The sequence below is a fragment of the Vicia villosa genome, unplaced genomic scaffold, assembly GCF_029867415.1.
Source record: "Vicia villosa cultivar HV-30 ecotype Madison, WI unplaced genomic scaffold, Vvil1.0 ctg.000301F_1_1_1, whole genome shotgun sequence".
In the NCBI taxonomy this organism is placed as follows: domain Eukaryota; kingdom Viridiplantae; phylum Streptophyta; class Magnoliopsida; order Fabales; family Fabaceae; genus Vicia; species Vicia villosa.
Genome location: NW_026705129.1, coordinates 1 through 59,049, shown reverse-complemented (window position 1 = coordinate 59,049; position 59,049 = coordinate 1). Strand labels below are relative to the sequence as shown.

Genomic DNA, 59,049 nt, shown 5'->3' with positions numbered 1-59,049 from the left:
TCAGATTTTTTTTAATACTTTTTTATTTTATTTTCATGCTAAAGAAAAAAAATTAACTTTGAACATATTTTCAGTTCACTTTGTCCTTATTAGAGTCTAGAGATGACAATCACACACTTATTTATTGGATCCTCCTAAAATAAATTCAAATGAGTACTCCTAACCTAGGCCAGTGGTTGGGTATTCGACATTGAATCGTCATTGGTAAAAGTTTTGGATTGTTTTAACTTTTAAGTTTTCAAAATTTATTATAAGAAAAATGAAAAAGCAAATTTGAATAAAAAATAAAAATTACAATTAAAAATGAAAAAAATAAAATAAAAATACACGTGGATTTGAAAAAAAAGGTCACGTAAACTGACACACTGACAGTTAGAGAGATTATTTACTGCAATGCGACAATTTAAGGTGTATTTGAGAGAATATGAAAAAGTTAAGGAGAGATCACAACAAAAGGGCCAATTAAAAATTCGCTACAATGGCAGGAAGTAACATATATTTAACTCTAAAAAATAAAATTCATGATACCCATCATAAAGGTGGCAAAACGGGCCGCGGCCCGCCAGGCTGGCCGCACACCCGTCAAAAAATGGCGGGTTGGGTTGGGATTTTAGGCCCGCCGCTCGCCAAAGTTCCACTCCTCCAAAACTCACTCTTTTTTTAGTTAATTCTAATAATTGCAATTCTTGATGTATACATTTATTTATAAATATATGTAATATTTTTTAAAGTAAATTTGTTAAAAAGTTGCTTTTATAAAAAATTGTTTTAAAAAATAAGTAAAAAGTTTAATTAAAAGGTAAAAAAAAACCTATTAATCTATTAAACAATATAAATAAAAATAGGCGGGTAAGTCCGCCGCCCGCCATCTTGGCGGGGCGGGCATAATTTTTATGCCCATTTTACTTGGCGGACATGCCCGCCCCGTTCGTTTTTTGGTGGACATAAGGCGGGCGGACGACGGACGACTCGTTTTGCCACCCCTAATCATAACCTTTTTATCAGGGGAATCTAATATGCTTGGAGAAATATATATATATATATATATATATATATATATATATATATATATATGAAACCTCAAACAAGACTTGCATATTCTTGTTTCATCAATTGGAATTGGCAAATTTCTCATGCACTATTATCAAGTAGAAGGAAGTTGCAATGACACACCAACGTATACTAACTTTGGCGATATTTTTCGCATCTCATTTGAGACATGGCAATGTGATTTCTCAGAATTCATACCCAAATCTTAAGGGAACCTCTATGTAGAACTCTGAGTCATTCACAAAGGCCTCTCACAAGGAAAATGTATGGACATTATTGATTCGACGTGTTACATATACTTATCCATCAGTATCAGCATCATTGAGACACCCTTAAAATAAGTATTATAAATATGTGATGTTAATCAAAAGTATTAAAATATCTCACTTTAAAATAAAATGTCTAGAATTATCTACACCTTTTGTGAAGACTGCTAATGTTGATCTTCTGATTCACATATCTCCTTCTCCAAGATTGAGTAACATTCTCGCATTGGATGTTGTCGAAACTTTATTTTTAAGAATTTAATTTTTTTCTCCCTTTCTTTTATTTTATCATTGAAAACAAAAAGAAAAGTATAAGAGAAGGTGGAAAATTATATGTTTTAGTAATTAAGAATTAACTTTTTAAATGACACATAAGGAAGTTATAAGTTGAGTCTTAGATAGTTGAGTTTTACAACTTGAAACTGAAATGAAATTGTGAGACCAATAGTGTCGTTGGAACATTGAAATGACGATGGGCCATGAAATGAACAAGGCTCCTTACTGGCGCTGCAAAGATTTTATTGGAATCTGACTGTTTCTGCATTGTCCCTTTTTTTTGAATGTTGCAAAAAAGATAAACATTAATATGTCTATGGTCTTTTTCTCAGCCGAAAAACTTCATGATTTAGGATTGTCTAAAGGTTAGTCTTCATGTCTGAAGAAAGCAATACAAACAATCAGTTTGACAAAAAAAGAAGAAGTTGATTTGTCTTTTGTTTTTGGTTTATGAAACAACAAGCATAAGTTAAGGAAAGACTATAATCTCATCGACAGCTCCAATATATCATAGGCTCTCTGCTAATTTAGTGTATTTTTTTTTGTTGATTTTTAGCTCTTTTTAATTAAAGTTAATCATTTTTTTCTTAAATCTATTATATAGACAGGGCTGGCCTGTGCAAGTGTAGGAAGTGCTACAACACAGTGCTTAAATTTTGGGAGCTCCCAAATTTTGAAAGGTTTAATTTTTTTTCCATAAATATTAATCAAAATAAATAAAATGTTAATAATAAAAACTCAATACATACAAAAATTGAGATAGATTAAAATTTCAAATAATTATAATTAAATATATTATTGACTAATACATGATTGTATTTTTTTATGTGTCTTTTTAAATTATTATAATTGCATTTATTTTTAAAATTTGGACCTATTTTTTAAATTAGAATGAGACCTCTGCATTGATTGGGTCGGCACTGCCTAGAGAGGAGGAGTAAGTGATTTAAAGTATATTATATGGATGAAATGAGTTAAGAAATATGGTTGAACCTAACTCAACCTATAAATCTGACTTGCATAGTGAGGATTGTCCTCCATTTATAAGTATATGTTCAAATTATGTGAGACTCTTAACACACTCCCTTTCACGACAACTAGAGCGTGAAAATAAATGGTAGATGATCCGATAGCAGAAACATGATAGTAGGTGATACACCAAATGTCAAACAAGGCTTTTGTTCAAGTTAATTTTAAAGAATTTTAAATTATATTTAAAATTAAAAAATTCATTAAAAAAAGAAATTATTCTATTTAATGTATATATCAAATTAGTTTATAGGAATATTTTAAAGTTTGTATTAATAACGGTCTAATAAGACCGGCCAAATCCTAAGGTCCATTCTAATTACAGACGCCCACTTAATTGGCGAACATGTGATCAACGACATCATGCGTCTTGCCTAGAATCCTAAAATACTGCATTCGAGCAACGACATCATGCGTCTTGCCTAGAATCCACGAATGTCAGCTTAACCGCCGCCCATGTAAAAGTGTGACTTTGCGTCACACCGAGATATCACTCATTCATACACTTCTCTATCACTTTGTTGACTTAAGCGTTGAAGTGCTAACTGAAAATACCTTCTCTCTAATCACCAGAGATATTTATCACTATGTTAGAAGCTTTTTCACAACGATAGCCATCAAAATACTACTCATTTTCTATTCAACTACAGAATAACAACACCATCTGTGAGAGTTGTCTTCTAATTCTCAGGAATTACCATTATATTCTTTTAATCACTTACGTTGCGCTGGTGCAATTTTTTATGTTAATCGTCCCAAGCATCATAGTTGTTTTTATTACCAAGTTTTGGTCATGTTGACCTCTTTGCACTGTTCCATATCATCATCTCCAATGACACAATCAAAGGTAAATCGATCTACCATTCACCATAAAGATTTTTTCGTGCCTAACGTTTGATCGATGATTCAAATGCTTCAAGAAATTTTTGTATTGGTTCTTACTCTTATGGCGAAAGAACCACACCTACCAAGATGCTTTAATCTTATTCACTTCACCAGTCATAAAACCACGTCAAATTCTAATTCGCCAAACGGTCAAAGAGTCATCTCTTTAATCTCTATCGTTCAGTAAAATTTTCCATTTCATCTCTCGCAACAAGCTTTTCTTCCACTGTCACTATAGTCTTTTAAACCAAATATGTCATGCAGTCTCCAACAACTCCAAACAAAAATGGGAATGCATTTTGCTAACAAATTCTTGAAAAGTATCTACAGCTTAGTGCTACAACAAATTGTGAACCTCCTTAGCAAAAGGCTCTTTCGTGTAGAGGAGAATCAACATAAGATTCCTTATCAAATTGAAACTCACCTAGAAGTGATGCAACACAACCACTCTGGATTTGTCCTGAAGACCCCTCTCATTGAAGTCACATCACAACCAAAGAGTGTCCTAGAGTTACCTGAGCTTGACTCTAAGTCACACTAATGTATTACTCATTCATAAATTTGTAAGTTTTATCTTTATATTTTGTTTAGTTGAGGATTAAAGTGTTAACTTTGCATATAACTCCCATATCTTATCACTAAGGATACTTACTACCATGTCAAAAGTCTTTCCATAATAGTTATCGTAACATAATCATCATTTTCTACTCTACTACAGAATAGTTTGCAAGTTGATTCCTATGGTTTTAAAACGTTTTAATTGAATCCTAATTTTTTTTTTATTAAAAATTGGCCCGTAAAATTTTAAAAAAATGGTAGATTCACTCTAATTTTCTTAAATTTGAAGGAATTTTTTTTAAAATTAATAGAAATACACCCAAAATTTTAATGATAAAATATTATACTACTCAATTTAAACAACAATTTTATAGATTGAGAAGAGATGATTAAAATATAACCAATAATTTTTTTAAATGAATTGTAACTCTTACATTCAACTCCTAGGTCAAAAAGACAAAAACCAAAGCAATCCATGAAGAATTTAACTTGTCACCCCCAAATTAACCATGGCACTCCCTAAAATATATGAAAAGACCAAAACGTTCATCCAAAATTATTGATCACATTTTTCAAAATCTGCGGAGAGTATCGGATTTTTTAAATTCTTGGGAGATACCGGAAATTTCGCGAATATAAGTAAATTTCCGGTATTTGTATGAAATTTCCGATACTTTTTATCGGAAATTTCACAATTTCTGGTATTTTCGTACCGACAATTTTAAAATTTACGGTATTTTGTATCGGAAATTTCAAAATTTCCTATATCTTTATAAATTTTTTAAAAATACCGTAAATTTTGAAATTTCTGGTATTTTGTCCAGTACAAGAAATTTTGAAATATTTGAGTACTAGAGGTATACCTGAAATTTCAATATTCTGGTATACCGGAAATTTCAAATAAACTAAATTTCCGGTATGTTATACCGGAAATTCAAAATTAAATGAATTTCCGGTATTTAGTACCAGAAACTTTGTGGTGCATACCGAAAATTTGGTTCGGAAATTCTTTGTTTTCCATATTTTTTTATCAGGGATAAAATTGGATTAAAAAAATTGGGGGGTGGCAAGTCTAAAAAAGGGGATGGCAAGTTAATTCCTCCAATCAATGGAATACGAGAATTTGTCTTGCCACCCCTCAAATTATACCCGCCACCCCCCTAATTTACAATATTCCCAAAATACCCCTGATACTATTAACTTAAAATTTATATAATTTTTAAAAAAAAAGTACTGTGGGAAAAAATCAGTCAAAAAATAAATTTCCGGTACCTTTTTTGTGCGATACCGGAAATTATTTGAAGTTCACAAATTTCCGGTATCTTTTTACCGAAAATTTCGAAATTTCCGGTTCGATTTATTGGATATTTTAAAATTTCGGTACTTTTGCAAACTCATTAACTCCTACCGGAAATTTCCTCTATTTCCGATATATAACACGTTACCGAAAATTTCCTAATTTTCCGGTATATAACACGTTACCGGAAATTTCAAATTTCCGGTATGTACCAGAAATTTTCCTAAACCTGATGTTCGAGGACAACTTCAGACTCAAATCCATCAACACGCAGATTTGTTTTCCAAGTTGTTCTAAGACTATGACACTGTCTCTGATGTTAGTAATTCATTACTCGTAAAACACATGAGTTTTCTGGGTAAGGAGAAATGGATGTCGATTCCCGATATGGGTTACCCTGTTGCTTCTAAATACAGTGTTGTATTTGTTTCTCTTTCCATGAGAATGAAAATAACATTTTTCCCGCTTCTCATAGCTCCACCCCCATACACGAGTCGACATACGATGATTGCTGTTGGTTTTGTCAACAACAATCATTGGGTTCAGATAAAGTTGAGACACGATTGTCCAATGCCGCCCGTCACTGATCGTTGGAGGAATAATTGTTCTAATAATGCAAAAGGATGGGAATTAGCATATGCGGGTCGGTTTAGACACTAGGAAGCACGGGCAGAAAACTCAGGCATTCGGAAGAATGTTTCGATGGATACAGAAACTGTTGATATATTGTAATGATAGATATGTATGATATTTATTCTATTTATGTATTAAGACAGTTTGATATTTATTCTAATTATGTTAAGCAAGTTAAAAAAAATAAATTTAACTCCCAGTACCGGAAATTTCTGGAAATTAGAAATTTCCGGTATTACCGAAAATTTTAAAATTTCTGGTAGTTGAAATCATATCAGAAATTTAAAATTTCCGATTTGAAAATTAACTAGTGTTTCATACCGATTTTAATGAGGTGATGTAATATTTTGAGAGAATTTAAAATAATTTTCATAAAATTTATTGTTTGAATACAAAAATGAAGAATTGTTAAAATGATGAAAATTTATAGAGTATTTTATCTAAGTTAAATTTAATCATTTTGAAATGACACCAAAAGTCAAAGAATTTGAAATTCCTCTCATACTCCAGAGAATGTATTTGTTTATATTATTTTTTCAAATTTTGTAAATTGGTCTTCATATTTTCCTAAATTACAAAATTGAATACAAAAATTTTTCAGAAAATTACAAATTAGTATTTAATATTTTTTAAAATTTACAATTTAATCCTTTAAATTTTTAAAAATTGCAAATTAGTCCCTACTTTTCAATTTTTTAATTTGATCCAAAAATTTAAATTTTATAAGAAAATGACCTCAAACATTTAACAACGAATTATCTTAATACTCCATCCAAACAAAATAATTTAAAAATGAATGAATTTCAATTAAATCATTTGAATTGTTTTAAATTTTATTAAAATTTTCAATTACTTCATTCAAACACACTCTTAAAATATTACTGAATTAATACTAAACATTTATTTCCAGAATATTGGATTATAAAAAGATTCCTTATTTCATTTCTTTCTAAAAGTATATGTGATAATGTGAGGTTTATACATTTAGATAGTATAGTCGAATGTGTTTCATACTTTCATACAATGAAAGTGATTTACAAGAATTCAGGTATAGTATTAAAATTATTCAATTTTAAAATTTTTAATCATTTATATAAATTTAAAAAGTTGTGTCAAATTTAAATTTTAAAAACATAGATCAGTTTGCAATTCAATTTTTAAAAACATAGCAATTTTTAAAAACTCAAAAGAATTAATTTCTTTTTGAGTGAAACAATAAGGGTGTTACGAACAATTCCGTCGAGAATTTTTCAGTCAAGCTCATATTTTTTTAATCATTAAGGAATGATCAAAATTCTATCACATTTGATTAAGAATGTTATCAAAATTGTACATAAATAGACAAAAGTGTTGGGTCATCACGGAGAGCATTCATACTGAATCAAGAGCAGCACACAAGTGTTGCTCTTAACCTCCACTATAACCTTCCGCTTGATAGGTGTATGGGTAAGTAGCGTCGCTACCTTATAATTTGCTCAAATTTTTAAAAATATTCAACCGGGAAGATCCTCCTAAAAGTAAAGTTTTGATATAAAATATACTATGAGAAGTAAATTTTCAATAAACTCTGCATTTTTAGACACAGTTGCTCAACTTGTTACAACAATTCCTATCTCTAATTCATATCAACAAAATGATCCAAAACAAATAAATTACACAATCAAAAGACTATAAAACAACAATATACATTCATTATTATTCATCAGAAAAATCAGGTTCTGTTGGTTTCTGCAAAGAGCTAACCACACCTTTCCTAGTACTCCTTGCCACCCTTGTTCCATAAACAACAAAACCTGTCCCAAATTTTGTTTCTCTTTCGGTCTCCGAAGTTGCCATAAGATTCTCCTTAGCCCTCAATTCAGCAGCTTCTTTCCTTTTCTTGTGCCTTCTCCATGCAGCTTGAACAAAACATGCAGCCCAAGTTCTCCATTGGTGTGAATAGAATCTGAATTTATGCCTTAGTTGCTTACTATGTAGTCTTCTAAATTGTGATGCAACAAACTTAAGATCTTCGGCTATGAGCGCGAACGCTTCTACTTCTGAGACAGCGTTAACTGTTCTTGTGGACGAAGGGAGTATCACACTTGGTCTTGGATCTAAGGCCCATGTTAATAGCTCTTCGCCGCAGAAATCACCTGGACCGATACGGCATGAGTTGAAGAACCCGTCTCGGCCTCCGTTTGTGGTGTAGGAATCAAGATGGCCTCGAATTATGAAGAGCATTTCGTTCACTGGATCGCCTTCGCGAACAAGGTATGTTCCTTGAGTGCATAATGCAGGCTTTAGTCTTTCGCATATTGCGTCTAGCATCCTCTCGTCCATTTGATCAAACAACGGAACCTGTTAATAATCAGTTAATTGATCATTTCAAATGTCATAAGCCAAAATCGAGACGTGGTCATATTCGCAACCAAAAACTATCATATTAACAGATAAAAACTCGGTGTTTCTTGACTTACTCCTCGAACTAGTTCAAGACAAAGATGGCGTTTGATGTCTCTCCTAAGATCGAGTGGAAGTCCTTTGAGAAGATCTTCTTCTTCTACTCCTCGCGTAGCCACCCATTTATATTGATTATATTTCCGAATAGACTCTCGTAGTTCTGAAGGTAGTTGCCTGTGATGCATCCATTGTTCTGTATCAGTTCTTTTCACCCTCCACTCTTCTAGGCGAACAGTTATCGATTGAAGGTATGTCTGCAAAATTCAAGTTCTATTAGAAGTAAAGACTAATGGAACCGACTTTTAAGGTGAGTGATGCATCCCATTGATAAACACATTTTCCATCGCATCTCATCCAACGATCAAAATCAAAACGATATCTATTGTACCAAGAGAAATAAATGAACCGCGCTTACCTGCATATTACCAATCAGCAACGCGAAAAGAACCAATCCAAGAGTTGCGACAACAATGGCAACCATGATTTCTCCAATAAAAGTGCTAGTAAGAAGGCCTTGTCCTAAAGAACTGCACCATCCAATCATAAATACATCATTATATTTTGCTCAACACGACCGCGCAAAACAACTAGAAAAACGGGCAACATTTCGAGGTTTCTAACAAAGTATAGAATACTAATTGACCATAATACTTGCCTGAGATTCCTTAAACCCCACCAGAGACAAAAGAAGTACTTATTGAAGAATGGAGAGGATGTAACTTGGGAAGTCATGGCATCAGCATATATACCAAACTGATAAAAGCCAGAACTCGGTGAACATAAATTTGTGACATTACTCGATACAAACCATTTGACCCTCGACGCATCTTTAACTCGATGGCAATCAAAGAATCCGTATTGACAATTCGGTTTCTCCATATTGCACACACTTCTCCAACACGCTTCTTGACGTTCAATCGATAGAAGGTACCAGCAAGCTCCTAAAATCTATTAAGAATGTAAAAGCATAAGTAAGTTTCGAAACGAAATTTCAAATTTTCTGTATTACATTTCTGTGATGACTTACATGGCTGGCCAACATGTAAAGCATGAGGTTGTAAGCAGCACCTGCCCATGCTGTTTCTGTCACAACTCCCGTAGCTTTCACAATTTGCGACGAAAGTGGAAAAATCAAATATAGCCTCGGAATATATTGGAAAATGATGAAAAAACGAAGGACGTTTTTCGTGTTCGCCATCGTCGAACCCCTAAGCGTTGGGATAATAATCCAAATCAACACCTGCAAGTGCAAGAATAACATATATATAGTCAGAGACGTAGACATACTTGGCCGAACTTCGTAACCAAAAATCGTAGTAACAGATTCATCTGTATTCTGTACCTACCTGAGGAAGAGGCAATGCAGCAATAAAGTCTAACCAAAAACCCTTACTGAAGTACCTAACAGCGATCTTCGAATACGTAAGAACAAGCTCTCCTCTACCAAAAACCTTGGAAGAAGGAGCAACATATGCGGTACGAAACTTCATGAAAATCTGAATCATGTAAAACAAATCCCCAACTGATCTAACAATTGTGAGGACAATCTCAAGATTTTTTCCAATATCAATACAAACTTCTTCTCTAACTACTGGCAAATAAAAGAAAAGAGGATCCACAAACAACGAAACCAAACATGCTACTAGAAATATCTTGTTCCAACGATGAATGATTTGTCCCCTAGGATCTAATACTAATACTCTCTTTTTTACTCTTTCGTAATCCTCCGAGAATACTCTCGATAATACTCTTGTTTTCAAAAACTTGTTCCTCGTAACCTTAGACTTTCTCGAACTTGGTTCTGGTATTTGTGTTCCATCAATGTGATATTTCACTTTAACTCCACTTGTTGTTGGAGTTTTTGATATATCAGGATCATCTTCAAACCTATGAAAATTTGAAGCAATTAGTACTATATAGCTTGAAAAATTGAAAGTTATTGGAAGGAATTTAAATTCAGGTAACTATTAACTAACCTCTCAGATCTTGGATTATCAAATCCCATACTGGTTTTCCAATTGAATCAGTTTCTCTTCAATTGAAACTATGAATCTAGATAACAAGGAAAATTGAGTTAAATCAAATCATGTTAATGCGATAATTAGAGAATGTTGAGACATATGAACAATGGAATAGAAGATACAAAACTTGGTATAAAAGTAAGTATATTGATCATCTGCCGCGTCTGGTCACAGTTGCACTGTGTAGCTGCGGCAGATGATTGAATTAAAAAAGAAGGTAAGAAGCAAAATTGGTTTCTTACGTAGATATTCCAACAAAAGTGAGAGAGATTCCAAAGCATTTCCCTATGCTGCAAGCAACTTATCTTTTGACAGTGAAGGAGTAATGAAGAGTGAGAAATGAATCATGAAGAGTATAGTTAGTATATTCATTCATTCATTTATTTTCTTATAATGTCACACTCTTCCCCTTGAAAATGGGAAATCGTGTGAACTAAGATTTGGAAGCTATAAAGAAAAGGAATGCGCGTTTATTTATTTATAACCATAAGGGGAAATATCGAAATAAATAATGAAAATTAAGGACATAACAGCTAGGCTATATGAAATATGAATACAGAAAAAGGAATAAAATTAAAAATAGAAAAAAGGATCCATTAAGTCAACTTATTAGTTATAACCGAAGAAATATCCGATGGCACATTTTAAGCCTTAATTTTGTTACGAGTTCTATTAATTATGGGTATCTTTGGTTTGATTTTTGGAAGATAGAAAATTACTTTTAGAAGTGTAAAATTTATTTTGAAATTATTTTGAGGTGTTCGATTTTTTTAAAATAGAATTGATCCTGTTTTTATAATTGATTCTACTTGAAGATAATTTATAATTTTTGTGTTCGGATCTTCGCCTCCTCCTACAAGGCTTAAATATGGTTGGCTTTTTTCTGGAGGACAATTGTCTCTTTCTGGAATTTAGAGCACTTATGTTCCATATGTTTGTATTTTCCTTTCCAGGCATCCTTCTCCTTGGAAGAGTTAGCTACAACTAAGACATCACTTTGGCTAGCAGCAGCTAAAGAGAACAAAGAAAATGTCCGGTAAATGTGATAGGTGACCTCAGAAAGAAGGTCCATTTTGTCCGCCTCGGGAAGGTTTTAAAGGAAGGACAAATCCTCCACTGAGGCAAGTAGGCAACAACACCAACTTGCTCGAGAGTGCGAGGAATCCAAATAGAAAGAATGGCAGGAAGTTTGAGAAAATGATTAGTCGACCCTAAAGTTGCACCCTTGGAAAGACACACATGTTTAGGGGAGTACTCCTCTAAAGGAGAATGTTTATCCTAATCACAGCACCTCTTCACCGAAGTGGGAGAAGGTTGTGGCTAATATTCCATAAAGAGAGTGGTAGTGGTGAGTTGATCCACACCGGTGGAGCTGCAATAGCCCCGACAACAGGTGGGGTGTAAGAGTTGTGGGGGGATATGTAATAACCCGGTCAGTAGGACAATGTTTGATGTCTTAAGAAGAGAGAAGAGAAAATAGCAACTGCAACTTGTCTATTTTATCTGCAGAGTACATGCACACATGTAAAAAAAACTCTAGGACTCCGCCTCAACAAAGATTTCTTTCCTCTTTACACGGTCGGCCGCACCCATAACAGTGCAAGTGTCAATTAGTTTTTTCCTCTGCAGAGAAGATGACACTTCACTAGGGCCAGTAATTCATAACCAAGTCCCTGATACACGGGTTCCAAATCCTCCTTCATCATAGTCTCTAGGGAGAATCCAACTTGATGCTTTAGGATTGAGCTATAAAGCATAAATGGGGTCAGAACTAGTACTTCATAAACCCGCACTTGTCAATTACAAGAGATTTTGGCCGGGAAAGATGAGACTCTGGAGTACAAATGGCTCACCAGCACAAAACACCTCAAAAAATTTCTCTAGTCGTCAATAGAGGGGCTAAACCAGAAAAGGTGTTGGCAAAACTCGATAATCCATTGATCATGGATATCATTTCGGGAGGTGTGCATAATGTAGAATAATTTGAAGAACAATCGTGGATATTGTTTCCAATACCTATGCGCATCCCAATATTGGAACACTTTCATGAAGACCTGGGAGCCCTATGAATCTAAGAGGGACAACCTTCAAGTACTTCAGTACGACCACCTCAAACTCAGACAAATACAACCTCTGACGTATCCTGGTAAACACACACTCATAAAATGGAATTGAACAACAATAAAAAGGGTTGAATATTCTTTTTTCTGCATCCACATGAAGGACCTAGTTTGAAGGGTAGCTGATCACAATGTTGGTCGCGTCTACATCTGCCTCATTACTTAAAACTGAGGGGTCCCTACTAATTTTGCAACCACCTATTTATACTTTATCGCGTAAGTCGGCTCCACTAATGTCATCCTTTTTTAGGGATAGCTTGCAAACTTTAAATGCTCGACAAGTTTAATCCAAGGAGCCACGTCTGATTAACCCTTGTACTTCATATGGGCCTTGATATCAACACCAATGGGATCTCGATTGTAGGTTTTTCTGATAAACTTGAATGAAATTTCTCGCGCATTTTCTCCTTATGAAATTTCGCATCAGGAGATACATCACTCTCAAAACGGCTAGTCAAATTGATAGGACTATCACTCGTTCTGATAAAAAAACTTGAAATGCTGGAGGTAAAAACTTGAGGTGATGACAGTACCTATTAAGGCGAAGCTGACGAAAGGCAAATGTAATAAGGAGAAATGGAAACTTGAGTAAGGAGTTGCAACTATTCTGGTAAATACCACCAGGAAAGAAAAGAGGAGAAATATCGCAAATGAAAACTGACTTTCAAGAATTACGAAAAGTTTATCAACTTTTAACAACCCATATATATAGGCAAAGGCAAGCAACAAGACAAATCAATAGAAGTAAGAAGTTACGAAATCAACAACTGGATTCTCCCTTGGAAACATAAACATACTGGAGTGCACTATAAGTAGTGTCATGCCTTAACTAGTCATCTCAAAACACATGTTAGAATGTAGCAGCAAAACACATCGATGATGGAATTACATTTAATGCAATTGTTCACCCTTATCGTTTCAATTGACTCTAAGCGTTTCCACTTCTAGTCTAAAACGTACGACGTCTTTAGAGGCCGGCCACTAATGTTAAGACTTCCCCAACTCAGTAATGTCCGACAAACCTTGAGGGCAACTGTTTTGAGCCGACCAAAGACCTAAAAAGTTAAGGCTCAAACTGATGTCAATCCATTTCAAATGATCTAAAGTATAAAAATCATCACATGAGTCATTCAAATTATACTTTTTGATATCCACTTTAATTACATCCATATTGAATTCTGAACTGACTTGCACATTGACTTGCACATTAGAATGCTAACTTTGCAGGTCTACCGCCGTACTGCCATATAACAGATTTGCATCATCTGTTCAGGCATACATTGTTTCAGAACAAAACACATAGCATTTATATAATATTAATATTAATAAAAATATAAATATTTATAATTTAGATATTTAAAAATTAATTTGATAAAATTGAGTTATATTAAATCAATTTTTTAATTAATCATTTAAAACTCTATCATATAATAAGTAAATTTATATTTAACTTAAATGATTTGTTGTCTCAAAATCGACCTAATATCATAAAGACTGTAATACCTTGTAGTGAAATATTTAAGACACCGTAATTAAATATGTAGGACAAACATATTAATTAGATATGGATAGTAAAGAGTGTTGTCCGGCAGGTAAGTAGGGACCATAGCCATAGAGAGGACAGATAGAGAGATGTTAGTTTTGTTTCCATTTCAATTCAACCAACTTGGTCGGTTGGAGAGAACGAGAGAGGAATGGTAATGTTAATGTATTTGTTTCTTTAACATTCACATCATCACATCACATAATAATAAAATGATCGATCCGAGGAGGAGTTGACTGCGTTAGATACGCTTCCATGGAATCTTGACATGTGTTGCTCACACCCCTACAACTCCATCTCATATTTTTATTTCTTACTTGGCCTGCAACTTGTGTAACTCACTTGTGTGTGAGGTTCATCTTGGTATAATCTCAAGACTTTTTTTAATTTAATTTATATTTTAGACTACTATTAAGTCTCATTTCATAGAGTGAAAGATCAATTTTACTACTAACTATATTTGCAAAATACTCTTTTATCTTTATGGATTTTTAATATTTGACTTAGGGATGACAATTCTTAGGGTTTTGATCTATTTCGTATATACGCACGGGGTTCTGTTCGGTTACGTGAATTTGGATACATCATTTATTTTAATAGTAAATAAAAATATTTAGATCAATAATAAATTTTTTAGATCAATAATAAAAATGTTAAAAAAAATTAGATAAACAATTGATTATTTCATATATAAAAATATTTAGATTAAAAATAGATTTTTCCCGTATACCATTTTTAGAATAAAAATATTTAATCATTAATACCATTTCTCGTATATAAAAATATTTAGATCAATAACAAATTTTTTTCCCTATACAGACTTCATTTTTGTTTAGGTATCATTTACAAAAATATTTGGATCAATAGTAAATTTCGTATATAAAAATATTTACATCAATAGTAGATTTTTTCCCGTATACCATTTTTGAATAAAAAATAATTGGATCATAAATAACATTTTTCGTAAATAATAATACAAATATTATTTTTATTTAAGTATCATTTACAAAAACATTTGAATCAATATTACATTTTCGTATAAAAAAATATTTAGATGAATAATAGATTTTTTTTCGTATACCATTTTTTATCATAAATACCATTTCTCATATATAAAAATATTTAGATCAATAATATATTTTTTTCCGTATACATACCTCATTTTTGTTTAGGTATCATTTACAAAAATATTTGGATCAATAGTAAATTTCGTATATTAAAATATTTAGATCAATAGTAGATTATTTTTTTCGTATACCATTTTGAAATAAAAATATTTGGATCATAAATACCATTTTTCGTAAATAATAGATTTTTTTCCATATACAAATATTATTTTTGTTTAGGTGTCAGTTACAAAAATATTTCGATCAATATCAAATTTTTGTATATAAAAATATTAAGATCAATAATAGATTTTTTGGCCTATTCCATTTTTGTATATAAAACATTTGGATCATAAATAACATTTTTCATATATAAAAATATTAGATCAATAACATATTTTTTCCGGTATACAAACTTCATTTTTGTTTAGTTATCATTTACAAAAATATTTGGATCAATAGTAAATTTCGTATATAAAAATATTTAGATCAATTGTAGATTTTTTTCCGTATATCATTTTTGAATAAAAAATATTTGGATCATAAATATCATTTTTCGTAAATAATAGATTTTTTCCGTATACAAATATTATTTTTATTTAGGTATCATTTACAAAAACATTTGAATCAATATTAAATTTTCGTATATAAAAATATTTAGATCAATAATAGATTTTTTGAATAAATTTTTCTCGTATATCATTTTTGACTAAAAAATATTTCGATCATAAATACCATTTTTCGTATATAATAAAATATATCAATAATAGATTGTTTTTTGTGGTAGAAAGAAGTGAGAAAGTGATGAAAGAGAAAAAATAGAGAATGGAGAGAAATTTGATAAGTTTGATAAAATATAAGAACTTTATGGTACAAAGACCTAAAAACCGCAATTTTAATGTGGTGACAAAAAATTAAATAAGGATATTTTTGACTTTTCCAGAACCGCTAATTTTCTTATATTATAGATAATCTTTTTTTACTTTTCAATGAAAATTTTCACTTATTTTTTAAACAAATTTTTATAAAGCATTTTTTAACCTAAAAAATAATACATATATTTACAAATAAATATGTAAAATAAAATCATCAAAATTTTGAATTACTATAATTAACTAAAAAAATGGACTTAAGGTGAGACAAACATAACAAATAGGTGATACGGGCATTAACGTGCGGCGTGCTTTAGCGAAGCGAGCTTAGGCGGGCGGCGAGTTTTGACGGGACAGACTTTGGTGGACGGCGAATCCAAAATCCCAACTAAATCCACCATTTTTAGCGGGTGTGCTGACCGACATCGCAGACCACCGCCTATTTTGCCTACCCTACTACTTATTTTCATATATTCATATATGTATAAAACAATTCCATAACTAGATCATACTCCCTAGGCACCCACGTTTATACTACTATTAAGTCCAAGGTTGTTAAAATCTCGATTTAAAACCTAAACTCTATAGATTTCATGTTTCTAGGTCAGCATTTCGTGTTAAATCGCAGGTAAAAACTTTTTTATGTAAAATCGTATTCTGGAACGATTTTACGTGATTTAAATCTTTCTAAAATCGGTAAAATCGTGTAAAATCATGTAAAATCGTTGGATTTTACTCTTTGACCTGATTTTACTTTTTTTGTCAAAGTTAAAAATCACATGTTATATTTTGCCCCATAAATTTTCTCTATGGATTTTTAATTTTATTCACATTCATATCTTGGTTATAATACTAAAGAATTTTTAACATTTGGAGATAGATTTAATCAAGTCGAATTTGAATGTTCTAATTAATGAAGATGATGTTGTAGATGGATTGAACTTTTGATTAAGTTGAAGAAGAAGATGAAAACATTTATTTTTTTAACTTGAAAAATTTATGAAACTATTTTTTTTTTAGGTTTTTTCTTTACCCACCTCCCTATGGGGGTCACCCCCAGCGAAAACCCAAAACTGTCCCTGCTTCGGAGATGCATCTCCGAAGTTATTTTTTTTTTGAATTTTTTTTTACTTCGGAAATGTATCTCCGAAAACACCACTTTTTTGGTGTTTTCGGAGATACATTCCGAAGTCAAAAAAATTCAAAACCGTGAATATTTTCGGAAGTTCATTTCCGAAACTATTGCTGCATATACAAATTTCCCTCCTTCACTATTTCATCATTTTTCACCAAAACTTCTCTAAACCCTCTCTAAAACCCAATCAATCTCCATCAATTTTTCGCCCTAAAATCAAGTTTCAAACCGTTGATCACGTTAAAGGGAGCATAGAAAGCTACAATTTCAGGTAAACATCTCTCATTTCATCCCCTATTTCACTACATTGATTCAACAAATTTATGCTGAAAACTGATATGATTCGGAAGTTCATTTCCGAAATATATCACCTAATAAATTTCGGAAATGAACTTCCGAAATATGCCCTGACAGTTAAAAAAAAACAGTTTTGGCCAATTTTGCTAATTTTTGCATTTGTTAGGTATGGTGCATCCGGACAACATTGTGCAAGACGATGGAGTATTAAATCCGGAAATTGTCAACGTTAATAACGATCCGGTTATTGACGTTACTCCTATGATCAATGCGGTTGATGTTCGGCAAGAATTTACAAATGATCGGAGCTTCGGTAGTCGCGAACAATTGATTGAGTGGGTTCGGAACGAAGCTAGTAAACTTGGATTTGGAATTGTTATTTTAAGGTCGGACAACGGAAATAGTAGGCGGAAAGCTTTCGTTGTTTTGAATTGCGAACGGGGTGGTAGTTATGTACAATCAAACCGTGTGCTAAAACACGAGGACACGGGATCGAGAAAGTGCGGTTGTCCGTTTAAGTTGCGTGCCACTCGGAGGGTTGATGATTTGTGGCGGTTAACCGTAATTTGTGGAATGCATAATCATGCCTTGGATGTCAAGTTACACAGGCATCCAATGGCGTGTCGTTTGTCCCGCGAAGAGAGGAATGTGATATCGGACCTAACGATAGTCAAAGTGGCGCCTCGCAACATACTTGCCGATTTGAAGCGTAAGAAATCGGATAGCGTTTCAAATATCAAGCAAGTTTACAATGAACGGCACAGTCTAAAGGTTTTGAATATGGGCCCTCGGTCGGAAATGCAACAACTTTTGAAACTACTAGGCGATAACAATTATGTTTCAAGCTTCCGAACCTCCGAGGACAAAGTTACCGTGCGTGATATTTTTTGGACTCATCCCGAAAGTATCAAATTATTCAACACATTTCCAACCGTTCTTGTCATAGATTCGACGTACAAGACAAACAAGTATAGGCTTCCTCTTCTAGAGATCGTCGGTGTGACCTCGACGGGCAAGACTTATTCGGGGGGGTTTGCTTTTTTGGAGTGTGAAAAAGAAGAAAACTTTACGTGGGCCTTGGGAATTTGCAAGTCTTTGTTAGTTGATCAAGAGGTTATGCCAAACGTCATTGTCACCGATCGAGACAATGCTTTGATGAATGCGGTCGATACCGTCTTCCCGACATCTACCGCTTTACTTTGCCGGTATCACATAACTTGCAACGTGAGAAGCAAGTTGAAACCCGCGGTTGGGACAAAAGATAGGCCGGATGAAAATGGTAAAGTTGTCAAAGCCGGTGTTGTGGTTGATAGGATAATGGCGGCATGGAGGGGAATTTTGGATGCACACTCCGAAGAGGATTATACCGAGAAATTGGTACACTTTAGGTCTTTGTGTGGTTCCATTAGGACATTTTGTCATTACGTCGAATCCACCATTCTTGACAAAGTTAGAGAAAAAGTCGTGTGCGCTTGATACCGTCGCTCAACACGCTTTTGCGCTATCCCGAGAATCGAAAGATTGTCAAGCTCGAGTACCGCTCGCCATCGCTTAACGACGAGGGAGGCATTAAGTTCACACCTTTTGAGATCAAGAACGACGGAGATTTAGCGGTTATGTGGACAACGTTCGACCGATTTTCTTCGAAAGGCCCGATCGAGTTGGACGCCAAACTTCAAAGATCGGCGGACGACGTTATCAAAATGTTGACTCATCCCCACCTACCCGTGTTCAACAATATGTAACTTTAATTTTCAGTAATATTATCGTTGTAATCTTCACCCGATTATATAAAGCGAATCGTTGTTGTTTTTCATTTTTCTTCTGTCCAGACATAAATTCGGAGGTTCATTTCCGAATTCCATCATGGGGGGGTGAGTTCGGAGATGAACTTCCGAAACACCACATTTTCTGAAAATGTAACTTTATTTCGGAGATGCATCTCCGAAATCAATATTTTATATTAAAAAAAACACGTTTTCGGAAGTTCATTTCCGAAAACACCTTTTTTCAAAAAAAAGTACCTTTTCGGAAATGAACTTTCGAAACAAGAGGTAGTGTGGTAAATTCACCAGGGGTGGGCAAGAAGGTTAGGAGGTGGGTGAATAAATTTCCTTTTTTTATAATCTTTTGGATGTTACATTTTATGATTTGGTGGACAATTTATGTAATTTGATACATGTTTGTGAATATTACACTTTATTATGATGATATAGTATATGCATCTAGAATTTTATATTAGTATATATATATATATATATATATATATATACATATACATATATATATATATATATATACATACATATATATATATATACATATATATATATATATATATATATATATATATATATATATATATATATCGTATATATAAATTTAATATAATTTTAATATGAGGTAAACTCCATGATTTTACGTTTCGATTTTACGTTTCGCTTTTACCTAAGAAAAACGAGTTAAGGTAAACAGTCGATTCTGACAACCTTGATTAAGTCTCAATAGATTCCATAGAGTAAAAGATCAATTAATAGTACTTCTTTTTTTGACAATTTATAGTACTTATTATTCTCATATCTACGTTTGAAAAATATACGTACTCGAGTCTATACTCGTGTGAATACCAACTTTTATATATGTATTTATATTTTATAAATATATAAGTATCTATATCCGTACTTGTTACCGATAATTTTAGTAAAAATAAATCAATCACTTTAAAAAATATCATACTTTTAACAACATAAACAAAAATAATAATTTTGTTTGTTCATGTTATGAAACGATAGAAAATTTTATATCAAAATACGTAATAGTTTAATAATGATATATATTTTTTACCATATATTTTGCTTGTTTTCAAAGCATTTTACTCTAAGAATAACTCTACCCAACTTTTTGTGATGGGTAGATAAGAATTCACCATTTTTTAAAAGTGATAGATATACAACTTTTTATAATGGCATAAATAAAATTTATAAATATACATTGGGCGAGTATGGGACGGGGTGGATACTAAGATACCCGCACCTACACTTGCTTATTTTAGTGGGTAATTATCCGTCCCCGAATCTGTATCATTATGAGGATTTTTTTTTACAGATACCTATTAGGTATGAGTCCAATTGACATCCTTAATTTGATTTGTATACGACTAAATAAAATTAGTTTCATTAAGAGAGAAATGAATTTTGTTGCTCATGTCTCTGCAAGAACATCAAGATTATATCTTAGTTTAAAAATCTATGAGTGTATTAAAAAACAGATAAAAGCAAGACGAAACAAACAACCGAACACGAGTAAAATGAGAAAGGACATTGTGTACTCCATTCCAGGTAAATAAATATATTTTGATATTTCGTGTATACGTCTATGAATGTGGCATCCGATTTAGTGATTATTTTGAGAGGTTTCAGGATCATTTAGGATTTAGGATTTACAATAGGATTATGTATAGATCGTGACTGTTATGAAATATGGTGTTGAAATGATTTCTAGGGTTCACATAATACGGGGTTACAATATGATATTTAGGATATATAATATGTTTATGCATTGGATTGAGATAATGTTGTTAGTCCAAACAAGGGATAATCCATAAACTAAGTAGTATCGACTATCCGAATTAGAGAAGGCCGCATGGAAAAACTAGTAAGGATAGAAGAAAACGTGGCAGTAAAATCTTGAGGAATGACCCATTATGCTATCCATGATCAATATAAGTGTGAAGACAAGTTTCCACCATTGTTTTGTGTTTTTTGTTTTGATGAAGACCAATCGATAACAGTTCAAATGACAAGTTTCCACCTTTAATCGATAACTGTTCGTCTAGCTCAAAATGCATTATCAAAAGAAGAAAAAAGTTCAAAGTATCAAGAAAGAGTTTATGTCAAAAGCTTCGTACCCAAGTAATCTTCAAAGACATTGGACAAGGATGGATTGATCATTGAGCATAAGGTACAAATTACTATTATGATTTGTATAACATTATAGAAGCTCAAAACAAATTGCATTTTTCATATCTAATCATTCATACATATTTTGAAATTATTTGGAACCAAACCATGATGTTACAAGTTGTATTGGAACATTTTCAAACAACTATAACCGGTTACACAAAATTTATAATAAGTTATAGGCACAAATTTTTTGTTTTATTTTTTAATAGCTACAACTGTAACCAGTTAACCAAAACTTGTAACCGGTTACAAACACGAAATCTTCAAAGTATTTTTTAACAGCTAGAGTTATAACCGGTTACAGCAATATGGTAACCGGTTACCACTGAACCATTAGCACATTTTCAGGTTCATTTTGAATCCAACGTTTTCCAACTCTTGATCATGAATCATGGTAATGCTTCGTGATATTGTGCACATTCCAAAAGGTAGATTTCAAATATAAATAGCTATGAATTCTGAATTTCAAACTCACCTATTCCAATCAATTCCAAGTTTAAATCTTTCTCCATGTTCAACTAAGACGATAATCAATAATGCATAGCATATAAAAATGAAAGCCTCTTGGGATGATAATGACAAGAATAAAGTTCTATTTGACAAGAAAGCAAAGAATCTACTTCAAGCAACATTATGCATGGATGAATTCTCCGATGTCTCTCAATGCATAACAACAAAAGAAATATAGGATACATTAGTTGTCACTCATGAAGGAACTGTTGAAGTAAAAAGATCAAGATTGAACACTCTATGTCAAAAATATGAATTGTTCATAATGCAGCCCAAAGAGTCAACCGTTGACGTGTAAAAAATATTTGTGCACTTGACAATTCACTTGACAACCCTCGGTAATACTTTTTCTAATGATGAACTTAATCTTAAAGTATGTAGATCTTTGACTAGGGCATGGACACCAAAAGTGACAGTGATATCTGAAAAGAAAAGTCTATCCAATATGACTTATGCAACATTGTACAGAAAACTTCAAGAGCATAAGATTGAACTTGGAAGATTAGAAAAGCATGAAACTCAAGAGAAGAAATAAAAAAATATTGCTATAAAAGTAATTCAAAGGAAGAATTGGAAGAAGACTCACCGAAAGAAGATGAGAACTTCATGCTTCTTATAAAATGGTTAGACAAGTTTTTAATAATAAAAAATATTTAAAATTTGCAAAAAAGGAAGAAATTTTTCAAGAAAAAGGAAACTTCTACGTCAACCCAAAATGTTACTTGCTTTGAATGTGGGAAGCAATGACACATGAACACAGGCTCTCCAAAACTTACTAAGAAAAGTGGTCATAAGAGGAAGAAAGGAATCAAAGTCCAAAAAGATATATATTACATGGGATGATAATGAAGTAAGTTCATCATCCGATTTGGAGAGAGAAGAACGCACAAATCTTGCATTTATAACATCACATCATTCTCATGACGAAGAAGATTAGGTTAGTAACGAAAAATTTCTTATGATAAAGATGCACTAGAAGTAATAAATGAATTAATCGATCAATATAAAATTTTGTACAAAATGGTGTCGACACAAAAGAAACAAACTTCATCTCTTAAAGAAAATATTGACACCATGCAAAAAGATTTTGATAAAGAAAAACAGAATTGTGCATGCAATGAATGTAGTTCATTTTCTTTTCAAAATGTCCAATTTAAAAAATTTATTAAAATTTATGAAAAAAAGACAAATTGGATTAAAAGGTCTCCTTAGTGAAAAAAGATATTCCAATAATAAAAGTGGATTTGGTTATTCAAAACTTGATAAGCCAATTACTAGCAAAACTATCTTTGTTAAGGCAAGTGACCAATCTAATAAAGAGAAAGTAAATAAAGTTCAAAATTTTCATCATCATCCTAAGAAAAGGTTTGTTCAAACAAAGTCTTATGTTCCTAGATATAAAAGTAACTTTGCTTCTACATGTTTCTATTGTGTCATACACCTAATGTTTGATATGTAAGGAACTTTAGTGTTTAAAGTGGCCATTATGCGTGAATCAAGAAATGAACTAATTATCAATGATCCAAGGCACGTTGGGTACTTAACAAAACTTAATTTGTTTTGGAGGTATGCTTAAAGACCTCTAAAAATATATGGTATCTTGATAATGGTTGTTCTAAGCGCATGATCAGAGATATAGACAAATTTTCATCTCTAGTATTAAAGGCCAAGGGATATGTCACATATGAAGACAATAACAAAGGAAATATTATTGGCAAAGGTAAAGTTGGATCACCACCTTTCATAACAATTGAAGATGTATATTATATAGAAGGACTAAAGCACAATCTTCTTAGCATAAGCCAACTTTGTGACAGAGGCTTCAAAATTAAGTTTACCAAAGATGAATGCTTAATTAAAGATTAATCCACACATGAGATAAAACTTATGGGAAAAAGAACTAATAGAATTTTTATGATCTCCTTAGATGATTTATCTTTGAAGATAAAATATCTTGTGGTAAGCAATAATGACTCATGGCTTTGGCACAAAAGAATAACCCATATTCATATGAAACATTTGAAAAAATTATTCAAACATGATCTTTTTATTGGTTTACCAAAGATAAATCATGTGATACATCTCAAAAAGGGAAACAAACCAAATCAACTTTCAAGCCAAATAATGTGGTAAAAACTACAAGGTCACTTCAATTGTTGCACATGGACTTATTTGGTCCATCAAGGACAAGAAATTTTAGAGGTAATGTATATGCTTTAGTAATCGTCAATGATTTTTTAAGATATTCTTGAACACTAGAAAATAAGTTTCAATAAGGCCAAATATGAAACATGCTTGCTTTAATATGACATTTTTTTTTCAAATAGAACATTCAAAGATCAATGACGCCTTAGTGGATGACCAATGGATATTTATCAAGCAAGAGGAATTAAATCAATTCAAAAGAAATCAAGTGTGGGAACTTGTTCCTAGACGAAGTGGTAAACACATCATTGGTACCAAATGGGTATTTAAAAATAAACTTAATGAAAATGGTATATTGTTCAAAATAAGGCAAGGTTGGTGACCCAAGGATATAATCAAGAAAAAAAAACTACTTTGAAGAAACATTTGCTCCGTTGCAATGCTAAAAGCTTTTCGTTTATTACTTGCTTATCCTCGTTCAATAAATTTTCATTTATTCCATATGGATGTAAAGAGTGCCTTCTTGAATGGATGTTATGCCAAACAACCTCCCACTTTTGAAGATTTCAAGAATCCTTCACATGTCTACAAGTTGAGAAAAGCTCTTTATGGGTTAAAACAAGAACCAAGGGCTTCGTATAATAGACTTAGCAACTTTATTTGTGAAAGAGGATTTGAAAAAGGTAAAGTTGATACTAAGTTATTAATTAAGAAAATAAAAGATCATACTTTATTTGTTCAAATTTATGTTGATGATATCATATTTGGATCAACGAACAAATACCTATGTGAATAATTTTCAATGATGATGAAAAGAGAATTCGAGATGTCCATGATGGGTAAGATGAACTATTTTCTTGGAATTCAAATTAAGCAATTAAAGAATGGCATATTCATCAACCAATACAAGTATTACAAGGAATCGTTGAAGAAGTTTGATATGGACAATTCCAAAGAAATAACTACTCCAATGGGTTCCAGAACATATGTTAATCAAGACGAATCTGGTGTTTTTATTGATTTAATAAAGTATCGAGGCATGATTGGTTCTTTACTTTATTTGACGGCAAGCTGTCATGACATGATGTTTAGTGTATGCCTTTATGCATGATTTCAAGCAAATCTAAAGGAATATCATATCGCCTCCATAAAAAGTATCATGAAGTACCTCAAGGGAACACCAAATGTCCGTCTATGGTATACTAAAAGTAGTATATGTGATTTGGTTGGTTATTTTGACTCAGATTATGCATGTTGTAAAACAAGTCAAAAAAGCACAAACGAAACATGTAATATCCTAGGAAATGTTCTAGTGTCATGATCTTGTAAAAACAAGCATGTTTTACTCTTAGTACAGCTAAAGCAGAATATATTATAGCAAGAAGTTGTTGCACAAAAATCCTATTGTTAAAATAACAGCTTTGCGACTATGGCGTAAACCTCTAATGCATTCCCTTAAAATGTGATAATGCAAGTTTTATCAACATATCCAAAAGTCCATTCATGCACTCAAGAACCAAACATATAATTTCTGTAGGATCACGTGCTCAAGGAGATGTCTATTTTACTTTTGTTTATATGCATAACCAATTGGTGGATATTTTTTGAAAATCGTTAGCCAAGGAACTATTTTACAGTACTCGAAGAGATCTTGGGATTTTGGATAAGAATGACGTTTAATTCATCACAAAGTCTACTTTGCACATATATAATGTCATGAAAGTGATCCTCTACTAACATATATCAAGGTACATGTTTATTGTTCCTCTTATAAGTTAATTCACAATTTCATGTGGAAGTTTTAAATGCGTCGCCTTGCTTCAATGCCAGGTTTTACAATTTTTTTGATGAGTGTAACTAGTTACCCTCCGGTTGTAACCGGTTACACGATTGAAAATCCCATTTTCACTCAAGGCTATTGTTTAAGTCTTATGTTAAACTCTTATTATGCTTTTAACTCTTTCTATGTATGTCTCTCTTTAGATCTTTGCTCTTATTTTTTATAATGATAAAAGGGGATAAGAATATGTTGTAGTGTATGGCTATGTTTACTAACTTATGCAGGAACTCAAGTTGCTTAAATACATTATTGGTTAATCAAGAGGTAGATATCAAAGTAAGGGGGAGTATTTGTCAAACCACCAACTTTAAGCGATTCAACGAGAAATTATTGTCATCGTAAAAAACGGGGAGACTGTGAAGACAAGCTTCTACCATTGTTTTGTGTTTTGATGAAGAAAAAGAATCTAGCTTAAAATGCATTATCAAAAGAAGAAAAATGCTCAAAATCTCAAGAAAGTGTTTATGTTAAAAACTTGGTACTCTAGTAATCTTCAAAGACATTGGACAAGGATGAATTGATCATCCATACATGTTTTGAAATGATTTGGAACTAAATCATGTTGTTACAAGCTATATTAGAACATTTTCAAACATTTGTAACCACTTATACAAAACCTGTACCTGGTCAGAGACGCGATTTAGTTGTTTTATTTTTTAACAGCTACAGTTAAAATCAGTTACATACACAAAATTTTCAAAATATTTTTTGACGGCTATAGTTGTAACATATTACAACAATATGGTAACAAGCTACCACTGAACCATTAGCACTTTTTCAGGTTCATTTTGAATCCAACGTCTTCCAACTCTTGATCATGAATCATTGTAATGCTTCGTGATATTGTGCATATTCCAAAAGGTACATTCCAAATATAAATAGCTATGGATTCTGAATTTCAAACTCACCTCTTCCAATCAATTCAACATTTAAAATTTTATCAATTTTTAACTAAGTTCCTTGAGCCAAAAACTTTGTGAAACTTCTGCATAATTTTTACAATATTATTAAAAGTTCCATATTAAAGTTCTAAGAACTTGAAGTATTATACATTGTGAGTTGTTCATTTGGAAGGGAAGATCAATTCTCATCATTAACACAAGGACAAAAACTTCTTTATCTATTACTCAAATTCTATTTCTTATCTCAAAGTGTGAGTGGTAATTGTATTCTAGTAAAAGTAGTGTGCTTTCTCTTGTGTGTTGTAAAATCAAAAGGTGGTGTGCCTTTCTGATTGTGTTAGATAGTTAAGAGAGACAAGTGGATCGATTGTAACATATATAACATGCATAATGAAATCTCTCACAGGTTTTGAGGGGACTTGAGTACACTTATTTGGAAAAGGGAACCATGATATATATCTTGGTGTTCTTTATATTTCTGCATTTATTTTTCAGCACTTTAACAATCATATCAGTTTTGGAAAAATAAGAACAGTGTCGCCAACACTCGTAATAGATAAAAATTCAATAATAGCAGTTAGTCTAATTCACCCCCACTCTTAGATTACATTTAATATGTAGTGGTGGAATGGAAAGAACCTTGCTTATAAGAGGTGGTTTGGTGTAGGAACGATATCAAGCGAGTATCTAGTTATGGTTCAACCTTCTCGATCTGAGCATGTTACTGATCATTTATCATTGGTCTTATGTGGTATTATAGTTGTGATACACCAACTTGCTTTGATTAAGTAACGGGAAGGATACTATTCTTCTGAAGAAGGAGGAAACTAATCCTTCATGATCCCCATGTATTCCTAAGGATATTAGGGTGATGACTGATTATTGGATTAGACCCGATCTAGGGCAACCTGCATAAAAATCCCAGCCATTGAGGTGAAGATGGATATTCACTCACTTAAGAAAACCCTAATATACACAATATCTAAGGAAAAAATAAAAAGTCTCTTACAATCTCTACGCGAGCATCCTCTTTCTCTAAACTATTGTACTTTTAGCAAGTACATGCACTATTTAGGATTTTTAATGTGTTTTTTGGGATCAAATAGGATTTTTGTAATTATTAGGGCATCGATAAAGAATTTGTTCATGTTTTGATTCATCAAGGAGGGTTATTTGTAGATTAAGAAATGTTTAAGTATGAAGGAGAAGTATCGGTTAAATGATGTGATTTAAGATGGTGGGCCTTGTTAAAGAATTAGGATATAAGGAAGTTGGTATTATATGGTACAAGGACCCTAATTTTATTATTCATATGTTGGCTGATGAAAAAGGTTCCCAAAACATTGTTGATTTATATAATGTTCCCTTGAGTGTTGGAGTATTTGTACAACATATTCAATATCACATCTAGAGTTCTTTGATGGACATATAGTAGAAGAAGTCATCGATGTTGTAAATCTTGACGAAGGAAATCTTGTTTCCAAATTATATGAATAAATAGTATGAAATATTTATAAGTTGACGCCAATATGAAAGATAGCACATTTAATATGGATGACCAAGAAACTGAAGTGAATGAGGAGGAGGCATATGTTTAAACTGATGGAATTAATGATGAAGACATTGTTGAATCACATGTTGAAAATAAGTACTGAAAATGATGATATGAGTTATAATTATGGCAATATAATGGATGTAGTATTTAAAGACTCTGATGAATATAGTGATTAATTTTTGGATATCGAGTGTTGGAGATCATAAATATACAACTGAGATGATATTTACACTGGCTAGGGGTGTAATTTCTTGGATGGGCAAGAAACAACCTTTTATCGTTCTTTCAACAATGGAATTAGAGCTCGTGTCTCTTGTTTTTCGCTATTCAAAAAGTTGAATGGTTAAGGGTCCTTTGTTGGAAGTTCCATTGGCTAAAGACAATGTTTCAAATGTGTTGATAAATTGCGATAGTCAACCCACTTTAGTTATAGCACACCGAGAAGTGTATAATGGAATATATAGGCACATAGGTCTCACATATATATGTTCAAGCTACAATTTAGCTGGTCCATTTACTAAACCATTGATCAGAGATTAGTAACGACTACCTCGAGAGGTATGGGATTGAAACTTCTTGAAAAAGAGTTGAAACAATGGTAGTATTCTAATCTAAAGTTAAGAAAACATTAACCTTAGATTCAATGGGTTACAACAACACATTGATTTGGATATTTTGTGCAACATTATGTAGCATTGTTGACTATTGTATTTGGAGGGTTGAGTTTTTCAAACTCTTAATAAAGTTCGATGTTGAGAATATGTATCTAAAAAAAATTGATACAATATGAACGTCACATATGTGAATTTCGAGATGTTGTCGTCTAAAAGTGAGAATTGAAGTTTCTCTCACGAAAATAATCACGAAACAGGTAAAACACATGGTCATAAATACTGGTAGGTGAAAGATGTAGATGAAGAACCATTAAAGAATGTGTGTGAGGTAACGCCGATCTAATCACAAGGATTAACATTTTCAAAGAATTGCTATATCTAAAATTACGATTAAACTTTGTGTTGTCCTTACTAAGGTTAAGTTCAAACCGAAAGATACTTAACTGTATTAACATTATTTATTTCCTTTTCTAAAATTGGACTTGTGATTATTAGAATAAATGAGAGATTGTTATAATTAATCATTATTAATTATCATTAGTGTGTTCCAAAGTAACAAGAAAACTTTGAAGTGGATAAATGAACATTAAATGCATGAGAAATAATCTCACGTGGAAAGTTTAACTCATTTTAATATCTCTTATATAGAGTTGTATTTATTAACTCACCAAAGGAGGCAAATAGTATAAAGTGTCTCGTGAACAAGTGTGGTGGTCTCAAGTCTTATGTCTATTGTCACCTTCACACGCCCCCTCGTCAGTGTCGCCACTGACGATACCGATTATTTCTCTAGGACCGAGACCATGGGCGTGGGTGTAGAGGCGCTAGTGGCGGCTTGTTGGCGGCACTTAGACAATACATATCAGAGCAATCAAGCTACTCTTAGCAGCAATCCGTCACACATGATCGTGGTCGTTACTCCATCTTTTTGTAGTCGTTGCTTCAGTGTATTACTTTTTGAATTCAGAAATGACAACGCTTATGAGGTGCTACAATAGTTGATCAAAGGTGAAAAGTTACAACACTTAGTGTGAATGTTGGTGAAAGGGTGTGTTTCATCAAGGACACAACCTTATGAAATAACATCACTTAGCCTATACATTGACCATTTTGGATTCAGAAAGATATATAACATTAATCTATGTAAAGTCCATATTTCCATTTCCCATACATTTCAAGTTTCATTTGTCTTATACAAACTCAAATATAGATTGAATTATTCTAAATATTCTTACATATTAACTCTAAGACATTTTGAAAGTACGTAGTTGAAATTTTATTAAAAAAGTGATTGGATTTCAATCTTAATCCATTTAACTTACTATCGTTATCTAACCGAAAATAGGTTCTAAATATTCGTCTTTAACACATATTCACATTGACATGAGACGGACACAAATACTAATTTTTATTCAATAGAACATAGAAGAAGTGACTACTATAATATACTTATTTTCATCCTTAGATACGAGTTTCATAAAAAAAAAGAAAATCAATCCAAAGTTTGGATTGAGAAAGAATTTTGGAGATCATAATTAATCTCCGTCAACGTCAAGTTTCCACCTTGTTTTCTTGTCGTGTATTATGGGAGTCGGTGCATCATTTCCCACATAGCATGGGAGATTAAGACGGATCATTCTCATCACTCGATCAATTGTGCCCATAAACTAAATTCTATTATTTCGAAAATTTAGGCTGTTATGTTCACTACTCTTGTTGTGATGCATGTACTTTTCATGTACCATGTCCATGCACAAACATGTTATCCTATTGCATTAATGTTATGGTGATTGTGAGGTCAGAATTGGAGTGCATTACGTGAGTTTATATTATTATATGCACTTACATAAGTAGAGTACAAACTACAAATAAACTATTGAAAGGCTTGACCTAGAGAAAAGCATGCCTTGTGGTAGCATTAAATATGGTTGTACCTTCCAGAAATTGTTAACTCAAGTACAGACTGGATCCATCATGCAAGAGGACCCATCCCAAGGATTTGAGCATCTCTTTTGATGCACGAGTGTAATTGCATGTTCATGCATATGGATAAGTCCAAATAAACAACTTATCACATATTTAAATGATTTTTTAAATATATTTAAAAAATCATATTTAAATTAATGATTTTTTTTAATCAAATAACCCATATTTCCGACTCATTGCTCAACCAAATTAAATCTCAATATACCCCACTCTGAAACAAACAGAAAATATTGTAAATGATAGGTTAGAGCAATTGGCGTCCCACTTGAACATCCAAAGCCCACGCTAAAGCAATTGGCGTGTTAGTTAAAGGCTTAAAGCTATATAGGACTATGTTATTGGCGCCATCTAATATATTTAACTGAATCGAATAGATACACATAATAGCATATTATAATATTATATCGCAATCAACAATAATTAAAACGGTATATTTTATAGAATTTGAGAGAGTGTTGTTAGAAAGAGTGATATGAGAGGATTATTACTCTCATTGGTGTCTAGGATTTTTCCATATGTTATTCGTTTAATGGGGCAACACTTAAATAGTTAAACGACTGAGGACAGAGACCTCGCATTGAGCTTAACTGAATGGTTTAACCCATCACGGTCCATTCAGACACAAAGCTCAATTATATAATTCATAAATAATTAATATTTATTTGACCATAATATAATTAATTAATAATTAATTATTTTAATCCATATTTGATTAAATAAATAATTAATCTAACAATCTCCCACTTGGATGATAATAATTAATTATTCAAAATATTGATTCTAATATTAGAATATCAATAATGGTTGAAACAGTAACCAATCAAAAGAGAAATACAATCATATGAACACTATGCCATAAAAGACCTACGACAGCGCTTTTTTGGGGCTTTAAAAATGCTGTCGTAGCTGGCGCTGCTATAGGTTTTAGCAGCGCTTTTGTTTAAGCAAATGCGCTTTCGTAAGTAGGCCTAAGGCAGCGTTTTTTTCTTGAAAAGCGCTTTCTTAGATATACTTTATTTTTATGATTTCTAAAGTAGACCTAAGAAAGCGCTTTTTAAGTAAAAGTCCTGCCTTAGGTCTATTTATGAAAGTGCTTTTTAAGAAAAAGCGTTGCCTTAGGCCTACCTACAACAGCGCTTTCACATATAGATAGGCCTAAGGCAGCGCTTTTTCTTAAAAAGCGCTTTCATAGATAGGCCTAAGGCAGCGCTTTTACTTAAAAAGCGCTTTCGTTGGTGTTTTTAATAAACCTATTATTTTTATAATTTCTAAACCTGCATTTTTGGCAGCATTATTTCATGAACCTGTAGTTTACCATTGTTATCCCATAACCTATAATTTACAATCGTAATCCCATTATTTCAACAAAGAAGTGATTTTGATTATATATAAAAAAGGCATTATAATTATACCATTACATTATTTACCATTGTAATTAATCCAATATATATATATATATATATATATATATATATATATATATATATATATATATATATACATCGATTCACATATTTCTAACATGACCAAAACAACTAAACAAATTCACATTACATTATAACAATAAGAAAATCATCCCTAAATAACTAAATCAACTAAATCGGTTCTGGTCGTGTAAAGTATGAACATAATGACATGGTCAATAATGTATTCACACAATAATATATTCATAACACTTTTCACACAATAATATATTCATACCTATATGAGTCTTTGCTGAATATAATATTGACACAATTCCTCTTGATTTCTTCCAACTTAAGTTTCGTGTAAGAAGCAGAATAGAATTCATCAAAGTACTACATAACAAAAACATAATATGCATGATTTAGTTAAATGTAATAAATTATAAGAAATTATCCTAAGTTATAAATCATACCGTGATTGGAATCTCTAATTGATTCATTTGAAGGATTTCTTTCAAAAACCTCAAAACAAAGTTTTCTATGTTGTTGTGGACACTACATAGAAAAACAAATAAGATTTTATAGTTGTCTTGTTTTATCAAGTAACATAACTATTATAAGCAAAATTGTGAAAATTAATGTTCCTGCACTTTGATCCAAGTAATGTTGTTTGATTTAGTCTGTGATACTCGTGCTTCTATTTGACTTCGGAATACTTGTATTGATCTAACAAAATAAAAACATATATTTAGATCAATCTCACAAAAATAATTAAATATATAAATATACACGAATATTTAGAATAATCTCACTTACGTATCAACCATTGACTTCATATCCAGATAATTGGTCCAATCACCATTTACCGAATTCAGATAATATACCACTTTTTTTACAGGATCCATAGCAACCAACAACCAGTGGCGTCTATACATTAAAACAAAAGTTTATATGAAAATTTTGCTACGCAAAAGAAACAAAGATTAGAATAAACTTAGAATGAAAATCTAACCCTATTGGTTGAGTATTATACGCTCAAAGATACAAGCTTTATGTATTGCCGGTGACCATGAATCTCTAGACTAAGTGCTCTCTTACTGAATCTGGTTCCCTATCAATTGTCGCTCCACTGACACGGGAGGAAGACACAAAATGGAATTTGTTTGGCAATTGATTCCCGCGCATCATTTTGTCATACAACAACCTTAAATAAAAGCATAATAAACATTAGACTATTTTCATTGAAATGTGTAAATAAATTGTTCAACTAATTAAATAATATATTGATCGATTTACCAGATGTATGAGTGCATAACACCGACGCCTAATTCATTATGCGTAAAAATATCTTCCATGTCCTCTCGTGCAATTGTTTCAGTGCATTTAAAACCAAAGATACCTTCATCCATATTCATTTGACAAATAGCACCATTCATCAAATCTGATGTTACCACAAGTGTTTCAAGATACTGCCGGTATCGAGGCACAAAAGCACCTTTTTTTGCCACGACCTTCGGAGGATCCTTTTCCTTGGGTGGTAGGCTACCAATTTTCTGGCTCACTTGTTGTGACCCTTGAGCAGATACCTAAAAATCATATAACTTAGGTAAATTATAAAATCATACAGTTTTAGATTTAGATCATATAATTAACACTTTAAATGTACCTCTTTTAATGATGTAACATACTCGTCGTGCTGCAAAATCCCTTTGCCCTTAGATGCGGGTTTTGTAGGAGTCTAAAATTATCATGTAAAAAATAATTAAAGTAACAGTTCAGACTTGAAATTTGAAAACTAAAAGATTCATAATGGTTTTCAACATACCTCATCATCAATGAAAATGAGTTCTGAGGGCCGTGCAACAAATGACTCTATTGCATCTTATAGCAATGTTGTCTCTGAGACCATGTCAGGTACCGGTAGCAACGCATCATGATCTAATACAACATCAACCGATACTTTCAGGTGTCTATTCGGGAGCAGTCTATGGTGGAGTAAATCTCCTTTAAGTATTATGCACTTTTCCCTTGGCAATGCAATGAATCATTCATTTAATATGAACAACTGAGACATTGCAATTGGAGAAGAAAAAAAGAATTTAAATGAAAAATATTACAATTCGTCATCTAGAATACGTTTGTGCAATATCTGCATTGAAATTGAAAATCAAAATGCGAAATACAAAATTTCTCATCCAATATATGTGTAACAAAGTCAAAAAATTGTGACAATTCAAATAGACAAAAGAAACTTATTCTTCAATAAAAATATATGAACAATGGCATAAATTAAGATGTTGCTATTAAAAAATTGAGAGAAATTAAATGGAAGATATATCCCCAATGGTGAGTATATAATTATTTTTTTATAAGTAAATCCAATGATATATATATATATATATATATATATATATATATATATATATATATATATATATATATATATATATATATATATATATATATATATATATATATATATATATATATATATATATATATAACAACTGTATAATAAATTAACACGATTGAAATGGAAAGAATTCTTTAATAAATATACTAAATAAACACAATTATAATAGAGAAACTATTCCTATTAATTAATATACACTCTTCGGAGTTTGGGTTTAAATGAAAAAAATAAAAAGTATAAATAGGAAAATAATTACATTCTTCGGAGAGACAAATTTATCATGAACAAATATACACTACTCGTCACAAACTTAAACTTATCAATTAGTTAAACTCAACCTATAAAATTCGTCAAAATTATCATGTATCTCTCACATCAGTGTCCATTTTTGTAAAGCGTACGAGACGTATCACAACCAAGGTTATGTCTAACGCAAAGTTGCGAGAACAACCGTATTCTCGCGTCGGCGATCCCTTGCGCAAAACTCAAACACGGAAACATTAAACTTCAATACATAAGTGATTGTTAGTTATAACCCTATCTCTAGAATTGAGAAACTAACAGATTTCCTTCCCTAATCAAGACTTGTGATGTCTATTTCTACATGAACACAAATTCAAACATAAATGCAAAAAGATTAAGGAAAAAATATCAAGATTGATTTGTAAAGCAAGTTTTATTCAATGTCATAAGAGATAGATATACATATGTTCAGGGTAAATATACAAACAAACCCACCAAAAGAGATATACACAAAAAGGAAAAGAGGAAAACCAAACATCTCACGGGTTGTCAGCTCTAATTGATGAGAAATCCACCTCCGATCATCCAAATGAAAGACCCAATTGTTGTTTTCTAGCTAATCCTAACCTAAGAATGAAATTGATGGAGTTGGGACAAAAATTCCATAAAACCATAACCTAACACTATGTTGGAAATAAAAATATATAACCAAAATTTTCACAGCCACACTAACCAAACTCATTGCGCTTAACGGGCTGGCATTTATCAACACACTAAACCGCCTTTGGGAAATTAGCTGGTTTTGTAAAAGTGACCGCGCTTGGGGGCTTAGCGCGCTAAGCGGACTTCGAAAATCGGCTATGCCTCTGCCAAAAAAGTGGCAGTGCATTGGGGAGCTTAGTAGGCTCAAACATTATTTTCTTCCAAAAGCGCGTATTTAAAGTCGTGTCTTCGACACTCAATTGATTGAGGTTCCAAACATGCACCAATACCTATAAAATGAAAGAAAAACTATCAAACGATGCATAAATGAATCGAAAACACAAATTATACATAATATGTACAAATATAACAAAAACGTACGAATTCACGCACAAGTTGAGGAAAAAGAGTCAATAAGTGTCATAAAATTATATACAAAAATAACTACAATTTGACACTTGTCACAGTCTCAATTTTAAACTCATCCCCTGACTCATCATCATTAGACCAAGATATAGCAAAACCCTTTTTCTGCTTCTTGAGTAAAGTGGAACATTCTAATCTAATGTGACCAAAACCTTCACACTCATATCATTAAACACCTTTGCTTTGATTGGACTCTTCTTCAGGTCTGGTATTATTCTGAGAATCATTATTATTCTTAATGTCAAATGAGATGTTCTTGACATCTGGTCTTCCTCTTCTATCCATTCTCTTAAGAATTCTATTGAATTGTTTCCAAAGTAACAAAATGGTATTGGATAATCCTTCATCAGTATTCAAATCAGTCTGACCTTCTTCATCTTCAGCATTAGAAACAAAAGTTATGCTCTTGTTCTTTTTCTCAGACTTGTCACTAATAGCCAATTCAGAAGTTTGAAGTAAGCCAACAAGTTCATCAACCCTCATAGTGCTGATGTCATGAGCTTCTTCAATGGTTCTTACCTTCATGTCAAATTTCTTAGGTAGAGACCTAAGAATTTTTCTTACAAGCTTTTCTTCTAACATATTTTCTCCCAAGGCACTAGATGCATTTGCTATTTCAAGAACCTTCATATGATATTCTTGGATAGTCTCATTATCATTTATCTTCAGATTTTTAAATTTAGAAGTGAGGAGATGAAGTATAGACATCTTAACTTTAGATGTGCCATCTTGAGTTATTATGAGGATTTCCCAAGCATACTTGGCTACAGTATATGTGTTGATTAACCTAAAAATATTCTTGTTTACTCTATTGAATAGAGCATTCAAGGCCTTGTAATTTCCAAGAGCTCATTTACCAACCTCATCAGACCAGTTTTCTTCTAGCTTCAAGGACACATTCCCCTATTTGACCTTCTCAACAGGATGCTCCCATCCTTTCAAAACAGTCTTCCATGCTTTACTGTCCATGGATTTCAGAAAATCCACCATTCTGACTTTCCACTAGTCATAATTTGAACCATCTAATAGAGGTGGTCTGTTGTTGTATCCTCTTTATTTATCAATAATACCAGAAAATATTCTCCCTAGAGCTCACCCAATAGACAGAACAAGGTGTCAATTCTGGTGCCAATTGAAATTCTGGCACTTGCAATACTTATTTCAAGACAGATGTCTCAACACACAACACAATGTCATGACAAATGTTATAATATCACTTGCTGACAGAAAATAATTTTACCAAAATAGAAACTATGCAGAATTAAATTGAAGAAGGTAAAAGAACACAATCAATTATTAACCCAGTTCGGTGCAACTCACTACTCTAGGGGCTACGAAGCCATGAAGGATCCACTATAATAGTATTAGTTCAAAGTCTAAACAGTCCCATTTTACAACTTATCACCTAATCATTACTTCTATGTTATTTTTTACCTAAGAACCTTCTAGATATGAGAACCCCCTCTCACTTCCCACAATAACCTCAGTGATAGAAGCAGTTACAGTCCCAACAATTGTACCAAAGAACCAAATAGAAGATTACACTTCCAATAAACAATACTTAATATTTCTTAAAAGCTCCAACCAAGAACAATACTCAACTCTTTTGCTTAAAAGCTTCAAGAGTGGGAACAATAATTATGTATTAGAAGATAAATAAGTGACACACAAACAAAAACATGAAAACCTTAAAAGACTCCCAAAATCTAAACCCTTATTTTGAATCCACTCTTTGTTGTTGTGAATGCTTGATCTTCTAGGTTTAGCAAGTTCCTTTTTATATACTCTTGTAATATGGGGTTGGACTCTTGAAACAAATACAATCTTCTCCTTTTCAATCAGTTGCAAGATCTTCACAATAATTGGAACAAATCAAATTAAATCCAAGTTTCATAAAAAAGTATCAAAGATACTTTCTATGAAACCAAATCAAATATGCATTGTCCCTAAAATATCCTTGATTGATTGCGCCTGTATGAGCACTAGAATCCTCCAGAATCTCATATTTTTTAATCAAATTTTCAAGGAATTAAACCAGAAGTACTGTTAAGATGTTCTGGTATAGCATGGCACAACATTTGGCAAAACATCTGTCAAAACACATGACAATATAACATGTCGTGACAGTTGGCCAACATGTTACAACATCTTGCTCAACAACAGGTAAGAACCATATTTTAAAAAAATTTATAACAACCATAAAACCATGGATCTAACAGACATGCTAACAAACCTAGCATTATCGAATACTATATTTTATAATACATTTCGACTACAACATGCAACACCTCAAAATCATCATGTAAACAGACTTCGACAACATGCTTAAACTTTATCAAACCAAGAAGTTATCCTTGTCGAGACACTAGAGTTCGATCCAAAATCTCATAAATATCCACCTTGGAACAAACTCTACAACATAGGATAAACAAACTAGATTTTATCATGCAGCTTTATCAACTACATATAATGGAAAACTTGTAACTTGGCAATTTCGGTGATCATATCAGCAACAACATTATCTTAAGTTGAAATCTTCAGCACATGAACTTCTCCACGCTCGATTATTTCTCTAACGAAATGCAACCTCACATCGATGTACTTGGTTTTCTCATGATAAGCTAAATTCGTTGACAGATGTATGACACTTTGACTATCACATTTAACTATGATAACTCGACCTTGAAGTTTTAGCTCCTTAGAAAAATCTTTAAGACATAATGCTTCTTTTACAGCTTCAGTGAGGGCAATATATTCTGCTTCAGTGATTGTTAAGGCAATAACCTTTTGAAGTGTCGCTTTCCAACTGATTATTGTGCCAAACATATGGACAAATAGATTTTTTGGAATCCATACAACTTGCATAGTCAGAGTCGATAAATCTTTCGATTTCTACTTTTCTATCATAACCACAGGCTCCGCCATAAATCAAGAGTCTGTTAAGAAACTCATTTATGTACCTTAGAATCCACTTCAATTCTTGCCAATGTTACTTCCTAGGATTGGCCATATACATGCTTACAAGGCTACTCTGTAGCTTATGTCTGTCTCTGTACAGACCGTAGCATACATCAAAGAACCTGCCATACTAGCGTATGGAATGTTATTCATATAAACTCTTTTAGCTTTAATACTCGGACTTTGAGTTGTACTCAACTTAAATTAAGGATTTTTTGGTGTCACAACAGGCTTTGAATTTGACATACCAAAATTGTCGAGAATCTTTCATAGGTATGTCTATTGAGATAAGCATAATATTGACTGTTTTTTATCTCTCTGGATGTCAATCCTAAGAATATTGGAGCCAGCTCCTAGATCCTTCACGTCGAAATCCTTATTGAGTCCAGCCTTCTCTTTCAATGTATCCTCAACATGGTTGCTTTCTTGAGGATGTCATCCACATCATGCAACAAAATAACAAGTGAATTTTCATAATGAAATTTGAAGTAAACACAGTGGTCGAAGTAGTTCCTAGTGAAAACTATGTATGTCATGAACTTGTCGAGTCTCATATTCCATTTTCGAGGAGATTGTTTCACTCCATATTAAGATCTATTTAACTTGCATGCATAATATTCCTTTCCTATTTTCTGCATACCCTTCAGGTTGCCTCATCAAGATTTATTCATCTAGATCACCATATAAGAAATCAATCTCCATATCCATCAAGATTGTTAAACTTCACCTAGCAGTATCTATCAAATACACAAGGTTCGCAAAAATTTCATCTTTTCGACCTTGTTGCCACATAGTAGATTTTATTTCGACAATTCAAATAGGCCTCTTTAATTAACATGGAGAAGTATCTTCTTCCATAACTCAGTCTTTGACACAGGTTTTGTGGATTCCATGTTTGCTAAACCATTTACAACTCCAGCCTCAAGGGTATACATACCTTGCCTTTCGATGCCTCTCAAGACTTCCTTCGACCCCCTTCATTAACCTTAGGATACCTTGCTCTCCTTTGAAAACATATCCATTCTTGTCGAATTCACCAAGAGAAATAAAATTTCTTCATATCAGGTATGTACCTGATACCGATCAATAGCTTTATTGACTCATCATGGAGCTTGAATCTTACCAATTCATTTTCTGCAATTTTGCAAGCTTTGTTGTTTCCCAACAACATTGATCCACCATCTTGATCATAAAATTCCTCAAATACATATTTGTTTGAAGTCATGTGTCAAGTGCAACCTGAATCCAAGACTCGTTCCTTGCATGAATTGATTCAAAATCATCTTGTACAATGGATGCATTATCATTGTCCTTACCACCATGACTGTTCCTTTCGGTCAAGGCATACCTCTCGTGTGTGACCCTCCTTCTTACAGTGATAAATAACACCTAATTGCAAAAGTATCACCACCATAAAATTTATGCAGGCCTTTACCCTTGTTCTTCTCAAACCTGCCATTTTTCTTCAAGAATTTCCCCTTAATGGACAAACCTTCACCAACAGATGATGACTTATGCTCTTTTCGTTCGTTCAAATCCTTATAGAACAAGGACGGTTGAACTTCTTCAAAGGTCCATGAATATCTTTCATACAAGATAGTTTCTTTGAAGTGAGCATGATACTTAGGTAAAGAAAACATCAATAACAACGCTTGATGTTCAACATAGATACTAACCTTGATATTCTCCAGATCAAGAATCGGGTTATTGAACATATCCAACTACTTCGTCAAGGCTCTATATTCACTCATCTTAAATGAATACATAGCCTGCTTCAGGGAGAGGCGATTAACAACCAATTTGGTAATATACAAACTTTCAAGTTTCGTCCACACACCCTCGTTGTATTCTCCTTCGAAACCTACCGGAGAACCTTATCACCAAGGCTCAATACAATGGCATTGTGGGCTTTCTCTACCATCGTCATTTTCTCCTTCTCCGTTAGCGCATCATCCATGGTCGCGGCTCCCTTCAATGCTTCTAGCAAACCCTATTGAACCAATAAGGCTTGAATCTTCAAGCGCCACAAACCGAAATCATTCACACCAATGAATTTCTCAATCTCATACTTCGTTGACGATATTTTCTTCTCCATGCTCACCGCACCATTTTGTCGTAACAGAGTGTCGTCAAGAACAAACTAAAACTATGAGAAAGATTGAGTTTCTTGAACAAAAATAAAAAACCTATTAAGTTTTCACGAGAGAGAAGAGAAGAACAAGAAGAAAATCAAGATTGGTTATAACTGTTTTACTATTCACTTACTCATTAAGGATTAAAAAATTACAAATGAATAACAACAACCTATCCCTCTCAACAACATGAGAGAACTAGAACTAGTCTATTTATAGACTACTATGTTAACTTACAAACTAGCTTAAACAATTGGGTTAAACAAATAGACCCACTTCGACATGCTAACAAACCTAACATTTTCGACTATTGTATGCTAGAACATATTTTGACTACAACGTGTACGACTTTATCATTAACATGTGAACAAACTTTAACAACATGCTTAAACTCTATTGAAACAAGAAGCTATCCCTATCAAAAATACTCAAGTTCAATCCAAAATCTTACCACATGAGTGACCAAGAAAATAATTATGTCTTATATTTATATTTAAGATTCATTTTCCTTAATATATTTTGATCCCCAAATGCAATTAATCATTCGTTTAATTTGAACAATTGAGACATTGCAATTGGAGAAGAAAAAGAACTTAAATGAAAAAAATTACATGCGTCATCTAGAACACATTTGTGTAATATCTGCATCGAAATTGAAAATCAAAATGCGAAATAAAAGATTTCTCATTCAATATATGTTTAACAACTGTATAAAATTGATAGGTTGCAATTCAAAAAATTGTGAGAATTCAAATAGACATCAGAAACTTATTCTTCATTTAAAATATATGAACAATGGCATAAGAGATAAGAATTTTTCTTGAATAAATATACTCAATAAACACATAAATGGGAGAGTTTTAATAGAGAAATCATTCATATTAATAAACTAGTGTCTTACCCGTGCGTTCGCACGGGTACCAGTCTGTCTCGCGCATTGGGTTTTAGGGCACTTTAATAAAATAGGGAAAATATATATATATATATATATATATATGTGTGTAAGTTCATATAATAAGGTAAAATATTTTAAATAGGTTAAAAATACCTGTTGGACCTTATAGTTGGTTAATATATCTAAGTTAATAGGACATTAAAGTTTATTGGGCCTTAGAATTCTAGCCTTGGTGCAGAAAACCTATTTTTATTGTTAGACCTAATTTGTTAATAGGCCCACAAAAGAATCCTATTATTGGTATTGTTACATAACGCTGGCATTTAAAATGAAAGTAACGTTGGATTCATAAGCAATCAAAGAGTCTGTCTTTGGCATTGTTGGTGTAAGAAACGCAGGGTTGGGTGATAAGTGTGAAGAACAAAATGTCGCAGCCAAGAAGGTATGTGCATGTGTTACTGTTTATGTTGTTTGCAGAGTTTATCATAAGATATTCATCCATTTAGAGGTCGCAATGTTGTTTTGATTCCAGTTCACCCGATAGGTTGGAGTTGCAAACTCCATGGAAGCGGCTCACAGTTGAGAGGATACTGAGTGGGTCACATGAGAATGATGATGTTATGGAGGAATGGAAGAAACAACATGAAAGATTGAATCGTGTCGACGATGCCGGTAAAGTTTCTGTAGAGGCTGCCAGGATTGTTGAAAATAAAGGGTAATCTTATAGTTTAATTTTGTTTTTTTGTATTGAATTCCATTTAACCTCGACAAAATTGAATGTGTTTCCGGAATAATGAGTTACAACTTAGTTTAATAAATAGTTTGTATGTTATTGTGTTGAAGGGATGATGGAGATGGGATTGAATACATAATGATATCTTCTGATAGTGAGAGGTAAAGTTTATTTATAAGTGATAGGGAATATATTATCGTTATAGGTATATTGATGCTGTTGTGTTTGCATTGTGCTGTAAATGTGGTCTTAATTTCAGGGAAATGAGTCCTGTACAGGAAGAGTTCGAAAAAGCGTACTGGACTCGTGAAGTTCATGATGTAAAGAAGTTTTGCTCAAATGTTATGGTAAGCAGTGTTCAAAGTCTATAGTTGTTGGCACACTGGTGTTATACAGAGATGTAATGTAACTGATATTGTATGTCAATGAGTGCAGTATATTCCTGCCGAAATAGTAGAGAAATGTGGGCTTGCTGGAATGTCAGAGATTACCCTCAATGATGTGGACAACGGGTACCCATATGAGTGCAATGTGAAGAAGAGGCCAAAAAAAAATGAAACATATTTGTATGGAGAATGGTTTGACTATGTAAGGGCAGCGGAACTGAAAGTAGGTGATAAAGTGCACTTTGTGATTTATTACCCGCCAGTGTTAGATATTATGGTAACAGTGGAGCGCAGTGGTGATCGTTGATAGAGCTGTTGGTTAGGCAATGTTTGTGGTGGATGTATAGGGCCGTTTTTTAGCAGTTTGGTTTGTATGGGATTTATGGTTTTGTTTTTTTTTTGTAATGGTGGATGTGAACCAAGATTAACAATTATGGCACTATGTATGGTTTTAAATTAAATATTATCAATTTTGGTTGTAAGTTTCATGGAATGAGCCAAATCTGCCATGGTTTTTATGCAAAATTGATTACCATTCTGTTTTAAAATTAAGTATTGTTTATTATAAGTATTGAACAGGATATCTATCAAACTTGATCAGAATAGGGTACCTAATTTCATTATTGTTGGTATAAGTTGGGGTATGGCTCCTGTAAATGGTAGGCTATTAAATCTAATAGGTAAACACACAACAATGGACATATGAATAGTTGAAAATTCAATTTAATAGTATATGTTAAAGAGTAGTACGATAATATTAAATGGTTATAAAATAGTTGTAATGTGTTATATTATATTGGGATGTGAAAGATCAATTGGGTTATGGGCAGTTATTGTTTTTCGTGAGGCATATAAATAAAACGAAAACTGTTTTGAAGTGATGTAAATGCAAAGAAGACTAATTGAACAATTGCATTGAATTCTATTGGACGGTGGAAAAGTTGCAGGTATGTGAAGAGTCCATTTAGAGTGTTATATAAGTAATGTGTAGGAAGTTTGAAAGCACTAAAAACTGAAGCATTCATCATTACTCTGGAACCAACAGTGTAAGCTGCGAATTTCTGAAAAGATGGAAGGAAGAGTTGATCAAGCAATGAGAGGTAAAGGTAAACATATCATTTCAAAGTTTGCTCTGTTACATTTTGAATTTAAAAGTTATATATGGTTGCATGCAGGCGAAGAAAACTCGGTGAACCAAATGGCTGTGGGGAAAGCTGTCATTTCTGATAACTCTGTGTATGTTTGAATTAGCTTATGTTGAGTATACGTTTTATGCTTGAATTTAGAATGTTTGATTACACATTTATTTATTGACCATGTTGTTTGTTTGTATAATGTTCCAGATGCCATGAACCGGTTGTTGAGGATTTTAGTTGCCATGTAGAACAGCCTGCTAAGTTACAATATTGTATCTGGAAGCAAGATGTGGTCAACGGGAAGATGGCTCAGTCATGTCTTCTTGTAAGTTATTATTCGTTTTAAGCTTATCGTCTTTCCCTATCAGTTAATGGGATTATTTAATGTTGTTTTATATCAATATTGCAGGAAATTCCTGAGCATGTTGTGGCAAGTCGCTGGCTCCATGGAGCAAGGTTTGTAGATTTGGTTGACTGGGAAAGGGAAGTCAGGTATGAATGTGAAGTTCATCATACCGAAAAGGGTCAGATGTTCTTAGGGCGTGGTTGGTACAAATTTGCCAAGGAAAGGTGCCTGCTTGATGGAGACTCTATGGGCTTCAGCGTTAAGGATCCCATCAGCAAGGAGATACTTGTAACAATGTTGAAAAATTGAAAATGATGTAAAAGTTTGTTTTAAGTATCTAACTCTTTAACTTTTTGTAATTTTCTGGTGGACTTAGGTCCACCTTTATATTAATATATAAGATTTTGGTATTTAGATGTTATGCTATATATATATTATTTCTGTTACTTGCATTGCTAATATGCTGTTAGTATTATATATTACTGCTGTTACTTGCAATACTAATATGCTGTTAGTAATATAGATTACCGCTGTTACAGATTTACTCTGATCAATTTTAAAAACTTAGACATTGTTAAAAACTTCCTTATACACAACATTTGTAGTTTTTTCCCTGAATTTCTTTTCTTCATCATGTATCAGTATTTTGATTCCCTTTTTTGTTGTTACTCTTGACAATGCGACATAAATCTGGCCATGTGTGAATACATCTTTCGGTAAGTACAAACCAACGTTATCCAATGACTGTCCCTGTGATTTGTTAATTGTCATAGAATAGGAAACTATAATAGGGAACTGTCTCCTATTCAGTTTGAATGGCCATGGTGATTGGGATGGTGACATATCCATTCGAGGTATGTAAACCAAATTTCCCAAACCTTTACCACCCATTATTGAAGCCTCCAATACATGGGCTGCCATCTTTGTTATACACAGCCTTGTGCCGTTACACAAACCTTCAGCTTGATCTATATTTCTCATGAGCATTATAGGTGTCCCAACCTTTAGTTTTAAGTGATGGTTTGGCAATCCTGATGTTCGGAGGGAACTTAGAAATTCTGGCGTGAGGATATCAACTACTGCTGGGTCATGAATCTCAGACTTGTCAACTGAATTTGCGCTGTAGTAGTCACGAATCTCTCCTGCATTGTTGACTGAACAGAATTAGTAAAAGCAAAAATTAGATTAATATTATCCATTAAATTATATATTTTTGTTGCTTAACCTGGCATCAAGTTAAGTATATGGTCATTGATCTGATCAACAATCTCCAGTGTAGAGGCAAGTATCGCTCGACTTTTTAGGTAATCAACACATTGGAAATTATTTATGAAATCAGGGTATGTGGTATTGACAATGGCCACAATTGGATCATCGAATTCTGTTATCAGAATATCAGGTGGTATGTTGATTTCGGCGGTGCCGTCATTAGGCTCAGATATTCGGCCCTCTCCTATTCTTAAAAGCTAATCTGAAAACTGTGCTATCTCATTTTTGTCAGTCTGTGTTGATCCTGTTCGTAGCCGCATGTTTCTTGTCAATGTTAATACCTCAACTGAATGCCATATGTAAGATGCATTTATGGCACAGTGTACAATATCGGAACGACTGCCTCTGGGGACGACAGGTAAAATCTGTCTGAAATCGCCCCCGAAAACAACAACCTTTCCACCGAATACATCAGTTGAATTTTTGTCTGCACTCATAACATCTTTCAAAGTTCTGTCAAGCGATTCTATTGCATACTTATGCGCCATTGGTGCCTCATCCCATATTATAAGCTTTGTCTGTCGTAACATGTCTGCAACATCATCGTTGAATTCAACCTTGCAAGTAGAATTGTCCATAGTTGGTACCGGTATCCTGAACTTTGAATGTGCAGTTCTACCTCCTGGAAGTAACAATGATGCTATACCGCTAGTTGCAACAGTTAAACATATATCGTGTTTTGATCTTAAAGCAGCTGTGAGTGTTCTCCACATATATGTTTTTCCGGTACCACCATAACCATGAAGGAAGAAAACCGCAGGTTTTTGAGACTCCACAGCGTGGATGATTTTTTCATAAATACTTCTTTGCTCATCTTAGGAACATAATATTGATTGTAGAACGGTGTTAGAATAATTGATTCATAGAATTTCAAAGCGTAAAATAAAATGAATTTAATTGACGCAATAGTTACCTGTAAGAGCAGCAAACAGATTTTCAAATTCTGAGTTCATTGATGCTGTATCATAATTACGCTCATCATATATGAGCCTGTTTCCCAACTGTTCAAGAACATAAGCATCCGGATATGGAATAGGACTAAAATCCTTTAGTATCCTTCTATTTGCCTGAAGCAGTTTCTCAATTTCTATTAAAGTCAAATTTTGTAACTCTTCTTGTGTGAGGACCAATTCTGCATTGATATGAGAAATTGAGTTATAATACTGTTGGTAAGTCATCTGTAGGCTGTTATTAACAAATTGTTTTGTTTGCTATTTTATTATGTCTAACAAACCTGGATTAGCAGCCAATGCTCTTTGTGTATGTAAGACACCATCAGATAATAGGAGCCAAGTTTGTTCCCAAACATGTGCAGGGCGATTAACAGCACCAGACAAAAGCATGATAACAAACAGTTTTCGAAGAAAATGACCAGTCCCCCAATGACTTGCCTCCTTTATAGCAGCTATGTATTCTTTGTCGTCTTCAAGAAATCCCATTGCAAAGCATGCATCTCTGAATGTATCATACTGAATGTTATCCACGGTCCTGATTTCCTCATATGTTGTTGGTCCTTTTGCCACCGTCAACATCATGCGCAGGAAAAACAGTTCACCAGTTGTTGGCGGAACCCATATGAGACGTCCAATGGTGAAGCCTTTTTTCTGCGGTTTCCATTCTCTTTTTTTTTTGTAATAAACAAACTTTGAGACAAATTGACCATAAGTTAATGTTTGTGCCTCTTCATATTTAGCATTTGCTACCAGCCATGCAGTAAACATTGATTCAGTCACACTTGCAGTTTCCAGCACATTTTCCATGCGTGCATAATCTGTATAGTATATAGGTTTCTCCCCAACCAAATGATAGAACATACGTTCCACAGCTGGTTTTCTGCCATGAATATTGTAAGAGTAAATGCGCCAGCATGCTTCACTGGGTGAGACATACCTGCAGTCGAGATATTGTTGGATCTCATCAACAGGTTGATTGCTATTTGTTGAAACTGCTGTTGTTATTCTGTCATAGCCTTTATTGATATATTTGAAAAGATATTTTATGGAAGTACTCTGATTACACCATTCCATGTTTATATGTGCCTGGTATTTCATAAGAAATCTGGTATTATATGGAACCACATGTCTGTTGTCCAAGGTGATACCATTTTTTTCAATAGTGAAGGTTTTTGATCTTCTCCTATACAGCGGATATCCCTCTGCATCAACAATAGTGTGTTCAATAAACTTTTTGGGATAGTATTTAGAACATCGTCCATTCTTCATACATTGTGAGGTCACGCGAGCAAGGCCACAGGGTCCATGCATCATATGTGCCTTAACCAATTTGTATAAATTGGGATGAACAGTCGGGTCGGGAATTTCAGCAGAAATGATCTTGTCTATGTCAGATGGTGTTGGGTATTTGCTCTGAGGGTGTAGGAATATCAAGATGTGAGCATGTGGCAATCCGCGCTTTTGGAATTCAATGGTGTACATATCTATTAAATTGAAAGTTAGTTTGATGTAATATTTTGGTTCTACACAGACACATGATTGAAAAGTAGTATAATTAAATGAAACAACTTACATGCAATCACTTTTCCAACGACATGGTGTTTTGTAATATCATCCATGAGGGTATCAAACTTTATTTTGAAAACTTTTGAAATGATATCTGGCCTACCATGGGGTTGTAGACCTGTGCCTGACAATGCTCTTTTAATTTCAGGCCAATTTGGGTTGCAGGTAAAAGTAACAAATAAATCAGGGAATCCCAATCGACTTGAAATGGCCATACCGTCAAAATATAGTTGATCCATATATCTCTTGCTACCAACAAATGTTGATGGCAGAACAACTCGTTTTCCTCGCTTTTGGTGTTCATTTCTTGTATCGCCATCAGTTTGAGCGGCCAAATTATTATATTTGCCCACTCTTAATTTCGATTGATTATCTCTCAACCAATTCAGTCGTTCGGATTCCATCATAGCATAGTCGTCGACTAAGAATTGTTGAAATAGGCGTCTTGAGTAAAGTAGTGTTTTTGCCTCTTTGCGACGTTGTTGTAACCGGTAAGAAAACCAATCCTTAATGCTTTGACGGTTTCTCCTAGTGACCTTAGTTTCATGGCGATATCTGTGCATTATATTTTTCCTGTAACCATCTTCCCCATAAGGAAATATAAGAGGATACTGATAAGCCAAATATGCTGGGTGAAACTCATCTATTCGTTGCAAACCACCATTGCGGCGCTGAATTAAGATGTCCCTTTTATCAGCAGAATCAATGTCTCCCATAATGAGTGCAGCCACTTCTGAGACAGTAGGTTTGTTGTAAACACGGCCATCTTCGGATCTATCAGAAATAAGCCTGAGTTTTAAATCTGTGAAAGAATTTGTCCTTAAAAGCTTTGGCATGAACATTGTGCTGATCTAACATCATCTTGAGCTTTTTGACAACCAGTCGCTCGATGCCTTTGTTGTCCCTGTTTATTTTTCGCAGCCATGAATAAATAGTTTAACATAATATTTTTATAAAACAATTGTGTAATTATGTCTGAGCATGCTTACTTGAAACATTTTATTCTGTGTTCAACTTCATTGTCCGTGTCATAGATGTATAATTGACCATATTGCGGAGGTTGCCCTGTTTCTGGCAGCAGTGTACCAATTCGATGACAGGTCTGACCCTCCAGTCTCAAAGTAGGGGGTCCACCTCTTTTAGAATATGTTGTGTCGAACTTCATTCCAGGGGAAGTGAATGAGAACATTGCGTTGTATGTTCGTATGTTAGCCTGGTAGTTTTTACTATCTGAATATGTTTTATTAAATAGAAGATCTTGCAACACCTGTGGAGGTTGCTCAAGGAACGGAAGAACAATTTTTCCTCCACGGCAACAACGATAAAAGCGAGGAGTTGCTGTAATTTTGTGTCTATTCACTTTTTCTTGGTACCACATACATGCTTGGCAGTGTGCGCATTCATAACTTTGGTCGCCAATATCGTAATATTCTGAAAGAAGAAACCACAATACTGAATATGTCTATTAACAGAAGAAGTGTACATCATTTGGTTATCAGTGTATGATATGGAAATACCTTGAAGATGGGCCTCCTGTAATTGTGCCGGGTCTGAATCTTCGTCAGAGCCGGAACTATTAGAAGAATTTAAATTATTGTCAGAGTTGGAGTCATCATTGTCTTCATAATGAGATTCAACAGACACATTATGATTTGAGGTAGATGGATGATCCATGGACTGACTTGACATATTATAATTTGAAGTAGATGCATGATCCATGTTCTCACTTTGACTAACAATGTTGTTTGTATTTTGAACCCTACTGACTTCAGTATTGAACAAATTTCTCAATCTTTTTCTGTTATCCAAGATTATTTTCCTTCTCTTTCTAGCCATAGCCGTTTCAATAGTGGTTTCATATGTTACAGAAGATGTAAAATTATGATTTAAATGGGAAGTGAGGTTGCTTGATCTGACACGGTTTCGATAATCCCTCTTTGCTTTAAGAATAAGCTTTCTCCTCTTTCTTGCAATGGATGTTTGAGGAGCAGTGTTTTTAACAACATCTGTTTCCATCACAAACACAAAAGTAGGATGAATAATAATACTACAAATAAGATTGATTTGTATAGATTTATGCACACAATATGAGATGTATAGCATGCTACTTCATGATTTTGAATACTAAAAGTTTACAGTTTCTAATTGAAGGGGAATTGGTGGGTTCAAATGTCATGAATGCAGTATTGATTTTAATTTTTCTTTCATACTTGAATATATATGAAATTGGAACTGAATATGAATAGAATGATGGTTATAGATTTAAATTACCACTTATCCCTCCCTTATAACTGTTGTGTGTGTTAAATGTATTTAATTTAATCTATACAGGTTATTTATAATATTTTATTTGATGGATGTGTTACTCTTTTAAAAAGACTTTAAGTCAAAACTAATATTATAAGTAAATAGAAACTGAACAGTTAACCCACTTTCTGCATGTACCAAGTACTTGTTTCCTATTGCACTGAATAGAAGTTTAGCATTGCAACTGCCTGCGGTTAGGGTTCCGACAATGGCATCTTCACACGATGGTCCTTCTGTGCGGATTCCCTCTGATGATGAAAATGATTTTAGGTATGAGTAGATAATTTTATTTCACCTTTGCTTTGCCGTACAAAATAGGGTATACTCGGTATACAAAATATGGTAGTGTGGTAATAACAGTTAACAACATTTAGTGATGGGTGTAGTATCAATATAGCTCAATGTTGTATTATGTGTGGTATTTGTCAAGAAATCAAATGTGACTGAATGACTATTGTTGGTTTTTATTGTTGGATTGTATAATCCCGGTCGTTGCTCGGCATATGACTATTGCTTAGTAAAGAATGCTTCATATGCGGTTTGTTTTTAATCCATATTTGATGTTGGAACAGCGATGATCAGGCAATGGAAATCATAGAACATTTGGTAAAGGAAACAGGGTACGATCCTAAGGTGGAAAGAAAACTCAGGAATAAACAGCGCGATGTGCCCCCATGGTCGTGTTGTGTCGAATGTTGATGGTTGTCGCACAAAATAGCGCAAGGGTTAAAAGCAATCCCAATGCAGGACCTATAAAGATAAAAGAGGAATCAACAGACATTGACACAAATGAAATCAAAGTTTCTGAAGTTGGTGAACCAAGTGGATCAAAAGAGGGTAAGAAACAAAATGGGTAAAGTGGTGAAAAAAGCAAAGGTGGGTACAAACATTACTGTAGACAGTTTCTACAGGGGCTCAAAAATTTTTCTGGAACACTCATGTTACAAATGCTAAATCTACACAGCAGAATGTAAATGGTAAGGAGATATTTGAATATGAGCATCATGTTATTGAAAATGTAAATAGTATATATTGTTAATAGTTACCTTATTTCTTGTATGCAGCATTTCCCTAAGGAAATCGCCAAAAGATGCCTCCGTCGCTTTCAAGATGAAATCAACCTGCTGGATGTGAGGACGAAGAACATTGTTACCTGTCAGGTTCACAAAGCTAACAGAAAAGGAATACCCCAACCATATGAAAAAGTACATGGCCCTGGGATGGTACGAATTCGCCAAATCTCTTAACCTGCGTAATGGGGATACAATAGCATGGAGTATGCTGCGATTCTCTCCGTATATCTATGTGAAGGTTGAAAGACAATGAAGAAACTGCTGCTATTTGCAAACCGTGTACTATACCTTGAATTTTAATGGTTATATTATATGTTGGGAATGTTATTTTGGTACATTGTGTTATATATATTCTGCTACATGTTATTTTGTAAGCACTTTATCCAGAATGGGGAACACACAGTAATATTGTGACAATTGGAAGATCTAATATATAATCGTTTTCGGGACAAATTTTTTAAGTTCTCCTATTATATTCTATTAATCCGCTCTGATATGCTTTTAGTTAAAATGAAATCTGTCCCACAATATTGTATCAACATTATACTAAGATCAGACATAAAATTACTTATTGATAGTTAACACTAGTCAAATGTTAAAAGTTCTGGTGTTTGTTTGTGAGGCACAATCCATGTTTTAGTTTACAATGTAATGACAGAAAGCTTAGAGAGTGCTAATTCCAAACAAACCGTTCTTTGCGACATCATTATTGTAACTAACATTAAAAATAATAAAAAAGCAGCACCCCGTTATAAGAGGTATAGTTAAAATGGAATGTTTGATTTATGATCAAAAAGAATCAAAATAATTAATAATAGTATATATAATATGTAGTTGAATTTGAATCATTTGAATATAATAAGCCACACAAACCATGTGATAATTCTTAAAATCAAATTGAACATAACAGAAGCACATAGCCAGTATTCATGCACTAATTATTACAGAAAATGAAATCACACACATGATTAAAAGCAAAGGAAACTAACATTCAGTTTTTATAACAAACACCTAAGCAAAACACACACAAAATAAAAATAGATCTAATCAATCTTCTCCATTTTAATTATCTTCTTCAGCTTGTTAGATGACAGTTCCCCATCATGTAATCCGTCCAAATCAATGGATTCACTTGATGCAGCAGGAAGATGCCTCTTACCACCAGGTGTGACAGCATCAGGCTTGTGCTCAGATGTAATTTCCAGGTCCTGCAATGCCACGATGAAGGACTATTAGTTAGGAATATTGATATAAATGTAAGTCGGTAAGTGTTAGTAATATTGATATAAATGTAAGTAGGTAAGTGTGTTGCAGTGAGACTCACTGTAACCAATTCACAGTCTTCATTGCCATCTGTTTTAGCCTCATCAACACTCTCTTTAATCTATATATTGTTAAACACAGTTTTCAATATAACATAATCACAGGAAAAGCAAAAAAAATGCATACACAGTTTAAAAATTTCTACCTCCAGAGTCTCAGGTACGACAGTTTGGATTGGAATAGGTTCCTTGAGAATTTACCAAAGAAAAACAAAATCAGGCAAAAAAATTGTTATAATATGAAGTCCTCGTTTATAAAACAAATGTCAGTTCATTAGAGCTGACCTCATCTGTTCCCCATTTTTCCTTAAGTTGCTGGATAATAGGATCATTTTTTATAATCATAACGACGGAACAGTTCTTCCAGTGTGGATGCCACTTAACCTTCATAGCCATTTCCAACTTCAACAACTGATCAAGTGCTAACGGATAGTCCAATGGATCAGTAATTCCAGCCTATTTAAACAACTGGCCATATTAGTGTACACAGAGTATTGGAAAGTACATTCTAATTCGTCTGCATAATATAAATATAACCTGAATCATAGTGATACGAAGTTGCGATGCAGATAAACCGAACAGCATTTCACATTCTCTATTCCAGAAGACAAAATTGCAGCTTTGGCCCCCGTGAGTAACCTCAATTTCAATCTTATACCTGAACATCATAAGAAGTCGCTCCGTTAAAAAAGCCGACAACATAAAAACATCATAAACATGACTGAAACAACATCTATTAGGTGAGAACAACTAAAACCTAAGGACTTCAGCCATGGTTTCATGACCAGCTTCACACTCAAAGGGGGGGGCTGTCCCCACACGCTATAGATTGACACATATGACAGGTACGATAGTACCATCCAAACGGAGATGCTACTAATAATTTTGTTGTAGCGACAGTAGCACAAAATGTAACCTGGACAAATAGCCGCCAAAATCAGAAACATGTGACACACTAAAGAATGAGGTTATAATTATGATAATATGGGAAAATAGAAAGACATACATTCGTAAGTTGAATAATCTCAGCAATAGGCAAAACAACAGCCTTTGAGAACAATTTTTGCACAGGAGTGAGCTGTTGATTTTCAGAACTTTGGGAGGAATATTGGGAATTCCCTCCAAGTTGTTCAGACAGGGTTACCCTGCTCTCCTCAGGCATTCTGCAGAGCATGGATCATTATCAAATTCATACATGAAAAAAATAACCTGCACAAAATGGATGACACTATCAACATACCTATCAATAAAGTCTTTCATGACCGGAAAATCAGCATCAACACATAAAAGGGTCACATTGTAGGTGTTTGTCACAGACAGAGGATACTTTCCTGCAAATTCAAATTATACCTTGTCAATATATTTATCACAGATTTTGTAGTTTTAGTATTAATTTAAAAAATAAGTCATGGAATAACCTTCTTCCTTCACTTTGGCATACTGAAGCAACACAACTGTAGGGAGTGATGCAGCAACTCTAACTTTGTTAAACTTGATGAACTGATCCGCGTATGATTCCCACAGAGTACAGTTCAACATGTTGTTGCTAAACCATGATCACAACAACATTAAGATATATAACATGATTCATATATCAGGCAGTCTAATGTATAAAAAAAAATCTGTGATCACGCAACATCATGCTAATTTGCTGCTTCTTTGCACCTGACTCAGTCTGTGCATAACCAATACTATCCACCATTCCAACGACATCTGTCAGGCAAATTTATTAATTTCACACGGCTAAAATGCATCAAAACATGAGATAATAAAAAAGCCAAAAACCATACTCACGAATCAGAACATGTTTGTCAAACCTCCCTGTTATGATGTCGGAAAAACTTGTAAATAAAATCGATTTCGGGGGTATCTCATGTTTGTCTTCATCAAGAACAGATGTTCCAGCAGTAAACTTTATCATATATTTGTGTCCCGATGCCCTGAAGGCCAGAACATAAGGCACCACCTTAAAATTAGATACAGCATAAGTATGCCCTAATAAGCATTTTTCGGTGAACACCGACACATGCGGTGCTGGAACAACAGCATGAATATCATCTCCCTGCAGCAGAAACCAAAAAATGATTCAAACTATACAAACATAGGGTAAATGATAAACATACTGAAACATAAACAGGGTAATCACCAATTTGTCAACAAAGATCATTTCAAAATGTTCCTTGTTGTTGGAGACAACTTTCCATCTGTGGTGAATCCTAACAACAATCTTCCAAAGCTCTTTTCCATCATTGATCTCTGCCCCTATTCTCTCAACAGGCCTTGACATGATAATGCAAATTCACACTGCACTGAATGATAACCGCATAAGTTAGCAAGCATGGAAAGAGAAGAATGAAATCACTGATAAATAGGCAAGCCATTTAAACACATAATTACTGCAATTGTGCAGTTTGGAACATGGACAGGCACAGAATAATGGACCTTACATAACTGCAGCAACATGAGAAGCTGTGAGGGTGAAACTTCCACAACAATAACTGCCGCAGCCCACCATGCAGTTGAAGGATCAAAAATTCTGTAGTAACCACCAAAGCTGATGTGGATCAACCATAGAAGAGTTGCTGATGTGGATAGCTAAGAAAGTCTCAAATGGTAGACTTTTCTTATATGATAGATTGATGAAATACGAAGAGCTTATTTAAATGAGGTTCATATAATATTCAATTTACTATTTAAAAATTATTATAGAATAAATTTGACATCCATCAAGTCACCCTTACTTAATAAATATTTATCATACTTAATGAAACACGATATTCTAAATTTGTATTTGAATTGCTGGTGGATCACCGCCACCGTACGTTTCAAACCCCTCCAACGTGATTTTGAAAAGTTACTATTGATAACTTTTGCACAAAGCACGATATTGCCACGATTCTTTTACATTTCCAAACATAGGCTAAAATTCAATATGTATAGGGGAGACACTAATTCCAAACTTATTTTTTATATAGGTGAAAATACGAAAATACCTTCTGTTAAATTAAAAAAGTTACAAATTTATCACTCAACCTTGGTAAATGCATTTTCTTTCTCCTCTTCTTTCCTGTTATGTTTTTCTATATCTTTCACACAATTATAAGTTGTCGTTCAACTCGAACAATTACACTCAACCCAATAATTTAAATAAATGTTAATAAAGTTTGTCTTGATGTCATTGATAATTCTTTAGATATGATTGTGGAAAACATCCTTCAATAGGGAAATATCCATTATATCAAATGGATGAAATACGAAGAGCTTATTTAAAATGAGGTTCATATCAAATGCATTTAGAGCGATATCCCTTGTCTGGTAAAAAAAGGACCATCGAAGACGATTTCAACAAGCTAAGTTTAACATTTTTCTTTCATGGTTATAATACTCACCTTCATAAGATGTTGCTTATTGCTTACATGTTTTTAACAAAAGATCAAATGAACGTCCTGATTCAGATGTCTTCGTTTCTACGAGTTTTAGAGATTGAAAGAAAGTTAAAAGTGAAAAATATTGTGCTTTTCTTAAACACATGGGGAATGCTCCATGTTCACCACACAACAATGATATGAAAACTTGTTAAGATTTGTTGGATCAATATTCACACATTAGGAATATTATTCACGTGGGGATCACATTTTTCTTCTTTTTTTGTTGCCCGATAAATATGTATGAAGCAACTTATATTATTTCAAGAAAAATTTACAAAGGAAGGATTAAGTTATGCTTCACGTGGAGATGATGATAGTGCTTACATTACTTAAAGACATTTGATTTTTATATTGATAATGCATTTGATTTAAAGAAATTATAGGAATCACAAATATCCTTTGTCATGCCTTACAATAATAATCCATTTATGTAGTTAATGGTATGCATTTGGTTTGTACAACAAAAACTTTTATTCAAAAATTGAGAGAATATAGTTGGGATAAATTGTTTACTTTCATGATATCATTTACTAACACAGGGCACATGTTAGACTAGACTTTTTTAAATAGAAAAAAGTCAAGACTTTTTTTAAGCTTATTTAGTTAAAATACTAGGTCTTAGGCCATAAAAAACATTTTAAATATATTACGCTGGTCTATTTAAATAAATATGAATGATTCTATTATAATTATAATATTTTATATTGTATTTTGAATTAAAAATATGAAATAAAATTTAGTTATCTTGAATAACTTATAAAAATATGATGAAAACACGTTATAAATAACACCATAATTTATTTTCGTAGATTTTATTAAATAAATAATCTCACAAAACTTATGTTATTAGGTAAGTTCAAATAATTCAACGCAAACAAACTTTTAGTATCACTGTTCTTTTAGTTTTTTAATCAATATAAACATTATTTCACTTTATTATTTACATATGTTCAAATGAAATAAATATTTAAGTAGATTAGGCGATCAATAAGATATTCAAAAATGTCAAACTTAAATTATAAAATAACTACAAATCAGACTTAAGTTTGCTTGATAAAATCTAGCCCAACTCAATCTATTCTGACCCTTATTCACGATAACATCTTTTTAATTCATAATTTCACAATATCGTTTTTCACTTTATTTGATAACACATTTTCACACAAGTCATCTTATTTATTTAATTCTTAATTTTTGGAAAAAGTCACATCATAGTTCATCCATAATGAAAATCAAACAACTCATATTTATATTAAGATAAATGATACAGTGACACTTAAAATGACACCTACCCCGTATATATAATATATATATATATATATATATATATATATATTATAATATATATATATATATATATATATATATATATATATATATATATATATATATATATATAATATATATATATATATATATATATATATATATATATATATATATATATATATATATATTATATATATATATATATATATATATATATATATATATATATATACGGGGTAGGTGTCATTTTAAGTGTCACCGTATATATATATATATATACTTTAAAAAATTTAAAATACCTTAACTAAAATTTAGACACTATAGTAGAGATACATCTTTAGGGATTTTGACATTTGTGGTTTGTTGTAATATTTCACAAAAAACTTGTAAACAAAAAAAGGAACCTTTTAAATATGAATGGATGAGAAATTTGATTGTTTTCGTTTTAAATTTATTTCCCAGATACCTTATCATTTACACTGATATTATTATTATTGGTACATTTGAGGACAATGACATGATTTTGTCTCCCCCCATGTGCTTCTTGTTAGTTATGGTCAAGGTGTAAGTAAAAGAACCCTCCAAAGTGAACCCAAAAGTGTGTTATATTATATTCTCTTTACTCTCCACATGTGGTAGCCATCCATTGAAGAGAAAGAAGAAAATCTCATGGTTTTTCTTAGGTAAGGTTCTAAGATAATATAATCTCAATCATGTAGTATTTAAATACAAACTCTATACAATAAACCCTAAACATGAACTAATATAAAGAAATCGTCGTTACTCTGCAGTCTGAGACGTAGACACAGTTGGTTGAACTTTGTTACATCGTTTTGTTTGCCTTTTTCGTATCTTTATTCTTTTGAATTGGAATTACGGTTAATTATAACAATAGCTTTAATTTTAATAACTGTTCATTCTTACAGTTGTAATGTGCCTGCAGATGTAAGAAGTTCATAAAGTTTATGCCTCACAGTAGAAACTTTTTCATTCCTTGATGTTTAAGCAGCAAGAATAAATTCAAAAGGATGATAAACAGGAA

At 33.0% G+C, this 59,049-nt stretch overlaps 4 protein-coding genes across 4 annotated transcripts; all 4 read right to left on the bottom strand.

The window, feature by feature from the left end:
* Window positions 1-7,521: 7,521 nt before the first annotated feature.
* On the bottom strand, window positions 7,522-10,890 carry LOC131626497 (protein CNGC15c). The gene is made up of 8 exons (XM_058897317.1): window positions 10,700-10,890; window positions 10,413-10,488; window positions 9,783-10,323; window positions 9,464-9,676; window positions 9,092-9,384; window positions 8,852-8,963; window positions 8,454-8,690; window positions 7,522-8,334 (listed from the first exon to the last, which is right to left on the bottom strand). Exons 2-8 carry the CDS (start codon window positions 10,439-10,441, stop codon window positions 7,690-7,692), a joined length of 2,070 nt encoding a protein of 689 aa, XP_058753300.1. The 5' UTR covers window positions 10,442-10,488; window positions 10,700-10,890; the 3' UTR covers window positions 7,522-7,689.
* A 34,494-nt stretch (window positions 10,891-45,384) lies between these two features.
* On the bottom strand, window positions 45,385-49,450 carry LOC131626520 (uncharacterized). Its single transcript, XM_058897346.1, has 7 exons — window positions 48,616-49,450; window positions 48,191-48,526; window positions 47,324-48,058; window positions 47,003-47,221; window positions 46,371-46,903; window positions 46,046-46,286; window positions 45,385-45,974 (listed from the first exon to the last, which is right to left on the bottom strand). The coding sequence occupies exons 1-7, from the start codon at window positions 49,448-49,450 to the stop codon at window positions 45,385-45,387; spliced, it is 3,489 nt and encodes a 1,162-aa protein (XP_058753329.1).
* Window positions 49,451-52,997: 3,547 nt separating this feature from the next.
* On the bottom strand, window positions 52,998-53,662 carry LOC131626503 (uncharacterized). The gene is made up of 4 exons (XM_058897322.1): window positions 53,596-53,662; window positions 53,457-53,498; window positions 53,313-53,372; window positions 52,998-53,196 (listed from the first exon to the last, which is right to left on the bottom strand). Exons 1-4 carry the CDS (start codon window positions 53,653-53,655, stop codon window positions 53,032-53,034), a joined length of 327 nt encoding a protein of 108 aa, XP_058753305.1. The 5' UTR covers window positions 53,656-53,662; the 3' UTR covers window positions 52,998-53,031.
* Window positions 53,663-53,787: 125 nt separating this feature from the next.
* Window positions 53,788-55,597, bottom strand: LOC131626504 (uncharacterized). Its single transcript, XM_058897323.1, has 7 exons — window positions 55,457-55,597; window positions 55,128-55,372; window positions 54,729-54,856; window positions 54,551-54,641; window positions 54,317-54,473; window positions 54,168-54,226; window positions 53,788-53,968 (listed from the first exon to the last, which is right to left on the bottom strand). Exons 1-7 carry the CDS (start codon window positions 55,595-55,597, stop codon window positions 53,788-53,790), a joined length of 1,002 nt encoding a protein of 333 aa, XP_058753306.1.
* Window positions 55,598-59,049: the final 3,452 nt, after the last annotated feature.

What these genes read in the sequence shown, in the direction of transcription:
- LOC131626497 (XM_058897317.1), bottom strand. Translation starts at nt 10,441, where the DNA reads ATGGGATTTGATAATCCAAGATCTGAGAG. An exon ending in GATAATCCAAGATCTGAGAG is followed by an intron (nt 10,324 to 10,412) that starts GTTAGTTAATAG and finishes AAATTTTCATAG; the next exon opens with GTTTGAAGATGATCCTGATA. An exon ending in CTGCATTGCCTCTTCCTCAG is followed by an intron (nt 9,677 to 9,782) that starts GTAGGTACAGAA and finishes TTGCACTTGCAG; the next exon opens with GTGTTGATTTGGATTATTAT.
- LOC131626520 (XM_058897346.1), bottom strand. Translation starts at nt 49,450, where the DNA reads ATGTTCATGCCAAAGCTTTTAAGGACAAATTCTTTCACAGATTTAAAA. An exon ending in TCTGTTTGCTGCTCTTACAG is followed by an intron (nt 46,904 to 47,002) that starts GTAACTATTGCG and finishes TATGTTCCTAAG; the next exon opens with ATGAGCAAAGAAGTATTTAT. An exon ending in TATACTTAACTTGATGCCAG is followed by an intron (nt 45,975 to 46,045) that starts GTTAAGCAACAA and finishes AATTCTGTTCAG; the next exon opens with TCAACAATGCAGGAGAGATT.
- LOC131626503 (XM_058897322.1), bottom strand. Translation starts at nt 53,655, where the DNA reads ATGATTATAAAAAATGATCCTATTATCCAGCAACTTAAGGAAAAATGG. An exon ending in AAAAATGGGGAACAGATGAG is followed by an intron (nt 53,499 to 53,595) that starts GTCAGCTCTAAT and finishes TAAATTCTCAAG; the next exon opens with GAACCTATTCCAATCCAAAC. An exon ending in TCGTACCTGAGACTCTGGAG is followed by an intron (nt 53,373 to 53,456) that starts GTAGAAATTTTT and finishes AACAATATATAG; the next exon opens with ATTAAAGAGAGTGTTGATGA.
- LOC131626504 (XM_058897323.1), bottom strand. Translation starts at nt 55,597, where the DNA reads ATGTCAAGGCCTGTTGAGAGAATAGGGGCAGAGATCAATGATGGAAAA. An exon ending in TGCCAAAGTGAAGGAAGAAG is followed by an intron (nt 54,642 to 54,728) that starts GTTATTCCATGA and finishes TTGAATTTGCAG; the next exon opens with GAAAGTATCCTCTGTCTGTG. An exon ending in GTAGCATCTCCGTTTGGATG is followed by an intron (nt 53,969 to 54,167) that starts GTACTATCGTAC and finishes TATGATGTTCAG; the next exon opens with GTATAAGATTGAAATTGAGG.